Below are 60948 nucleotides of genomic sequence, written 5' to 3' on the forward strand. Positions count from 1 at the left end.
ATTGCCACCTTGGGGTGGCTGCATTCCTTGTCTGTTCATGTGTCTGTGGTCTGCATGGGTCTGTGAGCTCATTGAGGGCAGGGCCTGAGTCTAGTTTGAGTCACCAGTTCCAGTTTCATAGCACAGGGTAGATTGGCATCCCCTCACTGCTGGGTCCAGAGTGACCTGGAGGTCCGGGGGGGGGACCTAGGCATGATGTCCCAGGGAAAGAGTTCCAGGGTGCCTATTCTTGCTTGGGTATGTCCTCTTGAGGCCGGGTGCACTCTGTATTTAGGGACCTTGCTAAGACAGAAAGGCAGCAGCATGTCGGGAGTCAGCATTTGGCTTAATCCTTTCCCTGACTTCCTGTCCTTTGACCTGGCTGTGGTAGGATGTGAGCATGAAGAGCAGGAGAGATTTAACAGGACCCACATGGACCAGGCGTGTCCCCAGAGTCTATCTCAGGCTGGGCCTTTATGAAGTGTCCTCTTCTCCCTGCTTTCCCCCTTTAGTCACTTTGGCATCTCCTCTGCTCTGACACCTTCCCCACACACTCAGAGGCTACCAGAGCAGGACAGGCCTGTAGACAGTAGCCTCCACTGTCTGCCTTCCCCCCACCCCAGCTCCAAGCCAGAAAAGCTGTTAAGGCCTCAGAGATCCAACACACTAGTGCCTAACCAATGCCCTCTGAATGCGGGAAGAGTGGGAAATGACCAAGCATGTGAGGACTCAGTGAGTGGATTCACCCTGTTTCAATCACTCAGTTTGGTTGTTATCCAGTTTGGCTTAACAGTAGAGCTGTTTGGAATTGACGTAGCTGCCTTCGGAGTCCCTGTCACTAGAGGTATTCAACCAGCAGAGGCTGGACACACACTTGTCTAGGATGTGCAAAGAACCTCAGGATTTCTCCTCCACTGGCCTGTCAATTTCCTTCAGGTCCCAGTCCTGAGTTAGGGGAGTCCAGACTTCTAGCTCTCCTGTGAGCATGCCTGTGGACTCCCCCACCGCCCCTGCCCAAGGCCTCTGAGGTTCCTGACACCTGCAGATGGAGACGTCCTTCCTGGAAGGCTCAGTCCTGTCCCGGGAAATGAGGGGGTGTAGGGCCGGTCTGCTCACCTGCCGGTACCAGATGTAGGTGGTCAGGACTTGATTCTTCTCATCCTGAGAAAGAAAAGGGATCTCAGGACAAGTGGCCCCATGGGCTGGGGTCTCTCCTGCACACACAAACCCCAGAAGGAACCACTTTGTGCGCCCATCATCTTGGGAAATGAGAGTGAAGAAAAGGGGAGGTAGAAGGGGCCAGCCGGGAAAAGTTGATCTCTTACTAGAATACATCTAGAAATAAATACAGTGATTTCTTAAACTGTATATACATGTAATTGTATACTATACGTCTTCTATTATCTTCTATTGTCATGCATGTCATATATATATGTATGTTTATTATATTATATATATTTTATGTATATTTTGTATATAATAGGTGATGATATAAAGCATATATAACAATATCATATATCTCTCTATATATACCTATATCTCTCTCTTGCCCTCATATGAAGTGAAAAGGTATAAACCCTTTATCACTTCCCCTCCCTCCTATCCAATTCCCAATTCACCTTCCCAAAATGGCCACATGGACCGTATGGAGACTATGAAGTCAGTCCTGCTCACTCGAACCCAGCACAATGCCGGGAGCTCTGCACCTCTATTGTTGCCGTCTGGTTTATTTCTGCAAAACGTCTGACCTGCTGTGTTGGGCAATGTACCCCACCCTCCTACTGTAATTGATGAAGCAATCAATTAATTAATTGATTTACAATGAACTCTTTGGCAGCCATTGAGTAACACCTACTACATACCATGGACCTGCATGGTACAGGGCACAGAGAGAAATGGGACAGTCTGAGCCCTCACACGACTTACCTAGGGAGATGGTGACAATGTGTGAAGAACCACATGTGATAAGTAACCTGTTGGCTGCCATAGTGTGGGTGTAGCCACACAGGTGACCCCAGTTTCCTGGTTTGGGCAGCACTACAGATGGTGGGTGCTTCAGTTTGTCCTGAGCCATAGTGCCGACCACAGGTACTATGGGTGCTCAAATGTACGCAGAGAGTGACTTGTTTTCCTATGGCCTCCCACCCCAATCTGCCATCTCTGGGTTGGGGATCTACTGGGGCTAAGTGCTTACCACGCTGAGGATGGCATAGACAATGACGTCAATGGATACGGTGGTTGGCTTCCTCCAGTCCCGCACGGGGCGCACATCCTTCCTGTAGTTGGTCAGGAGGTGATCCGACAGCTTCTGCAGAGCAGGCCTGGAGGTGTTGTGGGTTTGGAGCCCCCCGCTGCGCCTGGCTGGGGAGAACAATTCAACAGCGGTCGGTCATCAGAGCCTGAGACACTGGTTCTCCTGCCCTGGCTTGAAAGCTATTAAAAGAAAAGTGTCTTCACCATTCCCTCCTCACAAAATTTCCAGATACCCCCACAAACAGAAATTTCCATTTTTGTCTGCAGAGATTCCTGCCAAAATTCAAACGTATGATCTCCTAAGGGTACCCTGCCCGGTCCTCTCTGACAGAGGGCTGGATTGTAAGAGAAGGTGACTAAGACAGATGAGGTCTGAAGTAGGCCAAGGGCCGAGAAAGGTTGAGAGCAGATACCTGCCCAGAGGAGGTCAGCCGGGGGACCCTGGCTGAGGGTTCTGGGGAAGTAAAGGGGAGCTGGCTCTGGAAGGTAAGAGGAGGACCAAAAAGTGGCCCTAAGTGCACAAGTGCTAAGCCCAGGGGTCTGATGAGGGTTTGCCTCAGTCAAGGTCAGATCTCAGTGTCTGCACAGCTCACTGTCCCCTTAATCCCAGCCTGCAACTGACAGAGGGTGGGCACCCAGTGAAAAGTGGTGTCCCCTCTTCCTCCTGCAAAACCCACCCCCGGAAGCTCCCTCCCCCACCTCCACGTGCACAGAAACTCCTGGGGAGGGGAAGACTTGCCCGGGCTGCTTCATAGGGTTGCCATGTGTGCAATTTGATGGGGTTAAGCAGAGGGCTGGGTTGAGGTGTGGCAGAAGTAAGGAGAAACCAGTGTTCCTAGAGCAGGAGGCTGCACGGATAAAACAGTGGTGAGAAAACCCAGCTGCTGGGCCCTACCCTCATTCTGCGGGGATTTCATGTGCACCTCAGGTGTCCCTCTGGGGTACAGTAGAAGGTGCCAAGAGATATGAAGGTGAAAAGCTTAGGGTGGAGGAGGGGAAGTACCCTGAGGGCCAGGGTACTGGCTGCAAGGCTTTGTGGGATGCGAGGGTGAGACCAGGTCACAGCAGGCCTGGCTTTCTCAAAAGACCGCCTGTCCTCTCATCTTGTCTGTCATGTGTGCAACCTGCAGCAGTCAGTCCTCCAGACCCACTTGTCGCCCTCACTGACCTGTTCCTGATGCGCTCCTTCCCCCAGGACAGAGAAGAGCCGGGACAGCAAAGACAAGAGCTGGGTACCGTGCCCCGTAAGGGAAGGACCTGAGACCGCAACCCAGAGCCCTGGCTGTCTTCACGACAGCACCAACAGCCCAGATCTTATTGTCTGGGGTTCTGACCAGTTTGGAGAGGACCAGACTGGGTCCCACAGGCTCTCTCTGAGGGACAGAGCTGCTCTTCAGCCAAGAAAGCCCGCAGTCATAACCTGCTGCCCAGGCCTGCTGGTGGGCTGAGTTTCCCCGGTGAAAGATCGTGGGAGGAAAAGCATTGTGCCTAGAAGCTCTGCACATCGGCCCAGCCCACTGTCCAATCTGATCGTACCCTGGCCCCAGCTACAACCCACCTCTGAGTCAGGAGAAAACCTCCCCAAATGGGGGATACAACACCCTGTATCCACATGGGAGGCCGGAAAGGACGGCGGGAATGCAGAGGGAAGTTGGTGTTATTGGAGGTTAGCGCTGGAAGGAGCCTTTAGGAAACAAAGACCCAGGAACCATGCACAAGTCCAGCGAGGCTGAGGAAGGTGACTGCACTAGTTCTGGTCCCCACTCTGTCACTAACAGCTGTGTGACCTTGAGTAGATAGATCATTCTCCTCTCTGAACCACAGCACTCCCACTTATAACAAGAAGGGGTGGACCAAATGGGCTCAAAGGTGCCTTGCAGTTGCATAACCATGAGTTTAGAGGCAGAGCAAAGAGGGGAGGGACCCCGTTCCTGCACCAGCTGCACGTTTCCAGTGCTCTGCTCAGCAAGCCCCTTCCTAGCTGCACCCAGTGCCTCAAATGTGCTCATGCTCATCTGTGGTAGGATCCCTGACTTTCCTGCAGCTGCACCCTCTCCAAACCAACGTCCCTCAACCCCAGGAAGAAGCAAGCAGACCCCGCTGTCCCTCAGTGGCTGGCCAGCCCAGGGCTACCCCACGTGTACCCTTACCTTACCTTCTCCCTGTGTCAGGAGTGTGGGCAGAAGCAAGGCGAGCAGTGCCTGCAGGACCCACAGCAGCATGGTGCGTGAGCTCCCCATGGTGTGGGTGCTTCGGTGTGAGTGAGGGCTGGTGTTCAGGGTGAGTCCTGCTGGGGGCCAGCCTGTCTGTGCTCCGCCAACCTCGTATCCCAGACAGCCTGCCGCTCCAGGCTGCTCCCAGCACCTTCTGAGGCTGCAGCCTTACACTGCCTGGGCCACCAGGGTTGGAAAGCTGCCAAGCTTTCCTGCAATCAATCCTTTCGTTGAGTCAGGTTTCAGGGTGGGAGGGAAAGGGATGGAGCCACTGAGAGGGGAGCCCGCATAGCTGATGTCATCCAGCTGAGGCTCAGTCTATCCGTTCCACCAGGGGGCTTGGCTAAGTTCCTCAAGGAGTATCGTAGGGCCGGGGGCCCCAGGAGCCCCAGGAGCAAGGGTGCAGCCTGTGTGCTGGGAGGTGCTCCAGGCGGCTCTCTTCACTTCTGTCCCATGGTAAATATGTTTGCTAGCACTGTGCTGGGGCTGGGTCCAGTGAGGACAGAGGGGCAGGAGGAACTGCTCTACAGGGTGACACAGTGCCCCTTGCTAAGCAGGTGACTGGGCATCTCTGCAGACAGAAGAACAGGACCGGGAGCCACCACATCTCTGCCCTTAGTCCTCATCTAAATATTCATATTTAAATACTCAAGAAGTAATATATAAATATATATATATGTATTTAGACTATACAATTATTTTATATACTATATAATTATTTTTATATATTTTATTATGCAAAGTAAATATATATATAATTAAAATATAATAGCAATACTTGCTCGTTGTAGGAAAAAAACTGAAGAAAAATTGAAATTATCCAGAATCTTATTTACATCCCGGAGACAGCCACTGTTCACATTTTGGTGAATATTCTTCTATAAATTCTATAATACGTATATAATGAAGGAAATATACCTAATGTATAAATTTGTATCCTGCCCTCTTTTTTGCTTAATATCATTTCATTTATAGTCACAACACTTTTATTTATTTATTTATTTATTTCTGAAGTTGGATACGGGGAGGCAGTCAGACAGACTTCCGCATGCGCCTGACCGGAATCCACCCGCATACCCACCAGGGGGTGATGCTCTGCCCATCTGGGGCGTTGCTCTGCCACGACCAGAGTCATTCTAGCGCCTGAGGCAGAGACCACAGAGCCATCCTCAGCGCCCGGGCAAACTTTGCTCCAATGGAACCTCGGCTGAAGGAGGGGAAGAGAGAGACAGAGAGGAAGGAGAGGGGGAGGGGTGGAGAAGCAGATGGGTGCTTCTCCTGTGTGCCCTGGCCAGGAATCGAACCGGAAACTCCTGCACGCCAGGCCAATGCTCTACCACTGAGCCAACCGGCCAGGGCCATTTATTTTTTTTAAAATATTTTTATTTATTAATTATTTTTTTTAGAGAGAAAGGAGAACAGAGAGAAATAAAAAAACCATTGATCTGCTGTTTCACTCATTTACGAACTCGCTGGTTGATTCTTGTGTGCGTCCTGACTGGGCTTCAAGCCCACAACCTCAGTGTCTCACATTGATGCTCTCCAGTGGTCGGCAAACTCATTAGTCAACAGAGCCAAATATCAACAGTACAACGATTGAAATTTCTTTTGAGAGCCAAATTTTTTAAACTTAAACTATATAGGTAGGTACATTCCTTATTGAGGTAGCACTCGCACGTGGTATTTTGTGGAAGAGCCACACTCAAGGGGCCAAAGAGCCGCATGTGGCCCATGGCTCACGAGCCGCGGTTTGCCGACCAGGCCAAGCTACTGTCCAGGGCCACAACACTTCTCTTTTAAATGTGATTTTCTTGAAAGAAGTGTTTCTTTCCTTACTAATCCTCCTTCTCTTCTTATTCTTCTTTTGTAAGTTAAATAGGCAAGTATCTATCTGGCATATACCCAATAAATTGTCTGGGAAAAGACTTGCTGTAGATTTCTATTTGGAGGCACCCCCTCCACCTCATCGTTAAACAGATGTGGTTTTTCTCTCTCCAGTGTTTTCAAGGTGAGATGCACCTGCACCACAGTGCAATCAGGCCAGCCTTCAATCATAACACATGTCGTTCCTTTCAATCTTTTCTTCAGTTAAATTTAGGTGTAGACTAGGCTGAGAACACTGGAAGAAGAAAGGATTTTCTGAATTTTAGTTAAGTTAAAAGAAAACAAACGCCTTGGCCAAAAGTAAGTCCTTTTTGGTTCTTTTGGACTTTTCCTGTTTTTCATGTGTGTAATGAGATGTGCACATAGCATTATCGCATTTGTGGTCGGGGTTCCTTCCTGTGGCGGTAAGTTGCACTTGGGGTTTCATTATAGTTGTTCATCATCAAAGAACAGACACTTTACCGTGCCCCCCGCATACAGACTAGCCACTGCCCCCAAATACTCCCTGGATATATCCACGAGGTGTGCCCCCATCTTTGCCTCGAGCCAAGGCCCCTGTGGCCTGGGGCCCGTTCCTCCCACAGAGCCCAGCCACCTAGAGACGGAAAGTGGCAGAGACATCAGGCAGGAAACCTGTTCCGAAAGGGGCGGTGTCAGAGCAGAAGGGGAAGAAGCAAGGAGGGAGGGAAAGAAACAGAAGATAAAACTACAGAAAAGGGGGGGGGGGAGGATCTGAAGTGGAGAAGGGAGAAGAGTAAAAAATAAAAGGAAGGATAAGGAGAAAAGAAGGAAAATCGGTAGGAAATAAGAGGAAGGGGACGACCGGAGTGAGGAAGGCAAGAAGGGGAGAGGGGAATACTAGGAGGAAAAGAAGAGAAGGAAGAGGAGAAGAAAGGAAGGAGGAGGAAAAGCAACAGGAGGTGGCTGGGCTTGGAACCCAGGTGGCCTGATAGCGGCTCACCCCTCCCCGCCACTGACCTCCGGACAGGGGGCTCTCCACACTGTGCAGTGGTGAGCCAGTCATGGGCATGTGCCGAAACCCATGCAGGGGCAAGAAGAAAGGCTGGGCGCTCTGTCCATGGGCCCCCAGCCTTGATTTCTGCCCTGAGCTCCTGCAACGCCCCCGAGACTGCTCAATTGTGTTAGAGAAGGAAGAGGATGTCTTCAGCCCAGAGTGTGCATTAGAGAATTAGCTTCTTAGGTAACAGGATTAGAGTGAGCCGGGCAGGCCACAGCCTCAGATGGAGATACATTGCCTGTGTGCCTCTCTGATGGAGCAACAATCAAGTTTCCCCTGAAGAAATGTCCTATTAATGGATCTGATGGCACTACAAGGGGGGAGGGCGGTTGGGGCTGTGGCCAGTGGCAGGGTGTAAATTGCCTCCGATGAAACTGTGGAGTCACTTCTGTCCCTTTTAAACAAGATCAGAATTAGTGTGAGGCCTTGATGAACTCCCCTTGCCTGGTGGGGATCAGGACAAAGCAGAGGCAGCGCTAATTTGATTCCTGAGCTCTGACTGCAGACGGCAGGCCCGGCTCCTCCCAGGGCGTGGAGGCAGACAGCAGATGGCAGTGAGCCAGAGCGGGTAATGAAAATCTCAAGACGGCAGGACCTGCCCACCGGCCTGGGCTCCCTTTGAGTCTGACTGCTCCCGGCACCCCGGAGAAGAAGACTGTACTCACACATGAGCCATGAGCTGTCCACCCATCTGCCCACATCACTTTCCTTGCTTCCACCTTCCTGGTTAAAACAGAGTCCAGAGAGCCTTCATGACACGTCTCAAATCCCACAGGGAGTTATGGACGGAGCTGAGATCCTTCTAGACTCCTGGCTCCTGCCTCTTCCATTATAGCTGTGCTTCCCATCTTCTGCAGTAAATTTTTACTGGTCTGTAAAACTTTTACCACCAAAAAAACCCCTGACCTTTTAAAATCTATAAACTTACAAAATCCATAGTCACATCTGGCCCTGCTAGGGGCCCACCTGCTAGGGAAGAGCTAGGGGAGGTTTAAGGCTTATCACTGTGCTGCTAAATGGAAGATGAATCTTGATCTTCCCCATCAGCTTGAGGGGAAGACTCCATGAAGCCCCCCTGGTTAGACATCCAGGCTTGGCACTTGCATAGAATCCCTAAGAGGACCGCCTCTCTCTGCTCTGGGGATGGCAGAGGAAGGGAAACAAGGGCAGCCTTTGCTCCACCCAGATGCGTGTGCCTGACACCTCTCGGCATGGAGGACGACAGGTTTAGGGGTGTGTACTCACGGAGGGGGTGGGATTCTGAAGGATGAAAAGACACTTGATTCCGTTTTCCTAGTTCTCCCTGCCAAAGAGACAGCAGTGGCTTTTACAGGGAGAAACAAGAAGCAGCAACGTCCTCAGCAGATATCAGAGGGTCTCTTCCCTCCTGCCTTTCTCTCCTGGGTAGCCCATCACTTCTCATCATGACCTGCTCCCCATCCAGGCCCTGGTCCTCAGCATGGCCTGGCCCTGCGCCGCTCCCCAACAATACCACCATCTATCGAGCTCACACCGCCTGCCAGTCACGGTGCTAAGCCATCTACCATATTTCATCTTTATTTCCCCTGAAGAAGATCTTGTTATTCTCACATTACACATGAGAAAACTGAGGCGCAGAGGGGTGAAGCAACCTGTGGAGAATCGCACAGCGAATAATATGTGAAGGGTGTGGGATTAGGTCCTACAATTTGAAAGCCTGGGCTCTTGACTACTTGATGACACTGAGCCCGGAGCCCTCTCTTGGATTAGATCCAGGCTGATCAGACTCTGGCTCCAATTTTGGGAACGGATGGGAGTCCTCATTTTTGCCTCGGTGGTTCTTGTTGAAAGGGTGGGCTCATTGTGCTGGCCCTACATATAAGCCTGCTAATTAAAGATATTTTCATTGAAGAGCATCTTCAGTGAGAATATGCATAATTAATGGGCCTTGATGTGAAGTTATTTCCCCTGGCACAAAGGGCTTCAGCAATGCTGCCTGCTGCCATCTTGGTTCCAGCAAAGCCAGTTCCCACAGATGTCAGCTATGGGGCTCCACAGTGAACTTGGGACCAGTGACTTCTGCAGGCCCTCCTCATGGAGTGACAGTGATGCTAGGGTATGGGAGTGTACTGCTATTCTGCTGAGCCTAGGTACATGGGTGGGCCTCCTTAGATGGGGTTTATTTCTTATCTCCTGTTACCTGGGGAAGAGCCAGGTATCTGGCCGGACAGGGTAGAATCGACCCCAGAAGGTCAGGATGACTGAGAGTGTGTTTTGGAAGGTGGGTGCTTATGTTGCCACATTCCACATGCAGACAGGCAAGGAGAAGGAAAGAAGAAACCCAGGCAGGGGCCTGTGAAGTTGTGCTAGTCTTTCAGGACTCCATGAAACTATTTCAGGACTCTGGGAAGGATGTGCCAGGTCCAGGAGCACTGAGCACCCTGTGAGACAGACTTTCAGTCTTTGCACATTCCTTTGCGTATGTCCCTTGTCTCACTCCTTAATATGTATCTATGTTAGAACTTCCAACCTTCGTCCTCCATGATGGGGAGACTAGGCAGGGGACTTTGTTCCTGAGTAGACCAGTGTGGTGGCAGCGGCTGCGGTCTGAGACAGAGAATCCCAAGGGACCACGTGGGCTGCTGGGTCCCACTGACCTCCTGCCTGTAAACTTTGGAGAACTAGGGTACTTGTTTTCATAGGGGAGGTGGTGACCCTTCCCACCAGCCATGTGGGAATCAGGGTGAAGGAAACAGCAGAGGAAGCAGGGTCAGCCCTCGATGCTCCTCCTTCACCTCCTTCCGGCGCAGCCTCCTGACTATGTCTCCTTCCTATCTGATGGCACTTTCTCTTACCCCTTTCCCAAATCTGTATCAGATTCTAGCCTTTTTATCTCCTTGAGTGTGGAAACTTTTTGAGGGGCCCCAAACAACAGAGTCAACCCCAGGGTAGTCTCCAGAGTAGGTCACCCTGGAGAGTGCTGCTTCTATTAGCAAGATAGCAGCGAAGGCCGAGCCTTACTGGTCCTGGTGATGAGTCATTAGCCCACCTGCTTAATTCAAAGCTGGACCTGGATGCAGCAGGTCATTTGGATGATGTTTCTCTTTCACTTGAGTTCTAATTTCCAGAGAGAAAAGGACTGGACAGGTCTTTCTACCCACCCCCACTCCCCACTCATCCCCGCTGCTTGCTTTTGGGAATATCAGTGTCTTAAAATGTTATTAGAATTTTCTGAGAAATTGATAAAGAAAGCAACCTCATAAGCCCCTCTGGGATTCCAAAAAACAAAGTTACTTCTGATATAATTTTAAGCATCCTTGGTAAAAGTTGAGTCATTTCCTTTTTTATCCTGCCGAAGTGACTCCCATCTCCCACCTGTCCTCTCCACCACCTCTGACGGGCGAGGAGAGCACAGTGGTCATTTCTGGACTCTTCCAAAGAGGAGGAAGCAGAGACAGGGAGTGGCACCATTTACTAACCCCTTGTCCCTCACTGTGTGGCTCACTGTGGACTGTCACACAGCTTTGTCCTTTCACTGTGAGACTCTAGGTGACGTTATCTCCATCTTATAGATGAAGACCTATGACGCTGACTTGTTTAGTGATTTGTCCAATGTCACTCAGCTAAAAAATAAGTGCTCAAACCTGGTTAGAACCCTAAGCCAAGCAAGGGCACTGCCCATGAAGATCTGATTCTGTCTCCTAGTGTTTCCACTGCAGTTAGAAGTGAAGAAGAAAAAACTGGGGGTGTGGCAGTGGGCTGTGGATCTGAGGGACATGGTAGGAAAATGTACTTTCTTAGTTGACCTGGTTGTGCCTTTAAATTTTTACTATGTAAATCTATTACTTATGCAAAAAAAAATTAAATCAGTTTTAAGAAAGAAGCAATGGGAAGTATGGAATACAAGCCAGTTCTAGTCCTGGTTCCATCAGAAACTGTCTTTGTGACCTTGGGCAAACATGGAAACTGTCTGTGTCTTGGTGTCTTCACTTATCAAATGGGAATAAAACCATCTGTGGCCTGTCCACTAAATTCCCCTGTCTACAAACTCACAGGACCCTTTCTGAGAATAATATAGTTCAGAAATTATTAATCTGGTATGAGGAAAGCAATCGCAGCATCAAGGGTTCAATTTATTCGTGCCCCACTTCCAGATATCCTGATCCCCCTCCTTCCTCAAGACACGGACAATTATAAAACCATAATTTGTGCTGTATGGGAAGCACACAGACTCTGGAGTCAGAATTGACCTGAGCTCAAATCTCAGTTGCTCAGCTTACTTGTTCTATGATCCTGGTCAAGATGCTTGAAGTAACTAACTTCAGTTTTTTTCATGTCTCAGAAGTTTGGCACAGCCAAACTTCTCCCCACTGGTCATCATGAGGATGGAAGGAGATGAGGGGTATGGAGCGTGTGGCCCAGTGCCCAGGACACACAGACACTCCAAAGCTGTTCATTTCCTTCCCATTGTAAATAGGGGGGATCGATAGAATTAATGCATTAGTGAGGCACTGGGTTGTGAACACTCTCACACTGTGAAATATAGCGATAAAATCCAAAAGGGGTTGTTCCTGAGCCGCCTGTCACAGCAGCCCAGAGGGAAGCCTGCAGGGAGGGGAGGGAAGGACTGGGAGGCAGCGGTTTGTCTGTGACCCCCATGGCCATCGCCTTGCTAATGTGACGTCCTCAGACCACGTATCTCCCTGTATTTCTCCTCCACAGCACTTGTCACCATCTTATATACTATATATTTTATCTCATTTACTCTGTTTCTCCCCACAAGAATGAAAGTTCCACAAAGACAGGAATTTCCCCCCCCCAGCTTTGTTGAAGTAAAACAGACAAATAAAATTATGTATTTTTTAAGTGTACGATATGATGACTTGATATACAAATGAATTAACATATCTGTAACCTCAGATATTTATCTTGGCTGTGTGTGTGTGCACACGCGTATGTGTGTGTGTGCACACGCGTATGTGTGTGTGAATACTTAAGATCTATTTTCTTCCTGACCAGGAGGTGGCACAGTAGAACATTGGACTGGGACATGGAGAACCCAGGTTTGAAACTCGGAGGTAGCAGACTTGAGCGTGGGCTTATCCTGCTTGAGCCGAGGCTCACCAGCTTGAGCATGAAGACACTGGTTTGAGCGTGGGATCACAGACATGACCCCATGATCACTGGCTTGAGCTCAGAGATCGCTGGCTTGAAGCCCAAGGTCACTGGCTTAAGCCCAAGGTCGCTGGCTTGAGCAAGGGGTCATTCGCTCTGCCATAGCCCTCACCTCCCCCCGTCAAGGCACATATGAGAAAGGAATCAATGAACAAGCAATCAATGAACAACTAAGATGCTGCAACAAAGATTTGATGCTTCTCATCTCTCTCCCTTCTTATCTGTTTGTCCCTATCTGTCCCTCTTTTTGATTCTCGCTGCCTCTGTCAAAAAAAAAATCGATTTCTTAGTAAACTTCAGATATATAATACAGTATTTTTTTTCTTTTCTTTTTTCTTCTTTACCAAGTGAGAGAAGGAGAGGCAGAGAGACAGACTCCTGCATGCACCCTGACCAGGATCCACCTAGAAATCTCTGTCTGGGTTGATGCTCTGCCCATCTAAGGCCATTCTTGCAACCAAGCTATTTTTAGTGCCTGAGGTGAAGACCTTACTGAGCCATCCTCAGTGACCAGGGCCAATGTGCTCAAACCAATTGAGCCATGGCTGCAGGAAGAGAAGAGAGAAAGAGAGAGAAGGGAGAAGGGGAAGGATGGAAAAGTAGATGGTGATGGTCACTTCTCCCGTGTGCCTTGACCAGGAGTTGAACCCAAGACATTCACATGCTGGGCCGATGCTTTACCACTGGGCCAACCTGCCAGGGACTATAATACAGTATTATTAACAATAATCTCCATGCGGGGTATTGGGTCCTCAGAACTTTTCATCTTATAACTCAAAATGTGTACCCTTGAACCAGCATCTCCCCCTATCCTCCAGCCCCTAGCAACCACCATTCATTCTACTTCTCTGCTTCTATGAGTTTCACTTTAAAGAAGAAATTTCCACATATATGTCATACCATACAGTATTTATCTTTCTCTGGCTTATTTCACTTAGCATAATGCTGTCCAGGTCTGTCATACTGTGAATGCTTAGATTTCTTCTTTTTTATGGCTGAATAATAAATATCCATATCTATATCCATATCTGTAGACATATCACATTTTCTTTATCCGTTCATCCATAGGTAAGTTGTGTCCATATCTTGGCTGTTATGACTAATGCTGCAATGAACATAGGAGTGCAGATCTCTCTTCAGGATCCTGACTTTGTTTCCTTTAGCTATATACTCAAAATTTGGATTGCTGTGTCATAAGGTAGTTCTATTTTTAACTATTTTGGGGAGTCTCTATACTGTTTTCCATAATACCTCTCCCAATTTACATTGCCACCAAGAGTACATACAGTTTCCCTTTTCTCCACATTCTTGCCAATAGTGATTTCTTTTCTTATTTATAAGAGCCATCCTAATAAGTCTAAGTTGGTATCTCATTGTGGTTTAAGTTTGCATTTCTTTGATGATTAGTGATGTTGAGCACGTTTCCATGTACCTGCCGGCCATTTGCATATCTTCTTTGAGAAAGTGTTTATTTAGGTCCTTGGCTCATTTTTAAAACAGATTATTATGTTTTGCTATTGAGTTGTCTGTGTTCGTTATATATTTTATACATTAACCCCTTATCAGATATACAGTTTGCAAATATTTTCCCCCATTTCATAGTTTGCCTTTTCACTATGTTGATGGCTTTTTTTTCTTGCTGGGCAGAAGCTTTTTAGTTTGATGTAAAATCACTTGTTCATTTTTGCTTTTGTTGCTTGTGCTTTTGGTGTTATATCCAAAAGATTATTGCGAAGACCAATGTCAAGGAGCTTTTTTCCTCTGTTTCCTTTGGGGAGTTTTATGTCTTCAAGTCTTACATTTAAGCTCTTAATCCATTTTGAGTTCATTTTTGTGAATGGTGTAAGATAGGGGCCCAGTTTCACTCTTTCACATGTGGATATCCAGTTTTCCCAACAACAATTATTGAAGAGACTCTCCTATAAGAGGAGAGAAAGTTCTATCTGTCTTATTAGCTGTTGAATTCCCAGAAACTAGAAGAGTGTCAGTCACATAGCAGTTGCTCAATAAATATTTGTTGGGTGAATGAATGAATGAATGAATGGCATTAGCTTAAGGGAAGAAAAGTGGGTATATAGCAAAATCTAGCTGTGGATTTTGGAGCTCTGCTGGTTCCTTGTGATGAGGGTCTGTGAACTGAGGCAGGAAAGATGTCTCCAGCCCTGGAGCTGGGTTCTTGGCTGCCTCGTCTGGTTATGGGGATGTCCTAGTCCCACAGCTACCCTGACTGGAGTCGGCGGCTCACTTAGCCACTGCGGGGCCTGTGTAATGCTTTCCTTGGAAAGGGGGAACATTTGGATTCCCTGAGCTTCCATTACCTAGAGAGAAGACACACTCTAGGACACAGAGTCCATAGTCTTGTGTGAGTAGATAGAGATGGGATAACGCAGACAGGGAAGGTATGGGGACAGTCCCACCCTCATTCCTGACAAGGGGCAGGCAGGAAGCTCTCGCAGGAGGACTCAATTGAGAAGCATTCTTCCCACACCACCCAGAGAAGGGGAAGGACCAACTGAGGAGTTCACATGGCCCTTCTACTTCAGGGACCACTGTGTCATTCACCTCAGCATTTACAGGAAAAGTGATGTCTCTCAGCAAAGTCCTCAATACATCCCGGAATACACAACCTACTTCTGCATCAATGTCCTTTGGAATTAGAGATATCAGACAAAACTCCCTTGGCCCTTAAAACCTTCTAGTCCAGCCTCCATCTAGCACCCAAAACTCTTTGACATTCCCAGAAAATTATCTTTCAGTCTTTGCTTGCAGACCTTTAACGATGACAGCCCATTTTATTTTTGCAGATGTCTCTCATATGTTGTTCCCCAGATCTCCTTCTCTGAAACTTCTACCCACCCAGTGCTATCCTTTGGGACTAGTCAGAAGAAGTCTAACTCCTGTCAGTGCACAGTCCTTCCACAACCATGCCTTCTTGTGGATAGGCCCACAGCCCTCAGTTCTTTCAGGACAGAGAATCAGAGCAGCGAGGACTCTGGACAGGGAGGGCAGGCTCTGTGTGTGACCCTCTGTGCAGCCTGTGGTGCTGTGCCATGGGCCTGGGACCTCACGAGTACTTGACAGAGCCCATGGATTGAATGGATGAGGGAAAGAATCTGGTGTGATTTGTCAGTGAAAAAAGTGAGTCTCAGTGAGGATTAGTGACATCAGCAAGGTCACGTAATTCTTAACCCCAGAACCAGCTCCCAGTTCAGGGGTTTCCCAAGCCCCACACCAGAGTGCTAAGAGTCCTGGTGTTGCTTTGACCTCCTTTTTCTTTTTCGGGTTTGGCCTGGTTGGCTCCATAGAGACCCTCTTAGTCCGTCAGCCTCTTTCCTGTTCCTAACACACACCCGGTATCTTCTGCCTTCCCTCCTGCCCTAGGTCTTCCCTCTGCCTGGAGCTCTCTCCTCACAGGTGGCCCCTTAGCTAAGTCACCTCCACCTCCTTCAAATCTTTGCCTCAATCTCGCCTGCTAATGAGAGCTCCCTGATGACCTCACTGAACCCCTCACCTGCCCCATCCCACCCCAGTGCACCTGATCTCTCTCACCCTGCCCTACTTTTTTCTCCACCAAATGGAATGTTGGCTCCTTGAGGGCAGGGAGGTTTTTGTGGCTTTGTCTACTGAGGTATCCCAAGAATCTAGAAGAGTGACTGATACCTAATAGGGGCTCAATAGATATTTGTTGAGTGAATCTCCCACTCAGAGAACCCCATAGAGCCCCAGTTCTGAACCATTTTCCACAGGATACAGTACACGCTGAGCATACATTTGTTAATAAGATAGATGGACTGACTGCAGGGCATGTCTTGCCTGCTCTGTGGCACCGTGCCCTAATAAACGAGAGGCAGGAGGAAATTTGAAGACAGAGAGAAGGCTGTATGATGGCAGAAGCAGACTGGAGTGGTGAGCCTTGAGAATGGAGGAAGGGGCTACAAACCAAGGAATGCAAGTAGCCATTTGAAACTGAAAAAGGCTAGGAGATGATTCTCCCCCCCCCCCCCCCGAGAGCCTTTAGAAGAAATCAGTCTTGCCAACACCTTGACTTTAACCTAGTGAAACTGACCTTGGATGGCTGCCCTCAGAACTGTAAGGGAACGTATTTGTGTTGTTTGGGCCACTGTGTTTGTGGTCACTTGTTATAGTGGCTTCAGGGAACTAATGCACACCTTTCCTCAGGCAGCTCCATCTCCACAACCACCAGCACAATCCCTGGGCTGACTCTTCACATCACACAAAACCGCAGGCCCTCTGAGATCAAGGATGGGGTGGGAGGACCGGTAGTCGCCCAGGTGGCCTCACCTCTTTAGCCATGCTCCCCCTCGGGAGTGTGGTTCTGCGCTGAACACCACCGCCTCCTCCTCGGGAGACTTCCGAACCCTGTGAACAGCCCTGAGCGTCTTGCTGGCCTGGAGGAGCCTCTTTGAGAGGACCCTCTCAGTCTCCCTGCTTTTAAGTATTTAATTTGCCCTTCAAGTCGAGTTTTCTAGAATTATAGAGCCCTTCCCCACTTGCCTACAGAACCATGTTTCACATTCCCTGCTGCCACAGATTGTCATCCTGGAAGCTGTCCCTCCCCTCTGGCTCCCCTGAGGTGATTTCATGAGTGCAGAGAGAGCAGCATTTGCAAAATGTGTTCTTTCATTTCTTGGGAACCTTCTGAACGCTATGGCTTGATTTGTTGCTTGTTAACCTGGGCAGGGAGCAGATGGGTCTCTAACATCTCCTAGCTTGAGGGCAGGGGGACAGGGGCCTCTTTTCCAGCAAGACAAACTTCAGGGCAGCACAGTGCCTGGGGCTGCAGAAGAGCCCAGCCCTCCTCTGGGCTCTGTGGGGGGGAGTAGTAACTCCGGAACTTTGCGGCCTCCGCCCCCACGGGAGCTCATTTAACTGCACTTAGAGTTATAGGAGAGGGCGCTCGTTCTTATCATCACTTCTCTGAACATGAGAGATACTAGTGCATAGTAACAAAGCTACTTACTAGACACTACATCAGACAATCCTGAGTTCAAATTCTACTCTTTCATGTATTCATTGTGTGATGTCAGGCCCTGGTTTCTGCATGTACAGATTTACCTACGCCAGGACTAAATGAAATACAATAAGGGAAGTCTGTGTGCAATAGGTCACACACATTTGTGTCCCACAGGGAGCAGCTATTGGTAATAAGCACCACCACCATCATCTTTGTTATTATCTTGAGTGTATTGTTATCCTTTCTCAGCCTCAACTACAAAGTGAGAACTTTGAACGAGCTGGTCTAGATCCTTCCCAGGTTTGAGTTATCACCTCAAGCACACGTGGGCACACACATACGCATACACATGCGCGCACACACACATATACCCTGCTGCCCAAAGAGGCAGTGCAGAGGACCCCAGGCTTACAAAGCCACAGTGACAAGCATGGGCTCTGCCCTGGTACCCTCAGTGTCACGTTCAGAAGTCAGGCAGAGCATGTGGTAGCTGAAAGGCAAGCGGGCAGGAGGTGAGGGGGAGATGGGCTGAGTGGCCAGAAGGATCGGCAGGCCGTAGGGAGACCTGAGAGCCTGAACTGCCACCCAAAGCCACCTCCTCCTGTCACCCTGGAAGCAACGCCTATAAAAACCTAGTGAGCATTTGAAATCTCTCCAGCAGGTGCGGGTGGAGGATGGAGAGAGTGTGCCTCCCTCTAGGGACTGCAGCAGAGACAGGGTGGTGGAGAGAGCAGGCCATGGGCAGCCCTGGGGAATCTGACGGGGGGGGGGGGACACAGTGTTGGCTTCACTTGAGTGGCACCTCCTGCCAGCACGGGTGCTGCTGGAGGCAGGGTAATAAATTAGGTGACAGCAGCATGGCCTAGCCTGTTACCTGGGTTCTCCCCCACCGCCGAGGGCCCAGGGCTTTGATCTGAGACAGCAGCAAGGCATCTCCCCCGCTGCAGGGAAACTGGGTGCAGGCTCCTTCCTCTAGAACCTCTGTGCCTGTTTCCTGGGCCAGGCTGGCCCTTGATACTGGAGACAGAGGAAGGATGGTTGTGGCGTGGTCCCTCCCGTCTCAGGTCTACCTCTGCCCGATGTTCTCAGTGGGAAGCTCTGGGGAGAGGCACGGATTTGGGAGCACTAAGAGGCTACCTCTGTGCATCAGGGAGAAGGAGTCACATGACTGGTGTCCCCAGAGACCCTGAGGCCATGACACAGCAGGCAGGAGGGTCCAGAGGTTTGCTCCTGCAGTGAGAGGGCTCTGGGGAAAAGGGGGTGCCTGGCTGCTGGCCCTGGCAGCTTGGTGCTGCTCCAGAAAAAGGGTGCCCACCGTCAGGGGAAGGAGGGCCGTAGAAGGGTCCCTCCTTCTCTTCCCTCCCTGTCTGGAAAGCACATGCAGAGCCATCTCCGCCACCTGCCCGCAGCCTATAATTCAGCCTCCCAGCTGCACAGTGTTTGACTGGCTGATTGTGGGGAAGCCAGATTCCCCGGCAGAGTGCAGTGATTGACAAGTGCCTGGAGGGCCAGCTGTCCTGGTAGCAGAGGCAGGCTCACGTGACCCGGCACCCCTAGCCCCCGGTCCTGCCGTGAGGCCCCTTCCCAGAGTTCCTACAGCCTCCCCCTACCTTCATCATTCTTCAGCTCTGTGCTTCTCCAACTCCAATGTGCAAACAAGCCCTCTGAAAGCTAAGGTTAAGATTCTTATTCTCATTCAGGAGGTCCAGGGGGGCTCAAGGTTCTGCATTTCTAACCAGCTCCCAGGAGATGCTAACATTGCCGGTCCAGGGACCAGACTCTGAGGAGAAAAGGTCGAGTGCTGGCACAGGGTTTCACATGCATGATCTCTCTGGGCTCTTTGAACAGTCTGGTGGCAAGTCGTCAGTAATAATAATTGTCATAGTTGCAATGTTTCTAGTGCAAGGCACCGCGCTGGGCACTTCATAAACTGTATCTCTTTCAATCTCCACAGCATCTCTGGGAAAGAGGTCTTGCCCAGAGTTACAGATAAGAAAAAAACTGAGTTCAAGAATAACTCAGAAATGTACCCAACCTCACAGATCTAATAAGCAGGGGAGTTGGAATTCAAACTCACATCTTGTAATGCCAGACCCAACATTCTTACCTTTAGAATCAGTCTCTTAACTTGTGTTGCCTGTTTCCATGGAAATACCCAGAAAATAAATGATTGCATACTGCTGGGTTCTTGAATGGGCTGTATTACCACACTTGTTATTTTTTGTATTCTGAGGCTTTGACATCTGGAGTCTTGCTCACCCTGCAGGGACTGCTCCTCCCAGGGCTGGACAGCTACTGGAGATTAGCAAACAACCCACCCATCTGCTTACTCCTCCCGTGCAAACCAACCAATCCAGAGCCCATATTTCAACCACTTCCTTCATGGAACTCTCATACTCTGGGCCAGACTCTCCACCTGCCCTAACCACTCTTGTGCCAGGTACTAGCAACTAGAGACAGTCCTATCTATGCCCCAGAGCCTGCTGCAGTTAGTCACAGTAGCCCATCCTAACCTGCTTACCCTGCCTCACCTGTTTCTTCTTAGGAAACCACAGAGCAGGCTCGTCCCCAGACTTCCCCCACCTACTATCCACATCAGTGTTTTCCTCCTGGGTCCCCCACCTGCCGCTGGGCTGCCCCACCTCCTCCTACGAGCTGTGAGTGGTAAACTATCTTTCGAGGCCATCGTCTCCTGCTCTGCTATCTTTAGCACACCTCAAACTTTCTGTCAGCTCACTGTATTTTAGCACAGGAGCACAGCCTGAGGAGCCCCCCACTTTTGTGAAGTCTTAAGTTCTATCTTAATTCCAATTCTTGGCTTCTTCACCAAAATAGGCTGGTATTTGTTTTCATAGGAAAGTGAGTGAATTTTCCTAACAACACCCTATGGAGTAAAACTAATGCTCTAGAAGATGAGCCCTGTTCATTCTGGGCCTTTGAGCCTCCCTGGCCCACCGCTGTGCCTCTCTGGGGGTGCACATGCCCCAGCTGAGGACCCGGCCTGACCCCGCTCACCGTGAGTCCCTTAGGACAGCAGCGTTTTCGGTGACTGTCTAGGACTCTCAGTGGAGGGAGTTCAGTAGGTTCTGTGCGTCATGCGGGGGAGGTAGACAGGAAGGGCGTGGCAGTGAGAGGACCCTGTGGTCCGTGTGGTGTCATGGGTCCCAAGTAGATGTGTGGTGGGAAGGTGGAGGGAGCAGACAGAAATTTAGGCAAACTTCAGTTATCATAAAACTTAACCAGATTCAATGTTGGTGCTCAAGGGGCCGGGTGGTGGGAAGGGCAGTGGGGAGGGATTGGGGTGGAGGGGCGTACTCGTACGGAGCAGAGCTGAGATGCTGGGATTGGGCGTGGAAGTGGGGAGACAAGAACTGTCAACAGCACCTTGATTTCTTCGCTCCTGGCTGGGAGCTCCGGGAGCTCTGTAACAGGGTAACCGGGAGTGGGCTGACCAGGGACTGGCGGTCCACGTGCAGCCTGGTCCCTGGTGACATTGAAGAGGGCTGACAATCCCACTAGGCCTGAGACGGCTCCCGGGCTTTGGAGCCTGGCTGGGGGAGAGGGTAGCAAGGCCAAGTTGAAGGGGGAACAGGAGCCCCCCACTCCAGATGTAGACTGTTGCTGGTCCCAGAGATGGCCCACTGCCCAGCATCCCTCTCCCACCCCACAGAAACCCACTTTGCAATTCCTGCTTTAGAGACTCTGCCCAATGAAGCACAAATTTAACTACATCACCCCCCTGACAGGATAGGGGAGAAGGCTGGGGGCAGCACACTGGGCTGCTCCATCCCCCAATCTAATCAGCGGCGTGGGCCATTTCAATTACAAGCGCCAGAGTGTGGTAGGGGCACCGCTGATCATAAAAGGCTCCATGCTGTTGCTCAGCTAATTACGAAGCTTGTGCTGCCTCGGCAGGTAAATAACTCAGAATTGAGAGGCTTTGGCTGCCGTGAGGGACCACGAGCCAGGAAACAGGACAGGGAGATGCCTGAGAGAGACCCCTGGGCGCAGGTGGAGCTGTAGGGAGGCGGGCACAGCCCTCCTGGAGGAAACATGGAAACAGGACAGGGAGATGCCTGAGAGAGACCCCTGGGCGCAGGTGGAGCTGTAGGGAGGCAGGCACAGCCCTCCTGGAGGAAACATGGAAACAGGACAGGGAGATGCCTGAGAGAGACCCCTGGGCGCAGGTGGAGCTGTAGGGAGGCAGGCACAGCCCTCCTGGAGGAAACATGGAAACAGGACAGGGAGATGCCTGAGAGAGACCCCTGGGCACAGGTGGAGCTGTAGGGAGGTGGGCACAGCCCTCCTGGAGGAAGCATGGAAACAGGACAGGGAGATGCCTGAGAGAGACCCCTGGGCACAGGTGGAGCTGTAGGGAGGTGGGCACAGCGCTCCTGGAGGAAACACGGAAACAGAAGTCTCTGGCCCGAGGTGACTGTCTGTCATCTAGGAATTGGTGGAGGAACTCCTTACCAAAAAACCCAAAATCTGAGTTTTCTAGACACCTCAGAGCAACAGGATAGGGCAAACCCTGTAAGCTCCACCCCCCTACAAACCCTGCCTTAAGAGGTACAATGAGATCTTGAGGAGTGGGTGGGTCTGGGAACCCCGCAGGCTGTGCCGAGAGCAGGCTGGTTCTGCCTGGGGTGTCTCATGCTGGCAGCTCTTTGATTTGCTTCCTGGTCTGACCTGTCCGGGCTTGAAGCCAGACCACCAGAGATGGCTGGGTCTTACATGTGTCAGAGGGGAGGGCTCAGCTTCCTGAATCACAAAAGCTCTGCACCTCCAGCACATCCCAAAAAGGAGATGGAGTGTTTTGGGAAGAGAGAGACCCTCTGCCACCTAATTAATGGCCATGCAAAAGGCTGCAAAGGCTGTGAGACAACGTAAGAGCAGTAGTTGGAAGTTATTCAGAGATGTCATGAGGAACAGAGGGGCTGCCTGTCTAGCCTGAGGCTGCGCTTAACTAACTCCATTCTAGACATCAGTGAAGTCCCAGAATGGGAGCTGTGATTCTTTGGTGAGTGCTGACACTACTGTAAGTTCTGGGAACAGCAGATGGTAGGAATGCGCACAGCTGGGAAAACCCTATGCCTGCTTCGTTCCTCAGTTTCTGTCCCCAGTGAAACAGGGATTGTGAAATGTACAGATATTTGGAAGGCTGAGCTAATGCTGCTCTGTAAATAGGGGCTGCCGGCCCCCCACTTCCTCCCCTGTAGGGGGACACCATCCCAGGAGGAGGGTTCAGTGCCATTTGTTAATAATGGCGTTGCTTCAGGATGCAGGCCTGACCCTGGGGCTGAGAATGAGTTCCTGGGTGCCATGCGGAGATCAGGGTACCTTGGCATGTCAACAGAGGGTGTCCACCCCGGAGCCCAGCTTACTGGCCGGTCTTGACTCCTGAAGGGCTGCTCCTTATGGGCTGGCATGAAGAACTGGAGAGGAGCTATAACGGAAGTGGAATAGAAAGTCCCTTTGGCAGCCCCCACCACTCAAGTCCCCTACAAGGAAGCATGTGACAGCTTCAGGCCTTGGGACTTGGGATCCTGGAATAAATCACTTCTGTGGAGAACCAGAGCCCCACATGAGGCAGCTGGAAGTGGCACCTCATACCAAAGACAACACTGAAATTCATCTGTGAATAGCAGGCAGGACTCATCTTTATTTTGTGATGTATTGTTTACTTTTCAAAGTGCTGTTAGATACATTGCTTCACTCTGATCTTTTAACATTCTGTGATACGGGTAGGGTAAGTATAAACAGCCCCAATGTCAAGTAGGGAAAGAGGAAGCTCTGACATGTTACACTCAAGGTCCCCCAGCCAGATAGTGGTAGAGCCAGACCAAAGCCAGGTGCTTCTCCCAGACATGGTTGGAAAGGAAGGAGACACCACAGGGGGGAGTTCACTGCAGGCTCTTCCCTCCTCTAATAACCGAGGGAGTGAAGAGAGACTCCAGGGTAAATTTGAGGCTAACTGAGCAAGTCGAGGCAGAGGAAGCCAGCGGTAGAAAGTAGGAAATGAGGAGGGAAACAGGTGGATGCTTGCATGGGCACTTCCTGTTCACAAACTTCTTATGTTCCTCATTTCATTAACAGCAGCAGTGGAATTTCATGGGCAATTGACGTTGAGCACTAACTGGGAGGTAATGAGAGAGAGAATGCAGGTAAAGGCTGTTTGAATTTAAATTCTTTTTCTTCAGGGGAGGAGGAGGTTGGAGGGGGACACTTTTTTTTTAAGCAATTTTAGTGCTGGGAAAGTTTCTAGCAAACAGCTTTGGACTTTCGTGTCCTTTGTGGCCATGTTGGGAGTGATGACCATCATTCAGCCCACCGTGGTCTTTTGCCCACCAGCTCCTGGTGGCTGCTCTGAGTGAGCGGCCAGTGTCTGACCTTAGCTTGACTCTGTCTCTCAGACTTGGGAAAGCAAACCAGAAACATGTCCACCCTCAGTGAGCTGGAATGAGCTGTTCTGCTATAGTTACTGCAGAGTCGCCGTAAACAAAACTCTGCGTGGACCTGGGCGGAGGTGAGGGGCATCTGAAAACAGAACACAGGGTTACTATTCCAGGAGTGTGTGATCTATCTGACAGGTGATACACAGACACACACTCACACACACACACTCACAGCCAGAAAACTGTGCAAAGGAAGAAGGATAAAGGTAATGTGAGTGTCAAGATAGAGAAGAGGACAGAATCATGAGGTTACAGTGAGAGAAGTTGGGGGAAGAGGCCATTTTGAGTAGGATTCTCAGACAGTGACATACAGGTTGGTGAAACAAGAGAGTGTGTTGACTAAAAGTAGAGGCTTTGACTGAAATAAAGCCCTTCCCCAGGGAGGGTGGCCAGCAGCTTGGCTTGGCTGGACTGAAGCCTGTAATAGGAAGCAATGAGAAAGGAAGAAATTCAAATGTAAGAGGAAGGAAATTTTGCAGAAGGCTTGAATTCCAATCTTAGGGTTCAGGATATGAAGCCACAGGAACTGCTATAAGACAGGCCAATCAGTGTAGATTTGATTACGAAAGAGCATGAGCCAGAAATGGATTAGTTACCCACATGCCAGGCTGTAGGGGCTCTTCTGTTTGGCACGAGTAGCTGTGGGAGTAGACAGGAAGCTGAGGGGCCACTAGGACTGTGATGCTTAATTGTATGTGTCCACTTGGCTAGATCACAGTACCAAGACATTTGGTCAAACATTCTAGAGGTTTCTGTGAAGGTAATTTTTTTCAGATGGGATTAACATTTAAGTCAGTAGACTTTCAATAAAACAGATTATCCTCTAGAACGTGAGTGGGCCTATTCCAATCATTTGAAGGCCCTAGAGGAGAAGACTGACCTCCCAGAAGGGGACGCCCCACCAGCAGACTGCCTCTGGACTCATCAATCTGTTCCATAGCGTGCCAGCTTCCACAGACACGTCAGTGTTATGGTTTGAATTGTGCCCCCCCCCAATTCATACGTTAAACTCCCAATCCTTAGCATCTCACGATATGACTGTCCTTGGAGATAAGGCCTCCAAAAAAAAGTAATTAAGGTTAATTGAGGTCATTAGTGTGGGTCCTAGTCCAATACAACCAGTGTCCTTACAAAAAGAAGAAATGTGGACAAACACACACACACACACGCACGCACACACACACATGGAAAAGACTGTAGGAGCACAGAGAAGGTAGTCATCTATGAGCCAAGGAGAGAGGCCTCAGAAGAAACTAACCCTGCCAACACCTTGACCTTGTACTTCCAGCCTCTAGAACCATGAGAAAATAAGTCTGTGTTTAAGCCACCCAGTCTGTGGTGTTTTGTTATGGCATCCCAAGAAGACTCATAGAGGACAAGCGAATTATAAATTCCTCACACCTGAAGGCCAAGTGTTAAAGCCTGTCCCCTAGCTTGGTGCCTTTCACATGGTGCATATGGACTGCGTGTTGTGCTAGACTACACCTGGAAGCCTGGGCACCAGGATTCCCTCCCACAGGAACGCACTAGCTGCTGATGTGTCACACAGAGAAGATGGACTCAACTGGGGGAGTGGAACTAGAGCTTCAGGATACAGTTATGGTGAAAATTCTGTATTCCGGTCAATACAAGGTTGACCTTAGGAATCAAGTCAAGCACAGAAATGATCTGTGACTAACGTGTTTTGTATTTTCTGGTGTGCTTAACATAATGCCTAGAACTTAACCGACCCCCAATAAAGGTTTTGCTGAATGACTGACTAGGTGAGTGACTGAAACAGAGATGGGAGATGAAGGGATCTTACACTTAAAAAGGAAATCCTGGCCCTGGCCGGTTGGCTCAGCAGCAGAGCGTCGGCACAGCGTGTGAAAGTACCGAGTTTGATTCCCGGCCAGGACACACAGGAGAAGCGCCCATCTGCTTCTCCACCCCTCCCCCTTTCCTTCCTCTCTGTCTCTCTCTTCCCCTCCCACAGCCAAGGCTCCATTGGAGCAAAGTTGGCCCGGGTGCTGAGGACGGCTCCATGGCCTCTACCTCAGGTGTTAAAATGGCTCCGGCCTCAATGGAACAATGCCCCAGATGGGCTGAGCATCGCCCCCTGGTGGGCATGCTGGGTGAATCTTGGTCGGGCTCATGTGGGAGTCTGTCTGACTGTCTCCCCGCTTCTAACTTCGGAAAAATACAAAAAAAATCCCGCTAAAACATACATATCTGCTTGCATATACCTAGAAATCTTCTCAAAGAGACTGCTAACAGTGGCCACTTTTGGGGAGTGAACTGGGGTAAGAGGCAGGCTAACTCTTTCGCATAGGCTGTACTGTTTATGCATTTTTATCACAGCGACGTTACTCCTGGATCATTTACTAGCTCATCAGATGTGCACACCTGGACTGAATGGGAAGAGGGAGCAGGGGCTGGAGTAGTGTTTAGCCACCACTCTTCTGCTCTGACCTCCCCACAGAAGATTCCCAGCCTTCTCGAAGTGCTACGAGGGCACGTTGACTGAGACCAACCAGCTCCAGTCTTCACAGGCAGCTCCACTGTGCCCACAGGGAGCACAGGGTGACCGTATAGAGTCCCAGCACGACCAAGTAACCTTGGAAGAGCAGTCGGTCAAAGCGTTCCAGGAGGGCCAGCCACCTGGCCTCCTGCTGGTCTGCCTGGTCCTGGGTGTGGAAGTAGTTGCTAATGGTTTGAAGCTGGGACAACACTTCCTCCAAGGTCCCTGACTGGACACGGCACTCTTGAGGAACAGGAGACTCTGTGTGAGAGAGAAGGACATCTCAGATGAACCGGAGACTGACAGAGCCCCCCTGGACTTCCCCCTGAGGCTGATGCCCTCATCCTTCAGGGAAGGTTGTGGGTGGACAGAAATGGGCAGTAGGTTGAGTCAGGATGGGGGACTCTGTCCCTGCTTGCTGGGGGAAGGCCAGACTGTGCTGAAGGAAGTCCCAGGTAACACGGCAGAATGGCATTCTCAGCAGGGTGTCTAAGCTAGATCCGCCAGGAGAGTTTCTGAATGAGTGGCCAGCTCTTGTTGACTCAGTCGGATTGTTAGTGGTTGAGATGATTCTTTCTTTTTTTTTTTTCTAAAGTGAGAAGTGGAGGAGGCAGACAGACAGAATCCTGCATGTGCCTGACCAGGATCCACACGGCATGCCCACCAGGAGGCGATGCTCAGCCCATTTGGGGCGTTGCTCCACTGCAGCCAGAGATGTTGAAGCGCCTGAGGCAGAGGCCATAGAGCCATCCTCAGCACCCAGGCCAACTTTGCTCCAATAGAGCTTTGGCTGCAGGAGGGGAAGAGAGAGACAGAGAGGAAGGAGAGCGGGAGGGGTGGAGAAGCAGAAGGGCGCTTCTCCTGTGTGCCCTGGACAGGAATCGAACCTGGGACTTCCAGACACCAGGCCCACACTTTACCACTGAGCCAACTGGCCAGGGCTTGAATGATTCTTAAACCTTCTCACATTGAGCAACTACAATTCAAAGCTACACATACAGTGTGTGTGGTGTGTGTGCACGCCTGGAAGACAGAACTAGCTAAGGGGGTTGGGGATTTGACCTCCAAGCTAAAATGAGACTTTCCAGGAAGCCAGTAGGAGGCGGCCTTCAGTCCCCAGAGAAGTCATTAAAATGCAGCACAGAGGCCAAGAAGCAGATGTTTTCAGTTTTCCACACAGCCCTACACAAGGCCTGGTGCCCCCACCAATGGGAGCTGGTGCTGAGGGCGATAGAGCAAGACAACCGTAGGGACCTCAAGCCTTCTCACAAACCTGTCACCCCAACGAGCTGGGCCCCAGGGTCCACTCTAAGCCCATCAGCATTGGTGTCCTTGCGAAAGCATGAGAGGGGCTGCTCCTGTGTGCTGCACTTCTCGTCATGAAGGAACTTGACCAGCAAAATGGACTTGGATAAACTGAGGACCAGGAAGGCCATGCAGACTGTGAAGAACACCCCTGAGGGAAGGAACCAGAGGAGGAGGAGTTGACTGGAATCTCAAGGAACTCTCCCTCCCCAGATCTGAAACACAACAGCAAGTCTTTGCTAGGAGCCATGCAAGATGAGGATGCCGGGTGACCCCAAGGCTGCTCACCAATCAGAGGGGTGCTCACTGTGCTCCACGGCATCTTATCAGACATGTTGACCCTGAAGATGGTGTAGCCTACCAGCACACTGGTCTTGAACACAACCCTGGTCCGGCAGGTGGGGGGTATGTAGAAGCTCCCCAGGTCCACAAGCATGAGGAAGATGCTGGGGATGAGCAGGCTCACGACATAGACCAGCGGGTGCCGGCGGATCACCACCTGGCCAGGGACAAGACACCTGTTGAAAAGCCGGTGGGCTAATATTTGGCTAAACCCATAGCCAAGGATGATCCCTGAAGTGCCAACATTTTTCATGATGTGAAAAGTCTATGTAGTTTAGGAACAGGAGACTATTTTGTGGTTTAGAAGTAGAAAAAATAATAATCCTTTAAGTTTTTACATAGAGCTAATATCAATCCAGGCATCCCCAAACTACGGCCCACGGGCCGCATGTGGCCCCCTGAGGCCATTTATCCGGCCCCCCTCGCCGCACTCCCAGAAGGGGCACCTCTTTCATTGGTGGTCAGTGAGAGGAGCACTGTATGTGGCAGCCCTCCAACGGTCTGAGGGACAGTGAACTGGCCCCCCGTGTAAAAAGTTTGGGGATCTCTGAATTATACTAATATGGAGAAGCTGCCATTTATTCACCACTTTCTGTTTGTGAAGCGCCAGACTATTTCATATGTTTTGTCTTAGTCCTCACAACAACTCTGAGGGCTGGATGTCTTCTCCGTTTCACAAACAAGGAAGCTGAGGTTCATAGAGATGAAATTGCGTGTCTAATCTCACCTAGCTGGTGAGCGAGACACTGTTTTAAAACCAGGTCTTACACCAAAATCTTCCTTCCTGTACCACTCATTACACATCAGATTGCAGCGTTTTTGGTTTAGTCTACTTGGAGCACAGGCTCCTTAGCACCCGTGACTGTGTCTGTCAAGTTTGGGCAGGAACAAAGCATAAATAAACTGGGACATCTGAGGAGGGCGTAACAAAGAGACTGTTCGCAAGGTGTGGGCAGGGCATAGGAAACCACAAGAAGAGCCGCAGTGCCCCAGGGATTTGGGGGCCTGGGGGAGCTGTTCCTACCCTTCGGCCTGAAGGTACCTGGGAGAAAGCTGTGTGGGGAGGACTGCAGACAGCTGTGGCTTCCTCGTTGAGATAAAGCTAGCATGGTGGTGACTTCACAGTGGACACTTACTCCCCTCTCCTGCCACTGCCCCCTATTGACCAAACGTGATGAGAGATTCCCATCCTCGCGGGCCACAGCTCAGTCCCAGGAGCAGGGAGCCGGAAGAAGGGGCAGTTGGATGGCCTCAGGGCCATCCGTAGACCCAGCGTGGCCTGCAATGTGGTGGGGGCACATTGAGCTGCTGAGGGGTTTCATAGTTGGGAATTTGAGTCTCATAAAATTACTATGACTTTTGTGGCTTTTTTTTTTTTTTTTTTTAGTTTCTCTGAGATAATGACAGGAAGCATCTTTAATAAAAACAAACAATTCTCATCCTCCCTGGAGAGATGCCAGGAAATGACAGAGCTGCTTTCCTCACCAGACGGTGGGCCCTTTGAGGGTGAAAGCAGGAACTTTTTACAAATCTCTCACAGAGCCAAAAATAATGTCTATTTTATAGTGGGTATTCGATAAATGTTTACCAAATGAATGGTCTGGGCCCTTTACTGTTGGATTTGGAAAAAGATATAAGGTCTGAAATTTCCCATTTCTCTGATTTACAAAAGGATGGGAAGTTTTCTACACATTAGAGCGTGCACTCAATGTTTTTATGCATGGGTGAGATTTATTTAACCCCCACTGTGTGCTTGTTGACAGGTAGTGTAATACCCCCACTTTACAGATATAAAAAAATAAAGCTCAGCCCCCTAAGAGAGGCGCGTGAGTGGCAGAGCTGGGCTGTGCCCCACACCTTCTGAGTCCACGCCCTGTGTTCTTTTTCATAGAGCATAGCTGCAGCTCGTGGTCTGGCCAGACCTCTGAGTAGAGCTCTGAGCTCTTCTCCCTCATCTCTGTCTCCTGCTCTGGAGGAGAAGCACAGAAACAGAAGCCGAGGCAGAGGCCATGGAAGGTGCACACCATGGCAGGGAATGAGCTTGACTAGGTGAGGCCAGACATCACCTTGTGGATGGGAGAGGGGAACCCCCTTGCAGTCACTGGGTCTGAGAGCCTGTCCAACCTCAGTGGAGCCTGACAGGCCAGCGCCGTTGGACGGATTATAGTCTGGCTGTTCTCTTTCGCATTAAACATAATTGGCTGCGGATACCTAAAGCAGAGCAACACTCACTGCTTTGCAATAATTTGGTTAAAACACATTTCTACCAAAGTGCAATCAACAAGAAAAACAACAGCAAAATGAACTGACATCAACCTGCACCTCACTAGCTCCCTTCATCATGCTGGGACGGAGCTGGCTGTGGCTTCGTGGGGGCAGTAGGCAGGGAGCCCAGTGCTCAGAGTCTGTGGGGTCCTGGGCTGTGGGCCAAGGTGGGCCTATTGGTGATCCAGACATATGGCATGGTGCTGGTGGGGGGCAGGGAGGTGGGGATCAAGCCTGCTGTCTCTTGTGGGTAGAAGCAGAAGACCCCCTAGAGACTTCATAGTGGATACATGAAGGGGACGAAACGCATGATAATACCACCCTAAAGAAAAGTACAAGTAGGCGCACTGGTTAGGCAGAAAGGGTCCAGACATACTCAGGGGAACAGGGTTCCTGAGCCCTCGGTTCTAAGTACAATACATACATGTGCTAGTCTCCGTGATTTCAGGTGAGGTATTTAACCTCTCCATACCTGATTTTCCCTCGTTTAAGAGAGCGTTTCACTTTTGCCTTGCCAAACATCTTGGGTACACTTGAGGTTAGCTGTTCTGCTCTTTAAATAAAGTTCCTATGTCAGTAGCAACGTGCTGAGATGTCTCCTCTCCATCCAGAGGCTGATGCAGACAGTAAGTATAATCTGGGCCAGCACCAAGGAAAAGCAGTGTGGCTTCCAGGGCCCCTGATTCCCAAGACAGCGCAGCTGCCAGGGGAGAGCTGAGGCAGTGCCAAGCGGTGGAGCAGGCGGGCTCCACGGGCACAGACCCGTGCAGTCGCACAAAGCCCAGCATTTAGGAAGGCTCTGTACTTTAACGTCCTTAATAACTTTTGGACAAGGTCTCCATGTTTTCACTTTGTACGAGGCCCCCACACATTGTGTAGCAGTCCTGTTGGAGATGTTCCTCTTTGTTTCACCAGTAGCTGAATGCAGAGGGAATGCAGTAGGAACAGAGGACCATCAGCTTCCGCTGTAACAGAAAGCAGAAATCTTTCCTGTCTACATTTGGCCTAAAAACTATAAATCTAGACAAGCCCTCCTCTGTCTTCCCAGCTTCCGCAGGATGTTCCCATTCCTAAGACAGACCCAATAGCACCTGCAGTTTTGGTTTTTCTTTAAGAACAAATGGTCTGCCTTTTCCTGTAGTTTGATTTAGGGGCAATGTTCCCTATGCACTATGCTAATTTTCTCTAAAAGCTCAGGACAGCCTAAAGAAACATTATTTTTTTTAAGTGAAAGAAGGAAAAATAGAGAGACAGATGCCCACATGCGCCCCAATCAGGATCCACCTATCAACCCCCATTTGGGGCCAATGTTCTGCCCATCTGGGGCCATGCTCGCAACCAAACTATTTTTACCACCTGAGGTGGAGGCTCCACGGAGCCATCCTCAGGGCTTGGAGCTGATGTGTTTGAACGAATTGAACCATGAGGGGAAGAGAGAGAGAAAGAGAGAAAAGGGAAGGGAGGGGAGAAGCAGTTAGTCGCTTCCCCTGAGTGCCCTGACTCAGAATTGAACCCCAGACTTCCATGTGCCAGGTTGACACTCTACTGCTGAGCCAACTGTCCAGGGCCAAGAAAAATTAATTTTATCATCTAGTTTTCAGACATGCTAAATTGTTGTTATCTCATTTGATCCTCAAAGGTCTTCATTCTCCTGTTCAAAAAGCATGAATTGAGCATGAACAGAGCATCAGGCACTACCATGAACACCAGCCTCAGGGCTGTTAATAAGAAAGGTCCATCCCTTACCTCCCTCCCCATTGTATGGAATCAAGAACCAGACTCTGGTGGTTAGTTATTTCACAGGCCCACAGGTGAAGAGGAACTTTACCCCAGAATGGATCTTACCCAGAGTCTATGCCTGATCTACATTATGAAATTTGGATCCTTTTAAGTTTATATTTAGATGATATTTTGATTTTAGAGCTGGAGCAGGAATGGGTAAGATGTTCAGGGAGGTTGGAATAAGGTGAATGTGTTTTGCAAGTAGAACAGATATGAATTCTCAGGAGCCAAGGATGGGTGGACTATAGTAGGTTGAATAATGAGCCCAAGTATTCATAACCTTCCTGGAAGTTCCTATTGTGACTTTATTTGGAAATGATAAGTAGTTAAGATGAGGTGTCACTTAAGAAGATGTGCCTTCATCCAATATGACTAGTGTCCTTTCAAGAAGAAGAGAAGAGGCACACGAAGGAGAAGACCATGGCAAGGTAAAGGCAGAGACTGGGGTGACACAGCAAAGAGCCAAAGGACACTAAGACTGCCGGCACCCCCAGACACTCAGAGAGAGTCGGAGCAGTCTCCCTCAGGGTGCCCTGAAGGACCCAACCCTGCTGACAGCTGGGTTTCAGACGTCTGGGCTCCAGAGCTGTGCAAGACTAATTTCCGTTGTCTGATGTCACACGTTTTGTGGTGCTTGGTCATGGCAGTACTAGGAAGCTAATACAGGTGGCCTGCCCAGTAACACACAGTGGACAGATGCCAAAGAATGAGCAAGAATGTCCTGCATTATGGTTAGTTGTGTCATCATCATGCAGACTTGGACACACTGTTTCTTGACTTAGAGTGCCTGGGTTCAAGTCCAAGCTCTACTAACTCCCCTGCACCCTAATTCACCCATGTGCAAAAATGCAGATATTTAGGGCACCCATCTCGTCGTGGTGTGAGGGTAACACACAGACAAGCTCTTAAAATGGGGCATGAGATGGAGTAAATGATTAATTCTATGGTTATTGTTATTATGTCTCCCGGGAAGATGTTCAGGTCTGTGACAGGGAACAGGAGCCTTGTTTTATTCGTACTTCTGTCCTTGGTGCTGACCACTGAGCTTGGCACAGACATAACTATGTTTGCTGAGTTGCTTTGTAGTCTTATTAATAATGTTACTGTCAGTTCAGTGGGGTGGGGTTGTGGAGTTAGCCCAGAAGAGGGGCTCAGCCCTCTGAGGGTGCCTCTCTGCAATCCATGCCCAGGGCAGCTGCCCCAGCTCACTTGGGGGGGAAAGGTATGTCCCCAGCTCAGTGAGACACTGCTCTCCACGGAACTGCCCCTACCTAGAGCCCATCATTTCTAATGGACTAAAGGAGCTGGTGCCTTTAAATTTCGCAGAAAGGGAAGAAAAAGCACTTTAGTTTCAGTCTGTGTTCTCCATTAGACACCCTTCAGGTGTTAGCAATATTATGCCACAATTTCATTATCCATTAAAGCCAGGTAATAATAAGTACACAAAGGTATTTGAAGCCTATTGTTGGTAATGAAAGAGATCAATCTAATTCAGAATGTGTGTGTGGAGAGCTCCTTGGAGATGGGATAGGACCCAAGGTTAGCCTCTAATTGCCTCCTCGATGGTAGACCCCACCAGTACTCAATTTTGCATGACCGTCTTTATGACATAGTTGGAGTTTTGACACCCAGGCTCACGCTTCATACAGAAGCCCATTTTCTTCCTCTCCTGAGCCCCTCCCAACATTCCTAATTCGGAAAGAATGGGAAAGTTGCTGCCATTTAAGTAAGATCCTTCCACCGGAGTGAGAGTTTCTCAAATCTGGACCGTGGCTCAGCTGGATTAGCAGAGTCCATGATTCCAGGGCTACTTGAGTGATCCTGGAGAGGTTTCTAGGGCTCTAAGGTCTCTCCTCTCTCCGGACCTGGTGGAGCTCAGGAGGGTCTTCTATCGAGTTTATGAGCTGTGTTCAATAGAAACAACAACAAAACATCCCTGCAGTGGGTCAGTGGGTAGAGTGCTGGCCTAGTATGTGATGTCCCAGGTTCAATTCCCAGTCAGAGTGCACAGGAGAAACCACCATCTGCTTTTCCCTCCCTCCCTCTTCCCCTTCTCTCCCTCTTTCCCTCCCACAGCCATTGGCTTGATTGATTCAACCGTGGTCCTGGGTGCTGAGGGTAGCTCATTTGGTTCAAATGTTGGCCTCAGGTGCTAAAAATAGCTTGGTTGATTTGACCATTGGCCCCAGAGAGAGTTTGCCAGATGGATCCCGGTGAGGGCACATGTGAGAGTCTATCTCACTATCTCCCCTCCTCTCACCTAAAAAAAAGAAACAAAAGAGAAATATCAACAAAACAACTCTACCCTAAACAAGAAAACTATGTCAGAAAAAGAAGATAAATGAGGCCCCTTTATTACCCAAATGTCCTTCTGCATTTTTCTAGAAGTCTCCTATGGAGTCCCCAATTCCTGCCTGAGTGAGCACTACTCCGTGTGAGGGTCTCTGGTTGGACTCACTTTAGTTCACCCAGCTGTCCACCCTTTTTAGTCCAACTTAAGTTTTTAAATTTTATTCCTACCTCCTCCCACTTCTACCCTCACTCTTTAGAAAAACAAAAAACAAAATGCCACTATACAGAAACTGTTCCCCTGCTGCTTCTAGAACCAGTGCCTCAGAGAGTGTACTGGAGGAACCTCCTCCTGGGGCTGCAGGATCCGTTCTGGCTGCACACAGACACCCTGTAGGCAGAAGTGCCTGTGAGCTGGGTCCTTGTGGGGCGCAGTCCGACCCCGAGCCTCGGCAGCGCCCTGTGATACATGACAGTGTCCTAGCGCTAGCTGGTGGGTCGCTAGAACTAATGGGGCATCTGGAACGTTTGATTCCTTTTTTTTTTTTTTTTTTTTGTATTTTTCTGAAGCTGGAAACGGGGAGAGACAGTCAGACAGACTCCCGCATGCGCCCAACCGGGATCCACCCGGCACGCCCACCAGGGGCGACGCTCTGCCCACCAGGGGGCGATGCTCTGCCCCTCCGGGACGTCGCTTTGCCGAGACCAGAGCCACTCTAGCGCCTGGGGCAGAGGCCAAGGAGCCATCCCCAGCGCCCGGGCCATCCTTGCTCCAATGGAGCCTTGGCTGCGGGAGAGGAAGAGAGAGACAGAGAGGAAGGAGGGGATGGGGGATGGAGAAGCAAATGGGCGCTTCTCCTATGTGCCCTGGCCGGGAATCGAACCCGGGTCCCCCGCACGCCAGGCCGACGCTCTACCGCTGAGCCAACCGGCCAGGGCCTGATTCCATTTTAATGGCAGCAGTGTACACCAGGCCCACGGTGAGGATGTATGTCGAATAGATCATTATGCCTCCAGCCTGGCCCACCTCTCCCCAAACCCCTACTGGACAGCTGGACTGGGACACAGCAGGTGATGAGATTAAAAGGGGGGTGACTGCTGTCAGGAGCCCACTGGCAGGCCCAATGTTTAAATGGGACTGGGCTATACATTCCACATCATTGGCCATGGGCAGTTGAAGGACCCGAGTGTCCTGGTGGCTAACTTCAGAGCAGCACATCTGGTATGGAGTAAGAGAACATGAGCCAAATCGCGTGCACGTAACAGGATGGGGAGGCAGGGAGGCTGCGAGAGATGGAGGGAGACAGAGAATGGGATAGTTACCAAACCTCCTTTATGCTCCTGGGTCTTGCTGCCTGCTAACTCCCCTGCTACCAAATATGACCTGTGACTCTACTGAGGACTCTCTCCCTACCTTGTTCCAGAGGTCCAGGGTAGAAGGCAATCTGCTAGATAACTCACCTCAGCCCCCAGGGGGAAGGGACCAAGAGAGGAGCGCTGCCCACCTCCAGCACGCCTCAGGCATGCACACTGATCAAAGAGGGAGCGCGGCGGTGAAGAGGACACAGTACCTGGACCACGGTTGCTGAGGCCCAGGAAGTCTCTCCTCCCTTGAGCAACACTTTTCCTTTTTGCTCATCATGGTTCCTAGGAAATCTCTCACCACTGTTGAGAAGACACAGGAATACTTAGGGCGCAGGGTGACATGTCTCTACAAACACGGCTGCCCTGCGGAGTGAGTGTGTGAGCTCACCTGCCCGGCTCCTGCCCGGCTCTTCCGTGCAGCGTAGGTAATGGCGTGTGCCATGTTCTCCGGAGCGCCTGGCAGGTGACTGCGCCCCACCTTGAGCGTGCTACTCCCTCACATTTCCCTTTAATGCTCTCCATTATTCAGGCTGCATTAATAATGTTTGCGGGCTGATATCTTTAAAATTAATGAGGTGTTTACTCTTAGCCAAGGAAGTCATAGAAATTAAAAAGCTTTCTTTTTTTTCCCTTTCTTTCCCTTGCTAAAAAAAAAAAAGTGGACAAACAAGCCACCATGCAAGCTTTGTTAAACACCAAGCAGAACACGCAAGCACCCAAACCCCATCACTAGGAAGGCATGAGTTGTGATTAGCTAGTACCCAGGGTTATACGTTAGCCAGGTTCAAACCGTAGCTGTGTCTAAGAGGCTCCGATTTAACAAAGGCTTTCCTTGAAAGCTTCACACAACATCTTTTAACCAACAGAGGGGCACCTGTACCCTCAATAACAGCTTACTTTATCACTTCCATCCCTTAGCACATAATTATCCACTGTAACCATAGCACCTTAGCCTAGTCTGAATTTTCCTTCTTGTTCAAAAGCTTTATTTCCAGGAGAACTCACCTTCTATATAATTCTGATCTGTCTGTAGTCTCTATATTTTTTTTATTTTTTATTTTTTTGAGAGAGAGAGAGAGAAGTAGGGAGAGAGAGAGAAACAGGAACATTGAGCTGCTCCTGTATGTGCCCTGACCAGGCAATCAAACCAAACACAACCTCTGTGCTTCGGACGATGCTCCAACCAACCAAGCTGTATTCTCTATTTTTTAATCTAATACATTTTCTGGTTTAAAGCCTCTTACCTCCCCCAAGCTACTACCATCACTTGCTAACTTTGTGCAGAAAAATAAAGCTGAATACTAATGATGTGAGTCTACTGGTTGCATGAACTCACTGTAGCCCACTTGTCAATGTCAGGATGGTTTGCCAGGAGGGCCGTGGAGAGGCCATGGCTGTCTCTGGAGGGCAGAGCATTGGGCTTCACTGTCCTGCACCACACTGCTCCCCAGAGCCCTGCCAGACAATTTCTCTGTGAACAATGTAGCCAAGAGCATTCTAGGCAGTCCATTTGAGCAGTTCGGGTTTTCAGCACATCTGTTTAAGGCAGTTCTTTCTGATCCAGAAACCACCAGTGGTCTCTGAGGATGCTGCAGGTGATTTGTTAGCTAATCCCTCAAGATATTTAAGTCAATAATATGGTAATGTTATGCATCTGCATCTGGAATTAATAATTTACTCAATCAGAAACAGGATAATAATTTTAAAGAGATGCACTTCTCCCAATTTGTTGTTAGTGCTGTGTGTGGGTTTCCTTCCTTTTCTTTCCTGGCACCTGGAAGTGAGGGTGTTGGTGTGTACTAACAGGCGTGAGGGTTCCTGCTGTGTGGGCAGTGCCTGTCTCTGGTGTCTGAGAGCCATCCTCTTTATATTCACTTGCGGAATCCAGGACCCGTGACTGAACCTCTGGCCTGAAATGCAGGTGGCTGTACAGGGTCGTCTGAATCAGCTGTTCTTGGATGATAATGAACGAGACTCTGCAGCAGAACAGAGACTTCTCAGCCCTGTACAGGGGCCAGAGGTTGCAGAGAAGTGGGAGGCAGAGACAGAAAAGGAAGGGAAAGGAAGGACCTACATGAAACTGAATCTGTGCAACATCTCCAGCGCTGCTCTGCAGGAGGTTGTATGTTGAGGACACAGAAAGAAGTTCCCACTCACTGTCATTCAAAAATGCCTTTTTGTCATGCTTAATGTCTTCTCTGCTCCTCAGGAAGGCCAGGTCTACATCTTCCACTAAAAACAACAGAAACAGTTGACTTTCCCATAGACAGAGAGGCACCAACATCAAATCCTTCCTGTCACTTCTGCCTCCACATGTACAGTCTTATTGAGATGGGGTTGAATATAATAACCATTTTTCCCAGTGATTCGGGGTGGGAAGGGAGAGAAAGAGAGAGAGAGAGAGAGAGAGAGAGGCATCAACTTGTTCCACTTAGTGGTGCATTCATTGGTTGCCCCACTGGGGATCAAACCCACAATGTTGGTGGGCCAGGATGACACTCTATCCACTGAACCACCTGCCCAAAATGGTTGTAACCATTTTGAATTAGCAGTAGAGGTGTGGAATAAAATCTTTTTAGCCATAAAAAAACCCTGTGAATTTAGGATTCAGATTCCACTATTCATAGAACAAAGGAGCTGCTCCTATAACTTGTATAACATTCTCAAAGGCAGTGGGGGGCTAATATTGTATTCCCAAAGCAACAGTAGCAATTGGGCTACACATCTGGGCACAACACTACACTTGGTCTGAATTACAGCAGGAGCCAAATAACTGCAGGAAGATATTTAGATATGTAAAAATTCAATTACGCACAGGAATAAAATAGACTGGAATAGTGGCATGATATAATTACACGTAAGTGTGCCAACAATCCAGCCCAGGTGTTTCTCCCTAGACGACTGGTGGTTTACCTGTGTGCAGAATGCTATTGAAGGTGAGGCTGCAGTTCTGGATATCAAATGGAAAAGCATATGTCTCTAGACTGCACACAGAGACCACCTGGATGGACTTAGAGTTCTTAATGGTCCCAGACGAGTTCACATAAACATAGGGAAGCTCAGGTAGTCTTTCAATGTCCACACTGTATGAAACACAGAGACCTTGTTGTTACAGGGAGAGCGTTAGTCATTTCAACACAGAGAACTGATCATGGGATGGTAGTGACTGTACACTTAGGACACCCTCACAAAGATGGATTCAGCAACGACACTTCATACATGAACTCACTTGCTTCTGTTACAACACAAACATAATCCGTGAGTCATAAAATCTATATCTTAAATGAGATTGACTCATGGCACTTTTAATCTGAATATTCCCAACAATGTGTTCCTCTTCAAATTGAAAAATAGAAAAATAGCAATGAGTGAGCAAGTCAGCAGAAACTGGCCTGAATATTCTAAGCAGTCTAAACCCCACAGAAATATACCCAACGCACTTACAATTCATTAATGATGATATCAGGGGCCCAGATGGCACTTAGAGGTAGAGAGATCTCCTTAATATCATCAAACATGCTGGAATTCCATGATAAAAACTCATCATCCCAAACCTGTTAGGAGTAGCCAAAAAGGCAACTTATCAGAAAGGGGCAATATCAACCTTACCAAAGAATTAAAGAGAGGTTTTCATAAACAGCTCAGTTGATCAGCCTATTGGTACTATGTATCTAATAAGGTAGGGCTTTCCCTCCAACTCCTAAAGATGGTAGCCTCAACCTGAAACCATGGCATATATACATATATGAATTCTAATAAACCAAGTTTGCTGCAAATCTAAGGAACTGTAAACAAAAAGATACTATTCAATATTTATTCCTTAGAGTCATAATATTTTCAAACAGATCAAGATCAGGAGTGCAGCAAGCAGGGAAAGAAGCAATCATTTACCTCATGATACCATACACTGGTCTTTAATTTTTGGTTCTGCGCATCCTGTAAATAAATAAATAAATAAATAAATAGAACGCACACCAAACATAAGCATGTCAGTAAATCAAAACCCATTTCAACAATATGACAATTCAGAAGGAGAGAACCAAATGTAAATAAATAATGCTGATTTTGAAAACATCTTGACTCTTAAAGATCTGAGTATTTTCAGTTCTTATTTATTACACATACCTGTCACTATGAGCATTACTATATTTCTATGACAAAATGGCAATTTGACTGTACTTGGCATCTTGAATGATTTGCTAATCTCTTTCCCATTCTAATTAGTTACTCAGCCATAAATCAGACTAAAAAATGATATGTAGTCGAAGCCAATTCCAGGCTAAAAGGATAAAACCAAGCATTTATTTGTAATCAAGATATTATTCATACTCATTCAGCGAGTGTTACCTCAGCTGCCATTCTTAAGTTACCTTATGTTTGGATTTCTCATAAAATAGACTAAATGAGCATGTAAATGGGGTACACTTTTGATGATATAAATAAATGTGATTTCCCATGTCTACAATGAGTCAGTGATTTTTTAAAAAGACCCCCAGCAACAAAACCAAAAACATACTCCTCTTTATTAATTTTTTCATATCTAATCTAGTAAAGAACATTCTAAAATGACCATGTTCTTAGAGATTAGAAAAAAATATCTTATACCATAATAAAAAAAAAGGTTAACTCAAAATGAATCATAAGTCTAAATGTAAGAGCTAAAGCTATAAAACCTTTAGAGAAACACATGATAAATCTTCATGACTCTGAATTAGGCGTTGGCTTCTTCGCTATGATACCACAAGAGCAAGCAACAAAAGAAAAAATAAATGGGTCTTTATCAAAACTAAACATATTTGTACTTTAGAGGATATCATCAAGATGTTAAAAGACAGCTCACAGAATGGGAGAAAATGTCTGCAAATCACTTATCTGGTAAGGGCTTTGTATCTAGAATAAACAAATAAGACATAATTCAACCATAACAACAACAAAACTTGAAATGAACAAAGTGCCAAATTAATCTTGAGAAAGAAAAATAAAACTGGATGCATAAAGTTCCCTGATTCCAAACTCTATTGCAAAGCTTTGGTAATTAAAACAGTATAGTATTGTCATAAAAACGGACACATAGGCTTAATGGAACAGAATAGAGAGCCCAGAAATAAACTCACACATATATGATCAATTAATTTACAACAGAGGAGACAAGAATATACAGTGTGGAAAGGACAGTCTTTTCTTTTTGTGTGTGTGACAGAGACATAGAGAGGGACAGATAGGGACTGACAGACAGGAAGGGAGAGAGATGAGAAGCATCAATTCTTTTTTGTGGCACCTTAGTTGTTCATTGATTGCTTTCTCATATGTGCCTTGACCAGAGGGCTAGAGCAAACCAAGTAACCCCTTGCTCAAGCCAGCGACCTTGGGCTCAAGCTGGCGACCTCAGGGTTTTGAACCTGGGTCCTCTGTGTCCCAGTCTGATGCTCTAGCCACTGCACCACCACCTGGTCAGGCAGTCTTTTCAATAAATGGTGTTGGGAAAACTGGACAGCCACATGCAAAAGAATGAACTGGACCACTACCTCACATAAAAATTACCTCAAAATGGAATACGGAATGTAAGACCTGAAATCATAAAACTCCTAGAAAAACACATAGGCAATAATCGCCTTGACATAATTTTTGGCGATGATTTCTTTGACTCTGACATCAAAAGCAAAAATAAACAAGTGAGATGGGACTATGTCAAATTTAAAAGCTTCTGCACAGAAAAGGAAACCAGCAACAAAATGGAAGGCAACCTACTGAATGGGAGAATATAACTGCAAACCATCTATCTGATAAGGGGAAAATATCCAAAATATATAGAGAACTCACATAACTCAGTAACAAAATAATCTAATTAAAAATGAGCAGAAGATCTGATTAGACATTTTTCCAAAGAAGACACACCTAAGTACATGAATAGATGCTCAACATCATTAATCATCAGGTAAGTGCAAATCAAAACCACAATGAGATGTCACCTGACACCTATTAAAATTGCAATTATCAAAAGACAAGAAATAACAAGCGTTGATGAGGATGTGGAAAAAAGGGAAGCCTTGTGCACCCTGAGTAGGAACGTAAATTGGTGTAACCACTATACAAAACAGTACAGAGGTGTCTCAAAAATTTAAAAATAGAACTACAGTATGATCTAACAATTCTACTTCTGGGTATTTATTCGAATAAAATGAAAACACTAATTCAGGAAGATATACACACCCCCACATACATTGCCACATTATTTACAATAGCCAAAGTATGGAAACAACCTAAGTGTTCATCGATGGATGAATGGATAAAAGAATTGTGGTACATATATAGAATGGAATTCTATTCATCCATAAAAAGAATGAAATCATGCCATTTGCTTCAACAAGGATGAAACTTGAGGGTGTTATGTTAAATTAAATACGTTAGACAAAGAAAGACAAATATAATACGATGTCTCTCAAATGCAGAATCTAAAAATCAAAAACAACAGCAAAATTCCAAGCTCATAGATAGAACAGATTGGTGATTGCAAGAGGTAAGAAGTGGCAAAAATATGTGAACTGGTGTTTTTTTTTAAGTTTAATTAAGTTAAAATTTAAAATTGTAAAAGAAAACAAAAGAACAGCTTGATTTTTAACCATAATAAAGGTTTAAGGGCTTTGGAAAGCACTATAAGTCTTAGTGATTGTAAAAAGCCACTTATGATACAACATTAGTTTTCTAGAAGATAATTAAATTTGAGCATAAAAACTATGATTTTTTTTTTTTTTTTTTTAGAGAGAAAGTGGGCAAACCCAGGGTTTTGAACCGGCAACCTCAGCATTCCAGGTCAAAACTTTATCTACTCTGCCACCACAGGTCAGGCAAATTATGACTATTTAAAAAGAAAAAACTTGTAGTAAAAATAATAAGAAATTTTGTATTTCATAAGAAAATCTTAATATTCAAAATAAAACACTCAAGAGAACATCTACAAAGGCTTTGAAGGTTATGTGCTTTGTGTAATATTTATTGGCTTCCAGTTGATTTCTTTTTACTAGTAAGGATAAAATTCTATTCCTCTATGAGAAAATCCCGTACAAAAATAAAAAATGAACAAAGGACTGAATAGACATTTTTCCAAGGGAGATATACAATCATGCACCACTTAACACTGAGCTGTGTTCTCAGAAATGTGTCATTAGGTGATTTTATTATAGTGCCAACATCATAGGGTGCACTTACACAAACATGGATGGTATAGACTACCACACACCTAGGCTTAAGGAATAGCCTATCGGTCCTAGGCTATAAGCCTATACAGCATGTTACTGCACAAAATAACAGGAGACTTAATCAAGCATAGGAGAAAATGATGCAGTCAAGAGATGCAGTAACACAAGTGTACGAGGCTGCTGCTAGCGTATCACAGCACACTGGTAATACAACAAACTTTATAAGTAGAAAGAGTACATACACTCTATAATAATGAGAAAAAGCATATATTGTCAATACATAACCCAGAAGTAGAGTTGTTTATTATCATTATTATGTATGTACTATACATAATTGTGTGTGTTACACTTTGATACGACTCAGTGCACTAGGTTTATTTACACCAGCATCACCACAAACAATTGAGTAATGGGTTGTGCAATGACATTACTAAGTGACAGAAAATTCTCAACTGTCGTTATTATCTTACTAAATCACTACCATCTATGCAGCCCATCATTGACCAAAACATTGTTATGCAGCACGACTGCACAAAATAGCTAATAAGCACAGGAAAAGATGATCAACACACTGCTATTAACCAAATTGTGTCTTTCAAAAGTCATGTGACTATTTGGAGATAGAGACTTTAAGAGGTAATTAAGGTTAAATAAGGTCATAAGGGTGGAGCCCTAGTCCATTAAGGTTGCTGGCCTTAGAAGAAGAGAAAAAGAAGGTCTCTCGCTTCCTCCATGTGAGAAGGCAGTCATCTACAAGCCAGGAAGACAACTCTAACCAGGAATAAAATTAGCTAGAATTTTGATCTTGGACTTTTCAGCCTCCAGAACTGTGAAAAATAACTTTCTGTTGTTTAACTCAGTCTATGGTATTTGCTATGGCAGTCCGATGTATGCTAAGTGACAAAAGTCAGTCACAGAAGACCATTGATTCTATGATTCCATTTATATGAAATGTCTAAAATAGGCAAATCTATAGAGACAGAAGTAGATTAGGGTTTGCCTAAGGCTGGTGGAGGTGGGCTGTAAGATGTGACTGCTAGTGATATGGTAGTTCTTTCTGAAGTGTTGACATATTCTAAAATTAGTGGTGATGGTTGTAGAACTCTGATCATACTAAAAACCACTAAATTATTAAGCTGCTGTTCTAAAATTGTATTGATGGAGAAAAAAATATATTCTGAAGATATTTCCAGAAAATTTAAGTAAGAAGGCTGATACAAACCATTAATGAAATCAACTTGAACTCATATTTTTAACTCCTTTTTATGTATAAAAATTGTACCCTTAGAGAGGAAGAGATGTAAAATTAAATGTGTAAAACATTTTCCCTAATGACTTAAGTTCAGAGCTAAAGAGTCATTTAGATAACCTTTATGTTTCTGTAATATTTAGTACAAATTTTAATAAAATAATAGAGTTAGGGGAGTTGATGGCATGAAAGTAAATATTCCATTTTACTCCCAGAACAGGCTATATTAAATTCATTATCCAGTCAATTATTCAACCACATCAAAAATGCGTGATTTTCATGCATAGGGTCAAGACTACCACTCTCTTCAATCCAAGTTGGGTGGGTGAGCAGGAAATACTATTGATGTTTAGTCCATTCGAATGGTGTACCTGGAATAGTATAGTATACAGACTATACAGACATACACAGAATGGCATCATTTGAAAGAGGAACAATAAAATTTTTATATTAAAGTTCCCCCTTTTTGCAATCATGGAAGCAAGTTGCTAATGAATAATCACTTCTAAGTACCTTGAGAAGAAAGAAGGGGTTGTGCAGCTATGGAGTGTCCCTGCTTTCACGACTTGATAGCAGCTAGTATGAGCAGACTTGCTCTACACATTTTTGTGGACTTCAAATGGATGCTTGAGAAAGGCAGGTTTTAAAACAGAATACAACATGGAAAGGCTGAACTCAAAAGTAGTTCCACAAGTAACAGCTGGGAGGAGGAAGAGAGGGGATGCCCAGCCAAGATTAGCAATGACGGGGCCTGGCTATAGAAAAAAGACTTCTCCTGAGATCTCAAGGTTACATGACGCCATGTCCTCCAAGTCTTACCAGCTGAGAGATCCTGAAATAAGTCACATCTCACCCATGAAAGCATAAAAGGATTAGTTCTAGGCTTAGTTGCAATCAATGAGGGTCCCCCACAAATAGGAAAAAAAAACAAATCCAAATGCAGTTCACATTACTGGGAAATATAGCTGTTCACTACTGTTTTTTTTCTTCCTCTTCTTTTCCAAGTGAAAGGAGGGGAGATAGAGAGATAGACTCCCACATGTGTTCCGACCTGGATCCACCTGGCAATCCATCTAGGGCCAATGCTCTCTGCCTATCTGGGGCCATGCTCGCAACTGAGATATTTTTAGCACCTGAGGTGTAGGCTCTATGGTGCCAACCTCAGTACCTGGGGTTGATGGGCTTGAACCAATTGAGCCATGGCTGTGAGAGAGAAAGAGAGAGATAGAGAGAGAGAGAGAGAGAGAGAGAGAGAGAGAGGGCGGAGTCTGAGGGGTGGAGAAGCTTCTCCTGTGTGCCCTGACCAGGAGTTGAACTCAGGACATCCACATGCCGGGTCACATGCTGGGCCAACACTCTATCACTGAGCCAACTGGCCAAGGCCTTCACTGCTCTTTTACAACAAATATACTTCTCCATCTATGACATGCCTTGACCAGTTTCTTTATCACTGGCGTGCCAAGTCACCATACTGCGTTGGCCCAGTCATGTGGCTGGGGGAAGGTTTCCACGTTTTATTTCCACTTTACTTTTGTTCAGTTGATTCCTATTAAGTGCCATGTTGAAGCCTTAGCTCGTTTTTCTCTCCTTACCCACTTGCTTCATCATATTATATGTAATAATAGTGTGAAGAATTTCTTTTCCAACATATGGGGGTGTCTGGAAGGATTCATCATTCAGCTAAACAACACAATGTCAAAAAGGAGTTGGAGGCTAAAACTGAATCTTTTTTTTTTGTCAAAGGAAGCAAGTTTCTCAACACCAGCTGGTGAACATAATTGGTTCTCTAGTGGCGTTATTCACAGCGTTACTGTGTGTGTGTGTGTGTGTGTGTGTGTGTGTGTGTGTGTGTGTGTGTGTGTCTTTTTTTCTTTAGATACCTTCCATCTTGGCTTGTTAAAAGCAAAGGATATTTCAGAGAATTGGAATTCATTAGTCTTCCTAACAGAGGGAGTCTATTTAGGTCTAAATTGGCGGTTAGCAAATATACAGATACTTCCCACACATCCTTATTTATCTTCCCCATTTCTGAAGACTATAGGAACAGATGCCTTGGCGTCTGGCTGGGAGGCGCTAGTCAGCGTACTGGAATACAAAGGTATCTGAGATTCCGAATTGACAAAACTCAATAGAAACAAATTGAAATAGAGTAGAAATTGAGTAGATTATCTCTATAATCAAATGTCCCAAAGGTACTCATAATACTCAGACATCTAAGACCAGACTGTAGTCTTTCATGTAAACAAAGGAAGAGGCAAACCATTCTAATGGCAATGAGATGTGGTGATGGAAGCCGAGCTGGAAGCTCTTCCTTCCAAACAGAAGTTGCCAGCAGTTCAGCTGTGTGCAGATGCATCTAGCAAGTTATCTATTCACACTGGGGGTGTCCTTGTCTGAGCAGAATCTGTGAAAGATTTGGTCAAGCCCTTCAAAACTGACCTTAGCCTCTGGAATGAACTCTAGGCTTTAACCTACCTGAATGTAATAAAGACATTTGCAAAGCATATTAGACTACTAATTCACTCATAAAAACAAGCCTAGAATTCATAGTTACATATTTTAATTGACTAATTAGTTTGTTAGTCAAATATCTCTTCAGTATCTTTGAAGTAAGATACTGTTTTGCATATTGGGGGGAATATGAGCAAGAAAGACCAAGTAACTTATTAATAAGTTAGAGTACAGGACTTTTTTGTGTGTGACAGAGACAGAGAGAGGGACAGAGAGGGACAGACAGACAGGAAGGGAGAGAGATGAAAAGAATCAACTCTTAGTTGTGGAACCTTAATTGTTCATTGATTCTTTTCTCATATGTGCCTTGACAGGGGGCCTCAGAGAGAGTGACCCCTTGCTCAAGCCAGAGACCTCGGGCTCAAGCCGGTGAACCTTGCTCAAACTAGATGAGCCGGCGCTCAAGCTAGCAATCTCGGGCTTTTGAACCTGTGTCCTCCGCATCCCAGTCCGACGCTTTATCCACTGTGCCATCTCCTGGTAGGTAAGTACAGGACATTTTAACAAATAACTATATGCATTGAGAAATATACAGGCTTTAGTGGATTTCAAGAAAGAAGACGTTGCTGTCAGCTGGAAGAACTGAGGGGAAATTATACGAGGAGCTGAGATTTGAAGGATTATAATATTTTGCAGATGGAGAATGAAAAGGAAGATGTTCCGTGGAGGAAACAGCAGAGTGAATGGCATACAAGCAGGAAACAACAAGGGGTTCAGTTGCAACGTAGTATTGAGCACATGTAGACGATAAGGTTCAGACAGCAGATGGGGATAAAAACAGAGGAATGGAATATAAGATATTTTCAGATTTCTCAAGGGAAGTTTGCCATATCCAATAATATGCTATGTCTAACACATTCTAGTAAAAATTAGTATTGTCCACACCAGTGGAGAAAAGCACATCTATTTAATTACCATAAGGGATCTGATTTTATTCTTTTTTTAAATTAAGGTAGGAAGAAAGAGTTTGATAAAACTTTTCAGCTTGGTATAGTTGTTGTAAGGGAAAATATTAATATAGACACCTTACTCGTTTTCTATACTTATCTCCATAAAGCCTCTAAAGGAAAGTCAACAATTTTACTTTTTTTCTTCTGCTTTTCCAAGTGAGAGGAGGGGAGATAGTGAGACAGACTCCCTCATGCACCCTGACTGGGATCCATCCAACAACCCCTGTCTGGGGTTGATGCTCTGCCCCTCTGGGATCATGCTTGCAACTGAGCTACTTTTAGTACCTGAGGCAGAGGCTCCTGGGAGCCATCTTCATCACCCAGGGCCAATCTACTCAAACCAACTGAGCCATGGTTGTGGGAGGAGAAGAGAGAGAGAGAGAGAGAGAGAGAGATTGCTTTTCGGCCTTTTGGCTAAGATCAAGTGTAGAGAGAGAGGAAGAGAGGGAAGGGAAAGGGTGGAGAAGCAAATGGTCGCTTCTCCTGTGTGGGCTGGGAATCAAACCCAGGGCATCCACACACCGAGCCAATGCTATGCCACTGAGCTAACTGTCCAGGGGGAATTTTGTTTTATATTAATCAATTTGAAGTTAGAAAGTGGAAGGATGAGGAGAGGGCTACAAGGTTGTTTGAATTCCTTACTCAAGGCTAATTATTCCTCTGCCTGAGGTTTCACATAACATGACTCATATCATATGTCTTTTTTCAAATCCTGTTTTTTTTCTTTTTGCCAGTGTACAATTCTAATAATAACCCATTGACAACTAAATAATAAGGATTAATTTTCTTTTTTTTTTTTTTTTACTTTTTTTTAATTAATTTTTAGAGAGGAGAGAGAATGAGAGAGAGAGAGAGAGAGAGAGAGAGAGAGAGAGAAGGGGGAGGGAGGAACAGGAAGCATCAACTCCCATATGTGCCTTGACCAGGCAAGCCCAGGGTTTCGAACCAGCGACCTCAGCATTCCAGGTCGACGCTTTATCCACTGCGCCACCACAGGTCAGGCGATTAATTTTCTTAAGTGGGTGAAGATATAGCCCCAGGAAATTGTCTCTAAAATTCTCAGTTCAATATACAATTAGGAAGAGACTTAAAGGAGTTTTTATTGGAGTTTTGTATAAGAGTAGATCTTTTAGAATAGAGTTGGGTATTTCCTAGCATTTAATTAAATAATATTTTCAGGATCATCAATCTATTTTTTCTACTAGTGTGAGTGAGAAATAAAGCTAGGAAAAATAAAATTGGTTGCTAGAAGTGATGGGGTTTTTTTTGTATTAGTGAAGCTATCCTACTGACAAAGAAATAATGATTAGGGGTTTATCTAAGCTGGAAGAAAATTATTCTAAAATAACTTGCATAAGACAAATAATTTAAGCCCTATTATAACATATCAATTATACTTTCAGTTTCAAATTACTTTTTATCAATTGCAATGTCTAATTCTCAGTCAGAAAACCAGAGTCTATGATTCAGAGCATAGCAGTAAGATATTGACATGGAAAAACACCTGCAACAAAAACACTGGTTCCTCAAAAATTTTTAAATGAGACTATCTTATGACCCAGTGATTTCACTTCTGGGGATATACCTGAAGAAACCCAAAACACTCATTCAAAAGAATATACGCACCTCTATGTTCATTGCAGCATTATTTATAGTAGCCAAGATATGGGAGCAACCAAAGTGCTCAATAAATAAGTGGGTGGACCAAGAGGATATTCTGCTAAGTGAAATAAGTCAGACAGAGAAAGACAAATACCATATGATTTCACATCTATGTGGAATCTAAAGAGCAAAATAAATGAACAAACGAAATAGAAACAAACCTGTAGATGCAGAGAACAGACTGATAGTTGCCTGAGGGGAGGGGAGCTTTTGGAGGATAAAGTGAAAAAAGTGAAGAAATTAAAAAGTCCAAACTGGTAGTTACAGAAGAGTCACATAGGGAATATAGTCATTAATGTTATAATAAGTACATATGATGCCAGGTAGGTACTTAAAATATTAGGGGGATCACTTTGTAAAGTATATGATTGTCTTACCACTGTGCTGTACACCTGAAACTAATACAGAATAATATTGAATGCAAACTGTAATCAAAAGATAAAATTTTAAAAAGGAAAGAAAAAACACTTCCATTAAAATAAATCAAAGAGGAATTATTTTAATTTAATTCAATTTACATATTTTAAAATGACATTGCATTGTAGAGTATATTATGTATGTAAATGTAAAATTAAGGACAAAAGTTGTATAAAGGATGGGGAGCAGGTAAATGAAATGTTACTGCTATAAGATTTATACATTTTAGGTGAAGTATGATAACATTAATTCTAAGTAGATTATATTAAGTGAATAATGGATATGGAAATCCTTAAAAAATCATTGAAAAAAATATATATAAAGAGAGATGCTAAAAGACCAATAGAAGAACTAAAATCAAATATTTTAAAAGATCAATTTACCTAAAATAAAGTAGAATTAGAGGAAAAAAAGAACACAGAACAAAACAAAACCAATGGGACGACCAGAAAACTAGTAACAAGATGGTATCAGTAAATGGACAAAACACTTCAATTAAAATGTGTAGATTGACCAGTTCAAAAAGCAATACCCTGGAATACTGCTCAGCAGCAAAAATAAATGAACTATTGAAAGGCACACCAGCTTTGAATAAAATGAAAGGAATTATACTGAATAAAAAATACTCAAATCTCAAAGGTTACATACTAAACAGTTCCATTTACATGTAGACACAAATCAGAAGCAACCCACATATCCAACAACTGTTAAATAGATAAACAAATTGCAATACCTTTGATGTACACAACAACGCAATGTGGATGATCCCAACAGTATTATATTAAGTGAAATAAGCCAAAACAAAGGAAAAAACACTATATGATTTCATTTATATGGCACTCTGGGAAGGCAAAACTATAATAAGAAAATAAACTCAGTAGTTTCAGGGGACTGGTGGGTAGAAGGAAAGGCTTTGCTTAAGAAAGATGAGTTCTGGTCCTGGCTGATTGGCTCAGTAGTAGAGCATCAGCCCAGTGAGTGGATGTCCCTGGTTTGATTACTGGTCAGGGCACACAGGAGGGACGCCCATCTGCTTCTCCACCCTTCCCCCTCTCCTTCCTCTCTGTCTCTCTCTTCCCCTCCTGCAGCCAAGGTTCCACTGGAGCAAAGTTGGCCTAGGTGCTGCCTCAGGTGTTAGAATGGTTCAGGTTGCAACAGAGCAACGTCCCAGATGGGCAGAGCATTGCCCCCTGGTGGGCTTGCCAGGTGGGTCCCGATTGGGTACATGCAGGAGCCTGTCTCTCTGCCTCCCTGCTTCTCACTTCAGAAAAATACCAAAAAAATAAAAATAAAAATGAAAAGATGAGTGCCATTTTGTGTCATTTACACTTCAACTTAAAAATGTCTCAGTGTTATAAGATGCAGCAAAAACAGTGCTTAGAAGGAAATTTAGAACTTTAAATACTAAAATTATTAAAAAAATTAAAATCAATAATGTAAGTTTCTACTTTTAAAAACTAGATAAAGAAGAAAAATTAAATGCAAAGTGAGAAAATAAATAAAGATATGAGCAGATATCAATGAAATAATAAAACAAATGATAGAGAAAATTTTAAACCAATATTTCAATATTTGGTTTTAAAAAAAACAACACACAAACAAACAAGAAAAATTGATTAACCCTTGGCAATATTGGCCAAGGGAAAATAAGAGAAAACACCAGTTACTGATATGAGAAATGTAAAAGACAATATCACTAGAAATCTTATGGACACTAAAAGAATAAAAAATAATACTATAAACAAATAAATTTGACAACCTGGATGAAAGAGACAAATTCCTTGAAAAATACAAAATACCAAAGCTGAAACAAGAAGAAATAGAAAATTTGAACATTCCTACATATTCCTTATCCCAAAAATAAAAAGGAATAAAAATGGTGTTGGAACAACTCCTACAAAAACACAAACAAAATAAAATAAAACAAAGAACCCAGATACCTTCCCACAAAGAAAATCCCATCCCAGATGGTTTTACTGGTGAATTCTATCAAACATTAAGAAAGGAAAATATTTGTACTACACTCCTTCAGAAACTTGAGGAACACTTTTAATTAGTTTTATAAGGCCAACATAAACCTGACACCAAAACCAGACATACATTACAAGAAATGAAAACTACAACCCACTCACTAACATAGATGTAATCTATATTAAGTAGGAACTCAAATCCAGAAGTATCTATATAAAAGAAATGACATATCACAATCAAATGAAGATTATTCTAAGAATGCAGATAGTTTAACATTTGAAAATCAATTAAAATAATTTATTCTTTTAACTGCATAAAACAGAAAAAGGATCATACGATCATCCAAATAGATTTTAAACACCTGATGAAATTATTATTTAAAAAATTCTCAGCATACAAAAAACAGAAGAAAAGTTGTTCAACCTGATAAAGACAATTAAAAAAAAGATATCTAGCATTATAGTTGATGTAAGTTTTTCCCCCCTAAGAATGGGAACAAACAAGCATTTCTGTTCTCAGTACTTCTGATAACATTGTAAGAGAAATATATATATATATTTTCTTAATTCAGTGAGAGGACGGAAGGCAAAGGCAGACTCCCGCATGTGCCCCAACTGGGATCCACCCAGCAAGCCCCCTGAATGCTCTGTCCATCTGGGGCATTGCTCTGTTGCTCAGCAACTGAGCTCTTATTAGCACCTGAAGTGGAAGCCATGTAGCCATCCTTAGCACCCAGGGCCAACTCACTCCAATTGAACCATAGCTACAGGAGGAGAAGAGAGAGAGAGAGAGAGAGAGAGAGAGAGAGAGAAATGAGAGCAGATAGGGGTGGAGAAACAGATGGACACTTCTCCTGAGTGCCCTGAACTGGAATCAAACCTGGGACATTCACATGTCAGGAGACTGACCCAACTGGCCAGGCCAGGAGAAACCTTAAGCAATGCAATAAGACAAAAAAGAAAAATAAAGAGCTTACAGATTAGAAAAGAAGAAGTAAAACTGCTTGCAGATGACATAATTGTGTATGTAGACAGTATTAATCTATAAAAACTCCTAAAACACATAAGTGAATTCACCAAGGTTGCAGGACCACAAAGTCAATATGCAAAATCAATCATATTTCTCTATGATAACAATAAATAACTAGAAAATTTTAAAAAATTAGTAAAAAATTTAAAATAATATTTTTAGTGACATTTAAACACTTTGGGATAAATTTAATAGGAATATGTGTAAAACTTCTACATTAGGATTATAAAATACTACTGAAGGGCCAACTAAATGGAGAGATGTACCATGTTCAAGAATTAGGAAAACTCAATATTCTTAAGATGTCAATTCTTCCCTAAATATCTCAATAGATCCCACATCATTTGATAATAAAATAATAATAATAATAATAATAATAACAAACTCCAAGCAGTTTTCTTAAAAAGTAGAAACAGACAGTGGCTCTCTTTCTCTGGAGAATGCCAGTGCCGTCCCCACTCCTTCCACAGCTCATCTCTCTGACTTTTATTTTTCTAAACTCCAAAGAAAAAAAATTACACCCTCTTTTGCCTCTGTAACCTATTCCCTAAGCTCACTCAGCGCAACTGGCTCATGTTTTCTACCTCTATGACTTTCTAAATAAACTTTGTCTTTAAAAATGATAAATAAACAAACAAACAAATAAATAAACAAAATTGAAATAGAAATGGACAAGGTTATTATAAAACTAATGAAGATAAGGCCCTGGCCGGTTGGCTCAGCGGTAGAGCGTCGGCCTAGCGTGCGGAGGACCCGGGTTCGATTCCCGGCCAGGGCACACAGGAGAAGCGCTCATTTGCTTCTCCACCCCTCCGCCGCGCTTTCCTCTCTGTCTCTCTCTTCCCCTCCCGCAGCCAAGGCTCCATTGGAGCAAGGATGGCCCGGGCGCTGGGGATGGCTCTGTGGCCTCTGCCCCAGGCACTAGAGTGGCTCTGGTCGCAACATGGCGACGCCCAGGATGGGCAGAGCTCGCCCCCTGGTGGGCAGAGCGTCGCCCCTGGTGGGCGTGCCAGGTGGATCCCAGTCGGGCGCATGCGGGAGTCTGTCTGACTGTCTCTCCCTGTTTCCAGCTTCAGAAAAATGAAAAAAAAAACAAAAAAAAAAAAAAAAACTAATGAAGATATACTAAGGTTATAAAAAGCCAAACTATCTTAAAAATAAAGAACAAAATCCAGGGACTTATATGATAGTACCTGGTTTCCAGAGAAATAAACCAACACGTATTAGTTCATTTAATTTTCTATCAAGGCACTAAAGTAATTCAATGGGGAGAGGAAAGCCTTACCCAAAAAATAAAAATGAATAAAAATGGTGTTGGAACAACTCCTACATAAATGCAAACAAAATAAAATAAAACGAAAAACCCAAACATTGACCCATACCTCATACTATAACAAAAATTGTCAATAGATCACAAAACTAAATCTAAAGAGCTAAAAACTATAAATATTCTGACAGAAAATATTTTTGTGAACTTGGAATAGCAAAGGTTTCTTAGTACCCAGAAAGTACTAACCATAAATAAAGAATTGATAAAAATGGACTTTACTAAATTTAAAATTTTCTGTTCATCATTAGACCCATTAAGGGGTGAGTAGACAAGCTACAAACTGGAAAGAAACGTTCACAAGACATATCTAACAGAGGACTTGTATCCAGAACACATAAGCAACATCTATAAATCTATAATAAAAAGACTGACAACTAAATTTTAATTAAAAGGAAAATAATTAAATAGCAACTTCACAAAGAAGCTATGAAAGTAGCCAATAAGCATGTGAAAAAGATCCCTAATCATTAGTCATTAAAGAAATGTAACATAAAACCACAATAGTATACCGCTACACTGTTACCAGAATGGATACAAGGTAAAGAATCTGATACTATCAAAGGTTGATGAGGATATGGAACAATGGGAATTCTCATGGCTGACTGGCAGGAATATAAAATTACAACCACTTTGTAAATCATTCTGGCAGAGTCTTAATTATTTGACTTCTAGGTTTTACCTAAGAGAAATGAAAACATACATCCACAAAAGAATTGTATAAGAATGTTTATAACAGCTTTATTAACAATGCCCTAAAATTGGAAACAACCCAAATCTTATCAAGAGGAAAATGGATAAACAAATCATGGTCTAGCCATAACCAAATACTACTTATCAATAATAGTGATAATAATAATAATAATAATAATAAAATTACCGATACACTCAACAACATGAGTGAACCTCAAAAAACATTACGCTGAATGAAAAATCCCAACACAATAGAGGATATACAATAAAATTTCATTCATATCATGTTTTAGAAATGGCCAAAATAATCTACAAGGAAGGAAATCAGAACAGTGGTTGTATCCCTGGGTGGAGAGGACAGGGACTGACGGGGAAGGAAATGGGGAGTCTTCCTGTCTTCCTGGAGTGATGAAAATGTCTGATATAATGATAGGCATGGGGTACATAGCAGGACACAGTTCTCAAAACTCATCAAACTGTACATTGAAGACCTATGCCTTTCAATATATGTATCTTATACCTCAATGAGGAAAAAAATAGCTTTGAGAAGTAAATTGAAAAACATTCATTAAACTACTTTAACAATACAAGCTCAGCAATACCTGCTTATCAGAGAAATCGATGGGCAGTGCCAAGTGTGTCCCAGACTCACTGGGTAGGTCACCTTGTAAGGTATGCAAATGTCGAACTGCTATGTTGTGCACTTGAAACTAACACAATATTGTATGTTAACTCTATTGAAATACAAATTGAAATAAGAGAAATAAAATAAACCAGGGACCTACTGATATTGAAGACTTTGTAATAGTGCCCTGGGATAGTCATCAGGGCCACCACTTACTGAAGACTCACTAAGACCTCTGCTGGCGGAGTCACCTGAATTTTTCTCATTTCATTCTCACAACAACCCACTTTTCAGATAGAGGAGGAAAAACATACTTTAGCAAATAAATCTTCCCCCACAATTTTTAGCAAAAACCTTAGGTGTAAGGTCCCTTAGAAACTCAATATCAAGGCACTTTATTCTCTTATATTTTCAAGCAGTAAGTGACAAATGTTTTCTTACATCTACTATCACTAAGAAATGTGAACCATAAGGGGGAAAAACTGCTTACTACCATTTTTTGTTTGTGTGTTTCAGCGATACTCATAAAATGTGCACTATATCTATGACCAGGATTCTTGAAACATTTTAATTCTGTGAAACTTATATCACTTGACTATCTGCCACTCACAATGTAAGGTGGGGGCTAGAACTCATGATCTGCCTAACAAATAGTCTCCTTCGTGCTCACTGCTAAAATGAGCCCCCAGCACAACTCTGCCTTCTCAACCAGCACCTCAAGAATAAAACAGCTCCAAGCCCCTGCGTAAACAGTGGGTGGTTCTGTAAGAGGCAGCTGGAGCAGGAAAGGGTACAGTGATCCTCACCACATCCAGCACAGCACGGACAAACACATCCAGGTACACTGTGGTAGCCTCCGTCCAGTCGTGAACAGGTCTCACTTCCTTGCGGTATTTCTGTAATAGCCGCTCGGTGAGATGGTACAGAGCACAGTTCCTGGGGCGCGGTCCATGGATGGCTAGGATTCCTGGGAAAGAAAACTCACTGTGAGAAGAAAACAAGAGGAACTCTACCTCTTTAGGAGATTTCAGGTTATTCCCAGATTCCGTGGCTCCTAGCAGACAGAGTTTCAGCTCACCCCAATCTGCTAGGAGCCACTGGGTACTAGATTAGTTGGCAGACGGTTTTAAATAACTGACAGTTTGAAGTAAGCTTATAGCCTAAGTGCTCGACAGAGAAGTCTCATTGCAAAGATAAATAAATCAACCCCATCTCCAAGGATGTCAAACTACACCCACAATTTCATTTTTACACCAGTCATGCCTCTTGGAGACGGAATCCTTTCTTCATTCCTGTATCACCTCTACCTGGTACATGGAAGAAATCTTCCTAAACACTTAGCCAAAGTTGAGTGTTCCCCTTGGACTTGTCTGTTAGTCTTCCATTTGTAATTCAACAATTAATAGGAGACCCAAGCAAAAACATGGACAAACCAATGAACCCCAAGATCTGCAAGGATTTCTAAATAATGGAATTAATGAGGTTCTAATTCTTACTTTTCTAGAAAGAAAGAAAAAAAGAAAGAAAGAAAGAAAGAAAGAAAAGAAAGAAAGAAAAGAAAACAAAAAGAAAAGAAAAGAAACAAAAAGAAAAGAAAAGAAGGAAGAAGTCACTTTTCTCATTCGGCCTCTCAGAAAATTAGATCTTCATTTTGAGGAAATTCTCTCTGGTTCCAGGGAACAACCAATTCCTATGACCCAGGGAACCCTGATTTGTTGCGGGGGGGGGGGGGGGCAGGGGAAAAGAGGCTGGAGAAATGAGCATCAACAATCGGAAGTGACAGATTTGTGAGGACTTTCTCCAAATTACAGAAAGATATTTTGTTCCCAAGCTTTGCCGGGCCTTGAGGAATTCGGAGCTTTGCTAAGCCGTCGGACTGAAGCCAATTGCATGCCTCCTGGCACAGTGTGAGTGAAATCCGTCTGTAGCATCCTGCGGCATAGATTCACCTGGGCTCTCGGTGGTTTTGATAGTTATTTTGATGAGCTGCTGAAGGTATGCGGGATCTAGCAGGCAACTGTAAATGAGGTGTCTTCTCCCTGTGCGACAATCTTGTTTGTACCTATTTCTTTATGAAGGATGTCATGTCACTTGCTGCCACAGGCAGCAATTTCTATGATTTATCAATGTCATTGTGACCAAAACGCTAACAACAACGCTGGAGATGCAATTCCAGACTCATGGCAGGCAGTGGAATATTCATTTCCATTACCATCTGAACTGGGAACGTAATGAGAATATCAACTCCCTAGCTGTTCACCCGAGAAGATGCCTGAAGTGGCATCAGCTATTTGGGCGTGCGAGACTAAGGTGGGTGGCTCGCATCAGGCATCATTTTTAGGGTGTTTTGTGAACTGTGATTGTCAAAAAATGGATACCAATCTCTCTGAGATTTTTTTTTTTTTCCTAGCCCAGGGGAGAGAAGTCAGAAGCACAAAGCAAAGCTGGTGTGGTGCTTTTCCTGTGAATTTAGCTTTGGGCAACTTCACCTTTTCCCTCACTTGGAAGTTCCCAATTCAAGTCCCAGCTGAGGAAATACTGAATTTGCGTGTTTTAGTACAGGAAACAGCCTAGACAGATTTAAAACATAATGCTGAGAAATGAACATGCGTTTCCTTCACCCTCCACTCATAAAGATTCCGATTCCCATTACTATCTTCTCTAGGAAACAATCAATAGGTCTGTGATGGATAAACACATATTTTCTAGAACAGGTCAAACTCCTTGGGTAAAAAGAAAGTTCTAGGAGCTAGAACTAGGAACAAAAGAGAAATAAACAATGATAGGAGAAAAATAAAAAGCAAAAGGAAGTGGGTTTAAATAAACTCTAAGGGGAAAGAGATCTTTGTTTAAAATGGGAAGAAATAATAAATTACATTTCTACTATGAATGCAAGTTTGCCTGAGGAGAAAGATCTATTACAGGAGAGAGATTAAGGATTTAAGTGACCATTAATTAACATTAAATTATGCCCCTTGAAAGCTAATGTGACATTCACACCAGCACTAAATGACTCACAGTTAAGTGATGTTTCAACAGACACCAATGGACGCTATCAACAGGCCCAGGGAAAATTCCTTACTAGCGCTGCCTTCTAATAATCAGCTTCAAATAATTCACTTGTAAGATTTCTGAAAAGTATCATAGAATGTGTCAGGAACTGAGACACTTTTTAAGTGAAAAGAGATTTTAAAAAAATAGATAAGAATATAATAGAATTATACTTTGTTTTCTTTATTGGAATGAGTCTCTCTTACACATACCTATCTTAAAGTGTTCTGAGCACTTTGATTAAAAGAGCTATTCTGGCTTTAGTGAGTATACTATCTTTAGGATTATGAGAGTTATGCATACATCTGAGAGGTTAAAAGAAAGACAAGTTTGAGTATGTGGTGCTATTAAATACCTAATACGAACTGACTACTTGCTGTATGTCAGGTACTAAGCTGAAAACCCTTCACATGGATTAACTCATTTATCTTTTCCAACAGCCTGTTAGACAGATACTCTCCAGCCCTGTGAGTCACTATTATCATAGGTGAAGGTCTGTAGACTTATGAGGTTAAGACCACCTAAGGTCATACAGCTTGCAAGTAGAGAGGCTATAATTTAAACACAACTGATCTGTGATCTGGATCCCCTCAAAGTATTAGGACCAGCAGGGAGTAACCCTTCAAAGAAGCACAGACACACTGCGTGCTATACATTAGAGGGCAGAAACAGCCCGCTGCTATTTTCTGTGTGTGTGTTTTCAGGTCAACAATATCTTACATTTGTGCTGCACCTTCCAATTTCACTATGCACAAGAGTACTTATAGGGAAAATGAATCTCTAAGAGACTGATTGGCTTGTCCAGGGTCACCAGGCTGTGAATAGCGGAGCGGAAGCTAAACAGTTCTCTTAATCCCGGCCCCTGACCCCAGCATACCGCCTCTGGGGAGTGGCCTGCAAAATGTGGTCAGTTCAGTGACCTTCTCTTTAGAAATCATCTTGATATTAACCCAGTTAAAATTCCAAAGGATGGATTTTTCTCAACAAATGTATGATTTATGTTCAAGCACAGTCTACTAGACATTGTTAAGACACCTTTTTCTACCACATTTAAAACAAAAATCAAGCATAATACAAAAACAGGGACATTGTTAAGAATTTCTTCTATTCCCTACCTTCATTTTCTATTTTATCTTATTTTAATGCTCATAATTATTTTCTGCTAGGAAACCCATTGGCATTTAATGAAATTTTCTCTCTTTTCATTTTTATAATTAAGACAGGCTTTTAGCTTTTAAGTTCAATATCCAGGATTTTTATATTTTAATGGTAATGGCTACTTTTTATTCTCCATTCAATAAAAAAAAACCATTTCCAGTTTCTTGAGTACTGAATTCCTTCCTCATCTCCATAATTAACCCATTCCACTTCCAGCTATATTTTAGAACACAGAAGTTCAGATACGGGCTCTAGGAGAACCCACAAGAAATGAGGATACTGGGAAAGAATAGCATAAACATAAATTCTTGGTTTGTACGTGTTTTCTAGGAATTGATTGTGTCCTCACTAAAATGGTTCAATTCAGTAGAGTTAATACTGGCACCATGGAAGTTTGGTTCCAAATATTAGAATAAATATAATTGTATACTAAAAACATTCAAGTTGATGGTGCTCATCTTTGGAGACATGCTCACCTACATAGACTCTGTGTGGCTGGTGAAAACCCCTAATCCCAAGTGGTATTCAGGTGTTTGGGGCCGTGATGCGTCCCAGGGACTCTTTTTCTGGGTGACCAAAAGCTCATGATGAATCCAAGACTGTCTTGGATAATGAAAATAAATGATTCAGACACAAAAGCGAATCTGAAAAAAAAAAATGCCCTGTGCTCTCAATGTAAATTGCAACAAGGAGAGTGATTCCCAGAGAAGCAGAAGCAGAGATTTAGCAAGCAGAGCATCTCAGAGCCCATTTTCAGCTCTTTGCGAAAGCCTGCCCCCCCCCCCCACCATGACCTTGTGTGTACATGTGTATACAACTGCAGGAGCAAAGTCGTCACAATATATCGGTCTCCTTGTCACTTCACAGGACCAGCATTTACTGATGAATACACACAAACACTCGTGAGGAGTTCGTTATATGGCACAATGTGGAAAAACACTGTCTCTCATCTCTCATTTCTAAGAGTTACTATTCAATGCCGGGTTAAATCATTTGGGACTCACCTGAGGCAGCCACCAGGATGAAGGGCCATAGAGGAGACATCGCCTTTGCCAATGTTGCTGTGCAAATAGGAGAAAGGCGCACTTGCCTATTAGATGCAGTGCCACTCAATTTTTCCTGAAAAGACTCCTGTCCACTCCATTCTTCCCTGTTGGCCAGTTCATGCTGTCCTTGCTGGTGCTGTTTTGCAAGCACTAAGAGGAAACCAGAGGCAATACTGGCACCACAGAAATGTTTTGGAACTGGTGCCATTGCACTATCCCTCAACTTCTCCATTTGGTTCTGCCCCAGGGTCAGATCATGGCCAACATTTCAATTTCCCTGACAT

At 45.2% G+C, this 60948-nt stretch overlaps 2 protein-coding genes across 3 annotated transcripts in view; both read right to left on the reverse strand.

Annotated features, from left to right (window-relative positions):
* Window positions 1-4534, reverse strand: part of HTR3A (5-hydroxytryptamine receptor 3A) — a 13048-nt gene extending 8514 nt beyond the window's left edge. For both annotated transcript variants that reach the window (XM_066360770.1, XM_066360769.1), the window contains exons 1-3: window positions 4388-4534; window positions 2174-2340; window positions 1096-1140 (exon numbers count right to left, since the gene is read on the reverse strand). In XM_066360770.1, coding sequence (XP_066216867.1) covers window positions 1096-1140; window positions 2174-2340; window positions 4388-4472 — 297 coding nt within the window. In that variant the 5' untranslated portion in view covers window positions 4473-4534. The remainder of the gene's footprint in view (window positions 1-1095; window positions 1141-2173; window positions 2341-4387) is intronic.
* Window positions 4535-26456: 21922 nt separating this feature from the next.
* HTR3B (5-hydroxytryptamine receptor 3B) lies at window positions 26457-60662 on the reverse strand. The gene is made up of 9 exons (XM_066360113.1): window positions 60623-60662; window positions 56216-56376; window positions 39671-39715; window positions 39224-39333; window positions 38693-38862; window positions 37854-38011; window positions 28025-28235; window positions 27705-27887; window positions 26457-26692 (listed from the first exon to the last, which is right to left on the reverse strand). Exons 1-9 carry the CDS (start codon window positions 60660-60662, stop codon window positions 26457-26459), a joined length of 1314 nt encoding a protein of 437 aa, XP_066216210.1.
* Between the last annotated feature and the right edge of the window lie 286 nt (window positions 60663-60948).

Source organism: Saccopteryx leptura, chromosome 1 (genome assembly GCF_036850995.1).
Source record: "Saccopteryx leptura isolate mSacLep1 chromosome 1, mSacLep1_pri_phased_curated, whole genome shotgun sequence".
Taxonomy (NCBI): domain Eukaryota; kingdom Metazoa; phylum Chordata; class Mammalia; order Chiroptera; family Emballonuridae; genus Saccopteryx; species Saccopteryx leptura.

What these genes read in the sequence shown, in the direction of transcription:
- HTR3B (XM_066360113.1), bottom strand. Translation starts at nt 60,662, where the DNA reads ATGTCTCCTCTATGGCCCTTCATCCTGGTGGCTGCCTCAG. An exon ending in CCAGTGTATGGTATCATGAG is followed by an intron (nt 39,334 to 39,670) that starts GTAAATGATTGC and finishes TACTCCTAACAG; the next exon opens with GTTTGGGATGATGAGTTTTT. An exon ending in AGTGAGCACCCCTCTGATTG is followed by an intron (nt 27,888 to 28,024) that starts GTGAGCAGCCTT and finishes TCCTTCCCTCAG; the next exon opens with GGGTGTTCTTCACAGTCTGC.